The sequence below is a fragment of the Molothrus aeneus genome, chromosome 1, assembly GCF_037042795.1.
Source record: "Molothrus aeneus isolate 106 chromosome 1, BPBGC_Maene_1.0, whole genome shotgun sequence".
In the NCBI taxonomy this organism is placed as follows: Eukaryota; Metazoa; Chordata; class Aves; order Passeriformes; family Icteridae; genus Molothrus; species Molothrus aeneus.
This window is the reverse complement of record NC_089646.1, coordinates 73,539,521-73,611,609: the sequence shown is the minus strand read 5'-3', so window position 1 is coordinate 73,611,609 and position 72,089 is coordinate 73,539,521.

Genomic DNA, 72,089 nt, shown 5'->3' with positions numbered 1-72,089 from the left:
ATAACTTGGAAATTAAGCCAGGCTTCGTGTTCAATTGTTAGTGAACAGGTAAGTGTGTAAACACAACCTTTTACTCACCTTTCAATTTTGTAAATGGTGAACTAGTGCAGGACTGAACTCAAAATTACCAGTAGCATTGGCTCAAAATATTCAAGACCATAATGGCCATTCAGCTTTAGGTTTGGAGTTTACATTTCTCACTGATGAAGGTTGTTCATGGTACATGTATGCAAAAATCTTCCCTCCTTCTTACTGAATGTCTGTTGTCATCTAAAGTTTCTAAATCTATCTCTCAAATAATCAGGTGGAACCTTGTGACTTGCACTCTTTGACTGCACTATAAAAGCTACTGTGAGAAATCAGTCTCTCCAAAAATTTCTCTAATCATTGTTTGCTGACTCAAAAATCCTTGCTCATGGAAGTAAACCTATACTGTTCCTGTAGTTAAGAGTAAACTTGCCATTTTTTTGCCAAATAAAGTAGAACTGAATAGCACAAATTTCTACATTTCATCTTCTGTCCATGATGAAGAAGGTTTTTGATTTAATAACAGATTCTTCATGTGGTTGGTTACCTCCACAGAGAAATCACTATGTTTTGTGCTGAAATCTTTCCCTAGGGATTCAGTGCCTACAGTATTGATCTTACACTGCATTAGGTCATGTTATGACAAATAACAGGAGCTGATAATGTTTCATTGATCATAAGGCTCTGCAGCATTCCTAGCTTTGTTTCTAATAATAGCTATGGCTTTTGTTAGAACTGTCTGTTGAGATTTACACACACTACTCTTTTCATCATATTTCTGTTTCCAGGGGTGCTATACACTGACATACTGCAAAGCCAACTGGTATCTCCTGGAATATATGCAGTCAACTTGAGCACCAAATGTTTTCCTAAACAACTTATGTGTGAATCCATGTCAATACTTGTATTATAAGTACTGCTCAGGTGGTAAATCAGCAAATTAACTGATTTCTGGAAGGTACTTAAATGCTTACATAGCTTTAGGCCTAGTTATCTAGCCCAAAAGTCAAATGGAATGAAAGTATAATCATCCACATATTGCAGCTGAATTCACACTGACACAGTCCTATGGCATCCATCACTGCCTTGGGGAAAGGTAATATGGAAATGTGAGAGGACATTTTAAATTTCAAAATAACTTATGTTTGCTGAGTCTGTGATAGCAAAACATCGTGAGAAATAAATTTAAAAATGAAGACATTTCAGGGGGCTTTCATCCTATATATGGGATTATGGGATCGAGTTATAACTTCTCCTGGAATGTAAATATAGCTTCTCAGTTTTCTCTAATTTCAGCCCAAGGTGTCTTCCCACAATGAATTAGTCTATGATTCAAGTAGAAATGTTGATTTAGTCTTGTGTTCTAAGCTTTGAGAGATGATATTTGAGTGACTTCTCTCTTCTTTCTTAGATGCTATAACTGCTGGGTCATAACTGGAATTGCACTTTCTTATTTGTCCTCCTTCCTGCCAAAATCCACGGATGATGGTTGTATGTTCTTTGTTAGTCTTTAAATGTCTAATGTTCAAGGTTACATTCTTATAGGGACAAATAACACCTTTTCATGCCTTTGCTTATGATGGGAGGTGAAGAAAGGTTGGAGTGGAGAGAGGGTGCTTCTACAGCCATCCTGGTTTTCCTTTCTTTTGTATAAGATGCAGCATTATCACACATAAACATAGAAGTACAAAATTCACCTTCATGAAGCTTATTTGGTTGGCCACAGAGGTTAGAGGGTTGCTTCCTACTTTTGGAAATTTATAAGCCAGTCTAAAAGTGCTTGCTCCTTCACAAAACACATTGCTGGAGTATTGGAGTCACGTCAGTGTGTGCAAGTTGGGAAAACAGTAACTGAAGAGCCAGACCTCCCATATCTGACAGTTATAACCACAAAAATACTTTTCCAAAAAGGAGAACTAAAAAAAGCAATTCCTAGAAAATATTGCATAATATCCAATCTAGCAACAGACTGGCAACATGATAGTCCTTTTGCTGATCTTGCTCTTGGCACCTGTGCTTTTATTTCTTTTATTTAACTAAAGATGATACCGATAATCTTTGTGTCATCTATATTGTGTACATGCACAAAATGGGTAAATCTATCTGAGGCACCAAGATACTGTTGTGAGGCCTGTGTTGGAACTGGGTAAGAAATTTGAATTTTAACAGCAGTTGTGATGACTATCTACACTTTCATAGTACACTTAGGAGAAAATACAGGATCTGCTACCATTGTGTCTTTCAAAGACAATACAAGCATTTTCTATTAAAAATACATTCTTTAGCCTCCCTTATTCAAGGAGTCCACACCTCCCACACATCTGAGGCTAAAAACAAGGAAAATATAAGGGCTTTTGATAAAATGTTTAATATAAGTAGTTTTAATCAGACACATCCAAGTTGAGCTTTGTGTCAAAATTTTGGAAGATGCTATAAGGATTCTCAGTGCTGTGAGGATTCTCAGTTAGAGATTCTCAAACACTTCAGACAGTGTTTATATTATTTCAGTATAGTATATATATAGGTTATTGTGGATTTTCAAAGCTTTTGAAGAATCGAATGAAATCCTACAAAATATGCAGGACTCACACAGAGAATAAAGGAGCTTTTGTTAGCTAAATTCTGCAAGTTCACTGCAGATGGAGGGAGGCTGGGTTCACAAATTTCTAACAAGATTTTGGATGAAATTTATGCTAAGCTGATTGAAGTATTAATTTACATGTTTTTGACTAGTTTGACTTTCACACACCTTCAGCAACATGCCTTGTACTTGAATCAATCCTGTTGAGCTCAGATGCACATTTTACTATTATCAGCAAAACCATTACATTGCAAGCATTTTTAACAGCCTCTTCATGTACTTGTGAAGAGGTATGTCTTGCTGTGAAGCTTAGCTGAAATATTAATGGAAACATTTTCAATTAAGATACTTCTAGTTGTCTCTTTTTTTTATTATTACAGAAAACGTTGAATGACAAAAGAACTGGTTTTCACCCTAAAATATTAATTAAACTCCCCAACTTTTCCCTTCACTCACTCTTCTCTGAAGAATTGGTCTACTGAACACTGTCAAAACTCCCTAATGCAAGCATTATTATGACAAAGTACAAAAAAACAATTACAAACCCTGGAAAAATTCACTCCAACTTCCTACCTATCTAAGTTGGAGCTTAACCTTTTTCATCAACAGAATGTCCCTTAATATTCTTTGGCTGTTTTATACAAGCTGAAGTGTTATATACCATTAAATGGCAAAGACAAATAAAGACACCCAGCTATGTAGGACGGCTTGTTCTGTGCTGTATATTTGCCTGTAGATTCCTGAGCAGTGTCTGGGGTAGTTCAGATGCCATTGCAACTCGCTGCTCTTGAGCCAAGAGCAGAATAAAGGCTGCAAGGAGCTCAGGAGGAGAAGCAGTGCAAACACTAATGGTGAGCCTTTTTCATGCTTCACAGACATATGGGAAACCCAGAAAATGTGATGTCTGAAGACACTTTGCATACTACAGGATCTGCTTGATAAGATAGGCTTGAGAGGATGAGACTGCATGCAAACTTGAGGTTGCATTTGTGGAGGCAATTACAAATCAAGGCCTCTGCTTTCCTGTCAGCATTCTTTGCTTTATGTACCTTGTTACATTAGTTGTATGATGATATATTTGTAGAGAATAGATATTTGTGACTACTTTGCATATAAAGTTGTGATTGCACAATGTAAAGACAAAAAAAGCAAAAAACCCAGCAACAAACACTTGGTTTCTCAGAATCTCTGCCTGGTCAGAGTTACTCTGAGATACATACAAGTCTCTTTTTCCTAGCCTGGCAGTTGAAGAAGGAGTCAGAATTCTTCTGTTCTCATTCTCAAGGTTGTTCATTATTTCTTATCTATAGCATTCTTTTTTCGACCCACCTTAGGTCTGTCCAGCAGGTTGGGTTGAGGCACACTGACCGCCCTCAGGGTGGTGTTATCTTTTTTATACTAAAAACTATGTGTACATTATTTACAATAACTTCCCAATACAGTGAGTTAGACAGTGAGTTTCTACCTTAAACCAATCGAAAAGTGCTACCAATCCAGCAGAAGATGGAGGCTAGGAAGAAGACAGAAGGACTGGACACACCCAGATTCATTCATCTTGCCTCCTGAACTCCCATTCTAAAAACCCCCAAATTCTACATTTTTCACCCTGTGATAAATTCACTATCATTCTACTTAAACTTCCATGGCTTACAGATCCTCATATAAGGTTGGTAATTTTTTCCAAGGGCTAAATCAAAGTCACAGGTGTCCTGGGCTCTGTGCCAAGGTCTCTGAGCCCCCTGGAAGGGTCTCAAGTCCTCCAGGACAGCCAGAGGAATTTCCTGGGTTCCAACATAATTAATTTAAAAAAAAAGTCACAGCTAAACCAAGTGAAAAAATGTTGCAGACAGGTCAAGAAAAAGTAAAATGTAGCAATTGTGACAAAGCTCAGTTCTCAGGGCTTAAGAACACTCAGCCTCTGTCCACTTGATGACTGTGCTAATACTGGAATATAGGACTGCCCAAGTGCTAAATCTAACAGTTGAATGACCGGCTCATCCTTATTACCATCATCATGCTACGCAAACAACCAGTTGACAAGCTGGACTCTTCCAAGTGACAAAGAAATTATCCAAATGGTGAAGGCCCACTGGCACAGCTATTCAAGCTGCGGGCATGACCTCCTTGGTGTATCCTTGCACTGCTCAAAAGACAAGGTGCACACCAGAGCACCCAGGCACCTTAAACTTATTCCTGTATCTGGAGCTTTCCTGGCCAATAAGTTGGCAAAAGTTAACTTTAATTTTTCTGTTCTCAGCTAAAGTCTAAAATGTAGATAGCAGCCATGGTATGATGGAGGAGAACAGACTGATCAGACCTGTTTTTAGGAAATGTGGATATCAGATCTGGCTCTGACTTAACTTTCTCTAAATTCAACACTTTTATATTATCTTAGCTGAATGTTAAATACACATTTGCACCATTTTTGGCCCTGGTGATTTTCTCTATCTAAAAGAACTTTTATAGAGAAATTTGCTGTTATTTGGCTTGAATTTTATTGTCTTAAAACCAGGAAGTGAGCAGAAATCTACCAATCTATACAGTGAGATTTACAATAATGTACAAACTCCTCATCATCTTAAAAATTATTATTAGTTAACAGAAGGGAAAAAGACTCTGGTTCTTTCTAACAAGCAGAAATGTCACAGCCACAACTTCATGGCAGAATGACCTCTATAGCTGATAAATATCTATCACTCTTTATAATATTGAGATAGTTGGATAAACTGGGGCTACTGTTGGTTTTATGTCAAATTAGAAGAAAAACCAAAAAATTAAAAATTCCAAAACTGAACAAGATCACCTTGCTGCTAAAAAAAGTCTTCCAAGAGTGTATTGCCATAAACTTTTTATAAACTCATTTTTCTGTGAAATATATGATGATAAACAATTTTAGAACAATACACTCATTAGTTCAAAATTTATTAAGTTAGCGATTCTAATTGCAGTTACAGAGATTAGACTTCATGCATGTCTAAATCAAAATGTAAGGATTTAAAAATGCTAATTAGAGATTAATGAATACTCATGTAGTAATACTTAGCTAATCTAAGAAAACTTCAAATTAGATCAACATATGAGAAAAAAAGGAATAAACACAAAGAACAAAAAATCTTTGCTACAAAATCAGGCTCATTTCAGACCTAATTAGATAGCTATAATGTTATTAGAATAATCAAAGTTATATTTGTACTTTACAGGGCTTCTTAGTAGCCATATAAAACTTTTCTAAAGGTGTTTTTTATTTAGAAAAAATTATGTTATGCTTAAATATGTTTAAATTGTGCTAGAGTGTTAATAATCTCTCATTTCACTTGAACATCCTGCATATAAATAGACTTTGTATCAGTTTTTAGCTAAAAGACCTTATATGCACCTTTTATTTAAAGAAACAGCCTTTGCTGATGAAAATTATGCTTATGTAGGGATAGTTTCTTTGAGTTTAGATACCTGTAAGAAAATGGGTTAAGTATTTAGCACTTCTTCTTCAGAAAAATTTTTGAGAGAATGTCTGTAATTTTCTGTATTAATCATAAGCACCATAACTTGGTTTAAAACTTTTTAGGTGTTCATACATTTTTGGTTTTCCTTGTTTCTTTCTTCTTCACTGGGCATGTTGGAGGCAGATAGGGTTCACTTGTCTAAAAAGGGGTAAAGAACTCCAGTCCATGAATTGGCAGGCTGATTGAGAGGGCTGTAAATTAATTTTGAAGGGTATAAGAGCAGGCTCAATAGAGATGAGCCTGGGGACAACTTGCACTGGGGGCAAAATCAGCAGCCCAGCTGTACCACCTGTACCAATGCACCCAGCATGAGTAGCAAACAGGAGGAGCTGGAAGACATGGTGCAGCAGAAAAGCTACAATTTAGTTGCTGTACTGCTCCCAAGGGAGAAAAAAGAAATTATAATTCTCTCAGCATCCTCTGCTTCAGTCATATTCTGACCTTAGCTTTTTTTTCAGAATTGCAAATCCTTGGGCACAGGGAGTGTGGGTTGTATAATCCTACTCTGACAGCCAAGCAGTCACCAAACCAAAACCATGGGTTTTTTTCACTCCTCAAGTGTCACAACGAAGGATTAAAGTATTATATCTGCTTCTAGTCCAGCTGCGTATTGTCATTATCATTATCTGCACAGCTGTGTTAAAACAGAGTTTTCATACATAAGCACAGTATATGCTAAGTAAAGAACTATCAACCTTGTAAATAACCATAAAAGTATTATGAAAATACTTTTAAAATGCAAGTACAAGGTAGTTTAATTATACTTCAGATGTAGAAAACTTGTAATGTTTGAAACAGTTGATACTTGACTGATTAATTTTCTCAGTAGTTCTTTCTTAACAGGAAGGAGCCTAGGATTTGTGCTGTATAATACATATTGGGAATACCAATGTGTGATTTGCATAATCATTCACTGAGTCATAATTGCTCCATGCAGATTCAGTATAAAATGGTCCTTAATATCAGCTGATTGAATAAGAATACTTTGTTAAGAACATATGCAGGATAACAAAAAGTCAGGTTAAGTGTTTCTTCCTTCAACTGCTTCTAAATTTAAACATTGTCCTCGGGCTGTTCCTCCCTGAGTCCATGTTGAATTTCCATGTGTTCTACTGTGTGTAGCTCATGTGTATGAAGCATGGTAAAGTGAGCTGTTGTAATCCTAAATAGGATTCTCATTTACTAGTGGTTGGTTCTATGACCAATAAAAACACCTAACGGGTGAGCCTAATTGCATTATTCAAGGTAACACTTCTTTCCACACACACTAATCATGTTTCTAATGAAAGTTTTATGATACCAGGTCTCTACATTTTAAAATGGACTCACTTGGATAACTTGTTAACCAGCAAGTTTTTTCAGTCAGAGATCTCTAAGGCTAAACCAGTCTTAAAAGACTCCCAAATATAGGGTTGGGCTTGCTCAGAAGTTGACCCCCTTTTTAAATTTCCCTGTCATCTTGGGTGACACTTATTACACCTATATTGTAATAAAAGGATATGAATGCAAATGCTTTTGGTTTTTTTTTCTGTTTTGGAAGAAGAATAATAAAAAATTAAAACAGCTATCTGAAAGTCAGTATCATTTTTCTTATGCTTTAAAAGACTCTCTTCTTATTAAAAGTGGAGGTGGTTTTGAATTTAGGATCCCAGAAGCTGGGATTTTGAGACAGTTAAAAATGTAAAAATATGGACTGGATGTGGCCAGATTAAAATTGCAGTAGTCTACTGTTTTTATTTGTCCCTCAGATTTTATATATAAGCTGTGTATGCTTCTATCTGTACCCATACAACCTAATGATTTGTAACTCTGATGTCCTGACTTTCTGCGGCAAAGGTGTGGCATGGTTGTTCTTTTGTTCTTTTTTTTTTCTTTTTTTCTGCTCATTGTCGGCTTGAAAATGTGGTTCTTGGGTCCCTTGGTAGTGACTGACACTGTGAGGACTCTAGAATTTCTAACAGTTTTCAGTGTCTCTCTCCCCTTTGACTTCTTTACCAGTTCTGTCTGACCTTAAAAAATTCTTTATTCCAAGTTTGATGACATAACATAATTCAGGGAATGAAGTCCAAATTAGTTGTTGTCTGTCATGAAATGCTAACAAAATAGTGTGGACATAGCTTGGTCGGAGAGTTACAGCATACCTATATAGACTTATTTTTAATAAATTCCTCAAAGATGACAGAGTGTTTCTCAAGATTAATATAATTCAGTTTAAAATAATTATACTACTTTTAAAATGGAGGAATATCAGTGACTGGGTCAGAGAGAACAGAAATTTAGAAGGAAAATGATAATTTTTATGATTAGGCTTGATTTCAGATTGTGCCCTAACTTCTTGATCTGCAGTGAACTGAAAAATTTTCTTTTAGCCCCTAGAAAATAATCAATTTCCTCTAAGACATAGTTGTGTATTTCCTAAGTGTTTCTATCTCTTCAGCTGTTCTGGGTAACACATACTGCTATCTAAATATTCCTGTGTATACAGCTAAGTTCCCCAGAAATTGCGCTTTCTTCTTTCTAAGTGCTCCGTTGGAACTCATCTCCCTTCCTAAAGGAATGTAATACAAGTTGAATACCAAGAAAATCAACACAAATGTTACCAGTCAATAGATATGCTGTGTTACAGGCATCTATTTACAGTGTTGGATTAATATTCCAGATCCTGTTCTCAGTGTGCTAAAGGCAGCTACAGGTATTTGTTGAAAGTTTCACAAAGGGCTGTTCTTAATGTCAAATACTTGCCATTCAACTTAGCAACTGCACTAGCCTTTTACAGGATGAAAGGAAAGAAATGAGTCAGTATGGCAGCTTTACAAGCATTAAGATGTAAAATGCATTTCTTATTACACACCTGTTCAGTCATCTGGGTAAGTTATGCGAATGATTGTTAAAATCTGTGATTGTCAAGGATTAGTCTGGTTTATTCTTCTCCTTGCTTACAGAAAAATAAAGCTAAGTTTAAACTAAATTTTATTTTTTTTAGCAGACATCTTTTATCAATAATACTGCATGAATTATGAGAAAATGCTGTTCACAGTTGATTATTTTATAGACTTGAGAATTGGAAGATAAATGGCCAGTCTTTAAAGTGAAAAACACCCAGAACAAAATATAAATTATTGTAGAGAACATTTGATTAGATTGAGTTGTTGATGAGCTGTTATCAATTCATTTTAATTAGTTTTACCAGGCAGAAGCAGTATAAAATTAAAGTTAGTAGTTAATGCACATAACATTTTCCAGCACCACAGGAGCTTCAGATTTTGTTTTTCTTGGAGAATGGGTGTCCTCTGTTTCTCATTTTCTAAGTCTGTGTTTTTCAGTAAGAAATTTTCGGCAATTGCTCTTCTACTGAAAGAGTACATAAAAACAGAACTGCACTGTTCCTCAGAGTTAAATTTAAGCTTCCACAGTGAGTTTTAGTGCATTTACATGATGTCAATCATCATAGACCCTTATCTTGTGACAGACTGGTAAACTCAAGGTATGCATCTAAACTGAGACTTCTTGCAGAGATAAAGATTGGTTATCCAACACTGGGGTAAAATAGTCCTTGGAATTTTTTGTGTAAACATTTAAATAACAAGAAACATATTTTTGCTCTGTATGTCTCAACTTAGAGTTCTTGTTTTGCGGTAACTTTTACAGCCTTCATTGATGCTATCAATATTATAGTATGTTTATCAAGGTAATTATTTGTAAGAAAAGTGAGAAAAATGACATGGCTTGCTTGGACTGTATCGTGGAATGCTCTTCCATAAAGATGTTACTGACATGACAAAGACAGACTTGAGCTACAGGATGAGGAAAAGTTTATGAGGCACACGGTTGAACATAATACAGTCTGCTTTGTTCTGACACTAGACATTCTCAAGAACATAAGGATAAAGATTCTGCCAAAATATTTATCACCTTTGGTGTTTCTAAATAAGAATTTGATACTTGAAAATATGTTCTGAATTGCTGTTGTCATTTATTCCATCAGGCAGCTGAACACCACACAGCCATTTGCTTACACCCCTCAGTGGGATGGGGAAAGAATCTGAAAAAAAAGATTGAACTAATGGGTCGAGATGTAGTGTTTAACAGCACAGAAAAGGAAGGGAAAGTTATAAAAATGCTAAAAGAATATAAAAGCCAAGTGATGCACAACATAATTTCTTACCACCCAGTAACTCATGCCCAGCCAGTCCCTAAGTGTCAGGCTGTATTTCCCAGCCAGCTCCCCCAGGAGTTTTTGTTTTTTTGGGTTTTTTTTGATCATGACAATATATGGTCTAGACTATCCCTTTGGCCAGTTGGGTTCAGCTGTCCTGGCTATGTCTTGTCCTGGATTGCCAAGAGAATTGTATTCTATTTGCCATCTGTATGGCAGTTGTCTTCTATTAACTGGGCAATTTTCCTTCTACAACCTCTCCTCCCTCTGGGGAGACATCTACTGATAACAGGCTGTTGAATGTCACTGCATGACTGATAAGCACTATAGCATCCCATTATAGTGGGCTCCTCCCTCCTCCAGAGGGAGGAGCCAAGCATTCCTACCTGGATATAATCTTGAGGTTCTGGAACACCAGCACGGCTTCTTCCACTGGACATTCAAAAGAAGAATACACCCTTTTCTACAGGGTCCCTGCTCCAACAGAACCCCACCTGACACTCCAGGAGGACTGCAGCCACAATTCCAGTTGGACTGCCAACAACATCCTGACCAACAGGGTGTCAGGTTATGTTCTGACTCTGTCAGTGTTGTTTTCGTTTACTGCACTGTTTATTTTATATTTTTATTTTCTTCCCTAATAAAGAACTGTTATTGCTGCTCCCATATTTTTGCCTGAGATCCCTTTCATTTAAAATTTATAGCAATTTGGAGGGAGGGGGTTTACATTTTCCATTTCAGGAGAGGCTCCTGCCTTCCTTAGTAGACACCTGTCTTTCAAAACCAAGACATGTCTCCTCTCAGTTTTTTGTGCACCCCCAACTTACTTGCTGGCAATGCAGTATGAGAAACTGAGAAGCCCTTGGCTTTATATAACCACTGCTCAACAGCAGCTAAAACATCAGTTTGTTGTCAACGTTCTTTTCATCCTAAATCCAAAACACAGCACTACACCAGCTACTAGGAAAAAAATTTAGTCTATCCCAGTGAAAACCAAAACAAATTTTGTAACCTGCTGTCTAAATGTTTGGCTGGGCCCATGGTATCGATGAGAATACTTTTTTCAGTAAAAGAAACCAGAAGTAGGTTTCAGAGATAAAGTAGTTAATATACTGTTTTGGTGTGTGTAATGTCAGAATGAAGTAATGCACTACTAGAATGCTCAAAATATTTGCTTGGCCGCTTATAGTAATATCAACCCAAATTCTGAAAGAATTTGCTCCATCTTCAGAGTTCTTTATTTCTACTACTTATATCACTTTTAGAAGAGTGTTAAGCCAATTAACAGTAAATCTTCAAAGGTCTGTAATATATTCTGTTTAAATTTAGAAACTAACAGTAGTAAGAGCTGTGAAAATATAAGAAATACAAATGGCATTCCAGTGTTAAAGAAAATAAGTGGAGTGTTTGACTTAAGCTAACTTACATTAATAAGGGCTCAGGAAGCTCTGATATTAATACTCTGTTAATTTAATGTCAAAGCAGAAATGAGAATAATTAACTATTGTCCTTTTTGCCCTCTATCTGCTACTTTCGGAATCCTATTTTAGCTGGACTTTTGCGATGATTAAATTTTCCTGAAAGTAAAATACTGGACTGGTTCAGGATTCAAGTTGGTCTTCAATTCTTGTAGAAATTGATTTGTGTTGTCCATTATTATATGCTTAAATATGTATTACACTAAATGTAGGCTGGAGGAAGAGTTAGAAGAATCAAGAATGAAGCTGAACCTTAGAAGAAGGGAATATGATAAGGGAAGGTGTTTTAGATTTTGCTTTGTTTCTTAAATCAACCTTAATTTAACTGACAAGAACCCAAATTTTCCCCAGGTCACGTCTGTTTTGCCAGTGATAGTATTTGGTAAGGAGTCTCCTTGTCTTTATCTCAGTTCATGAGTCTTGTCTTGTTATTGTGTCCTCCTATCCTGTTGAGGAAGAGTAGTGACAGAGCAGCTGGGTAGTTGTCTGGCAGCTGCCCAAGATTAATGCCCCAGAGTACTCACTAGGGAAATGGTCTTCTGCTCTCTCAGACTCTTTATTATATATCCACTTCCACTGTAAAATGGATAAAGCTAATGTGGGGTTCTTGGCGTTTAATTTGTTGGCTTTTATCTTAAGGTAGAGCTTCTATTCAAATATATCTTAATTTTCCTTTCCATTCAGATTCAATGAAGTGAAAATGGACTGAAGGACTATAAGCAAAGGCTAATATAGTGATTAAAAATAATATCACATTATTCTGAAGGCCAGATTCTAAAACCAAAACACAGACAACTGTAAATTGAAATTTAGGAAAACTTCATTAGATTTTTCTTTCAAGAATTAAACCACCAGAAGCAAAATGTAGCTTTGTAATGACCTTTGAGACTAAATGACAACATAAATTATTCTACAGGGGATTGTGAACTGGAATATGTTATGAGGGGAAAAAATTGGTCGTGCCATCCATTATTTTGGTGCTTGTAAGCAATGAAATTTGCAGTAAGTGAAAGTGCATGGCTTTATAGATACGCAGTGTAGGATGTTCCCAAAACCATGGCATTTAAAAAGATGAGAACCATTGTGATCTGGCTTTCTTTTCTTCACTGAAATGCTATATAAGAATTTATAAAGTGCCTATTTTTCCTGCTCCTGAGGGAATAGACCATACAGGAAATATCCATGATGTTTCATGTTTATTGGAGTCTCCTGTCACAGAAGAAAGCTTTTTTCTTTGGGTTGAGTGATATCTTGGGACCTCAAATTGCATAAAATGCTATATAACTCAGCTGTAACTGAGACACAGCTTTCAGAGTTCTCTGAAATATGTTGAGAACACACAAAATCATTAGTGTCACAATATTTAGCTATTTGGCCATTTAGCTCTTTGTGCGCCTTTCTGTATCTGGACTATGAATTCTGGTTTTTAGGATGCAATATAAACTCTATATAGGGAATAAAACACTTTGAGTAGACATTCTAGCATCTTAGGTTGATACTGAATGTAATAATTACCGGTATAAAACTTAGTACTTCCTCTGGTACTAATGAGGATATTGAAGTGAGATGTAAAAGCAGATTGTGTTGAAGTTTAACTTAAAAAAAAATAAATAAAACAAACATGTACTACCGTAGTAGAATTGATGTTATTATGTGCAAGGAGATAAGTACTAGACAAAATTTTGGGTTTTGGTTGGTTTGGTATTCATTTAGCAGAAGTGCTACCAAATGTTTAAGATGGTAAGATGAAGAGTGGGACTCTTTCTGAGACAACATCACTGAATCCAGCTCTGACCTAAATCCCACCAAATCTGTAGTCAGCTGTACAATGATGGAACATCTGGGAAACACTGCTGTTGGGGTAGAGACAAAAAGAACTCCATGACTATTTTGCACGACTCAGGGCTGTAATAGCCAACAGTGACTACTCAAGATGAGGTTGAAAGACAGAGATCTGAGAACAGCTCCACACCTTTAGATTTCCAGGGAACTAGGGAGTGATGATGTTTTTCATCTCTCCGGAGATAAGACAGGAATGAGAATTGCCTGGACTGCTGACAGTAAATAGACTTCCTCCTTGGCTGGCCATTCTCCTTTAGTATAAGAAGTGCATACTGTATAAGCAACTTCTACTCACTGTGGGCTTTGAAAGGAGAACTCCAGATCTTTCCCTGTTATTCTCTAGTTACCAAGGGGAAGAAGCTGAATTCCTCATATCCACCTCTGCCAAAAGCAGTAGCATGAAAAAGTTGACAGAAGCAGAAAACAGTGGCAAACTTGACGAAGTGTTTGAGACAACATCAATTCCAATCTCAGCAGCTGTAATTATCCTCTCTGTCTGGGCTATGGAAGACAGGGAAAAACAATTTTCAGGTCAATCACCTGTAGGAAAGTTGTTTATTTTATGGAACTCTTTTTAACCAGAAGATGAATTCTTTTTCATGTAGGAATATATCTTCCAGTTCTTACAAAATGCTACAGTTTTGAGACTGGAAGTAGCTTCAAAGAATTTATTTAATGTATTTCTACATTATACAGCTTGAAAGCAAATCTAACAGCTCTAATTCATGCATTTTGCTTACTTACTAAGAGTCCTCAGACTCAGCATGCAATGGACCCCGCTGATCTGAAACACTGAAAAGGGAAATTATTCTTGGTGTTTGCAGTAACAGTTTAGACAAGGAATTTAATCACAAGGGACAATCTTTCTTTTTTCAGTTTCCTAATTAGTATCGCCTTGGCCTCTAAGAACTTTACAAATTAGACCTAAAAAATAGTTTTATCTATCTATCTATCTATCTATCTATCTATCTATCTATCTATCTATCTATCTACATATATGAGCATTTTCTACACAAAAAGGAGTAAAATGTACTTCTTGTACAAGCATGTATTTAATTTGAAGGGGTTTTATCTGTAAATAGCATTTCCTCTGGCATTCCTGTCTGTCATGGGGTCATTACAGAAAAGGAGAAGAAGAAGATTTCTTCAAAATGCATCAGATACACTACAAAATCTATTTTTGGTTTAACTCTCTATAAGAACAACTCTAGAACAGCAACTTCTTCTGCATATTAAATTTTTAATGGTAGTCTGTTAGGTAGTCTGTTACCATCCTTCTATGAGAATTAGCTATGGATTAGGAGTATTTTGATGAAATAACCTTTATTTTATAAAGTTTACTCTGAAAATAGTAATCCATTAAATATATTCCTAGAAAGTAATTTTTAAACCCCAAATCATCAAACTTGCAAAATTTATTTAGCTAAAGATATGAGAATTTTATCAAACTGAATATTTTTCTTCAATCATATAGCAGCCATGGATGAGGTAGTTTTGGACAGTGTAAGTTGAGACAATTTTACTGACTGTATGGAGTACACCAAAAAACCCATGTCTAAAAATTGGTGTTGTGTTACTGTAAAACTGTGGAACTGATCAGCCTGTTAAATTAATTTATTTGAGCAGCTTAGTGTGGATGACAAGGTGATCAGCAATTGGAACAGGCTGTACAGGGAAGTGACAGAATCACCATCCCTGAAAGGGTTCAGAAATCTTGTAGATGTGGTGCTTTGGTAAATAATTTAGTGGTGGACCTGAAAGTGTAAGGTTGAGGGTTGTGCTCAATCTTAGAGGTCTTTCCCATGCATGATGATTCTATGATGGCAAAGCTGTGGCAACCTGGACACCACTGTCCATTCCATTTTCCTGGAGAAGATGGCTGCTCATGGCTTGGACAGGTGTACTTTCCACTCAATAAAAAATTGGATGGCTGAGCCCTGGAAGTGGTGGTGAAAGGAGTGAAATCCAGTGGACAGCCAAATACAAGTGGGGCTCCCTAGGGCTCACTATTGGGGTACAGTTCTGTTTGAGATCTTTATCAAGTATCTGAATGAGGGCATAGAGACAACATCAAATTGGACAGGAATGTTGATCTGATGGAGGATAGAAAGGCTCTGCAGATGTTTCTGGATAGGCTGGATTGATGGGCTGAGACCAATTGCATGTGGCTGAACAAGGCCAACTTTATTGGGATGACAACAACTCCAGGCAGTGATACAGGCCAGGGGAAGAATGGTTGAAAAGTTGCTTGGTGGAAAAGGACTTGGGGCTTCAAGAGCTGAACATGAGCCAGCTGTGCTCCCAGTTAGCAAAGAAGGCCAATAGCATCATGGCCTGTATCAGCAATAGTGTGGCCAGGACCAGGGCGGTGATTGTTTCCCTGTACTCAGCACAGGCAAGGCCAGAACTTGATTCCTGTGTCTAGTTCTGGACCTCTCACAATAAGAAAGACATTGAGGTGCTTGAGCAGTGGAGCTGGTGAAGGGTCTGGAGCACAGGTCTGATGAAAAACAGTTGAGAAAATGAGGGGCATTTAGCCTGAGGCAAAGGAATGCCAGGGGAGACCTTATTGCTCTTCACAGCTACCTGAAAGGAGATTGTAGTGAGGTGGAGATTGGCCTCTTGTCTCTGATAACAAGTGATGGACAAAAAGAAATATCTTCAAGTTGCACAAGGGAGTGTTCAGATAAGATATAAGGAATATTTCCTTATGGAAAGGGTTATTAAGCACTATGAACAGGCTGCCCGGGAAACGGATTGTGTCACCATCCCTCAAGGTATTTAAAAGATGTGTAGATTGACACTTGGGGATTTGTTTTAGTAGTGGCAGCACTAACTTTATGGTTGAATTCCATTTCAAGGATCTTTTCTGACCTAAATTAATATATTCAAATTTTTATATTATTCTCACCCACTCAGAATTCAACATAAACCTGAAATGCCAGCAAAAGGCAGTCTCACTGGTAGACTCTGATACTGTTCATACATTTATGATTTCTACTAGTGAAACGACACATATACATCTTATGGAGCTTACAGTATGGAAATACAGGATGATGTGATACTAGGATAAAACTTACTTAAAACTAGGTATGCATTTTAGGGGAAAGAAGTCCTCTTCTAAAAATAATGATTTTTTTTTTACTGGTATTGACCTTTTATCTCTTTGACTATGGTAGTAAGAGAAAACATCTTGCATTTTATGATAGTACATTGGGATACACTACCATAGATATAGATACATCATCTGCTCTGTGACTTAGGAGCCCTGGTTTACTAAATAACATGTTTGATGATGGAATGTGTCTCAGGCATGCTTGGCCCCAAGATAGTTTGAATCATAAAATCTGAGTCTGAAGACCTGATGATACAGAAGAGCAAATACAGCACTGTGTTTACTTGCCTACTCAATGTTCTTCAACAACAAAATATCAGCTCTATGTAAACATGAATCAGAAGGTAAAAATTGCAATTGTCTAGTGTTGAAATGTAGATGACTTTATCTTTTTTGGGGTTTGATTTTTTCTAACATTTCTGTGAGTGTTTCATATGGAGAATTGTTCCAGATGAAACCAATAATATGATCTCTGACTTATGAGTAAATATTTTGGGTAAAAGTATTTTCTATTTACTGCTGTCATCCTAAACTTAATCTAGAATACTCAGATCAAGAACAGAACATTATATTGCTTTTTCTGTTTGATTTAATTTGCTTATGTCTTGGAGGAGCATCATTTAAGGTGGGAAAATAATAGACTAACAAGGATAAAAAGAATACGTCTTGCTGAAGTCCCTTAAGTATACCTCTCTTCCTGCATAAGGTGCACAAAACTTCTTGTAAGCAGTTGTTTTCATGGTTCTCCAAGTTATTTCTTCTGTATGAAGTTCATTATCAGTTCCTTAGAATAAAAGGAATTGAAAACCAATAAATCTGAGATTTCCAAACTGGAATCCTTGAGAGCTATCAGGGGTCTTTTGATCTTTTCTTTTGATCTACCTATTCCAAAATAGTACAGTATACTCTTTGTAGGGTCTCACTGCCTTCTCACTGATATGAAGCAGCAGAAAAAGCAAATCAGTCTGAAAATTTTTCAGAGGCCACAGGAAGATCATTTGCAGAAATGTTTCTTTTACATTTCAAATATCTCTTTCCTTTTTCTCCTCTCTCTAGTTTTTCTCTCATAACATGATAATTTGTTATATGCATCTGGTACCTTTTTCTTTCCTTGAAAGTTATTGTATTTCTTCTATTTCTAACCTTCAATTTTTGTTCTATTGTGTCCAACTGAAATTATTTCGTATTGCACACATTTCCCAGTTCAGTTAGTTTTATTATTGTGCCCTTTCCAATTCACTGAGGATACCTTTACATCCTGATGGAAGTTCTTCAAAACATAGCTGACCTAAATTTTAACGGGATATGTAGTATCATTTCCCAGGAAGATTTCTGTTTCATTGTGCGATCCTGGAAGATCATTCTTAAGTATCACAGATATGAAATTGTTATGAAATGAATTTCCCATGAAAGTAACCTCTCACCCAGGAGAGATTAAACATTTACTTTGTATGTACCATCTCTTCTGAGTGAGAATAATAGCACAGTGACTGTGAAAATATATTGGGATATATTATTTTATGTTATACCAGGTTAGAAAAAGAACACTAAAACATTCTTTAAAAATAGATGAAGTAATTTCTACTTGTGTTAGTATTTATAAAATGACACATTGTCTAAAAATAATAAAGGAAAACTTGGAAATTATTTCACTTACAAAAATTCAAGATTCACAAGACTTTGCAATACCAGTGCAGACAACAAAATTAACTTGCTTCTTTGTCTGTTCATTATAATAGAATTTAGTGCAGAGATCATGGGATGTTATTTTTGCTGTGCCTCTACGGTTTTTGTTCACTGAACAGAGTCCTCTCTCAAACTGGTCTGTATTCAAGTATGACCCTAAACTGCTTTCTGAACACCACTTGTACCCTGTTTGAAAATTGAGTTGAATTTTCTTGTTAGAGTTTCCTGTGATTACAATGACTCGTTTCAAACTAACTTCTTTGCAGTACCATTCCAAAGAGAAAGTCTTCCTATCCCTGTGGCATAGGTTAGGATACAAGAGGAAATTTAGGTTACAAATACTCCATAATTGTAGGCAACTTGATTCATGCTGCTTTGCATTGTGGTGATTACACAGATTCAGGACACTGATTCCTATTGAACTCGGCTGAAACAGTGATTGCTTGAAGTCTGAAGCATAAAAGCTCTGAAGGTCTCATACCAAGAAGAGGAAGGAACACACAAAACAGACTACTCTTGCTGCCCTTTGAACTGTGTCACTGAGACGGGTTTCAGAGCAAGGTAGCCTTAGTCACCTGCTTTTTGTCTGTGGGAACAGAGATTGATTATGACTTGATTAAGATACCTGACCTATCTTGCAGGGAATCAGACTGATCTATTGGAATATTTCTTTCAAGAATGAGATGTTTCTTGTGCACTAAAATGAAAGTTCTATTCTGGAATCTCCTTCCTTGCTCCCTATCTAAACTTCTATTTCAGACCTCATTCCAAAGTTTTCTCTTCTTGCTTTATTGCCTCCTCTTGTTCTAGCCTTACTCAGGAATGAGACAAGATAACTGATATTGAAAATAATTTATATTCCCAAAGATCATGAGAGTTCTGGCATGTCTTTTCACTTCTGCTAGAAGACTTTAAGCCAAAATAAAGTTGATTGAATTGGCCCATATCTTCTGGCAGATTGTGCAAGTTTCTCATACACCTTTGTTTCTTCCTACTTCTTCCATCCCATAACAGTTATGCTGTGATCCTGATATGATTAAAGTTGAAACACTTTATCAGTGTTGCAATAGGGTACTTGTGTATGTAAAAGAGCACAAAATTAAGGTAATCTTATAACCATCACTCACCAAAGTGAACAGTTCTGGTGCAAACACATTCCACAGAGCAAGATGAATTTCTAGAACCAGAGGAACCCCAGGGGAACACCAAGATGCTCTGTTGACAGGAGGAAAAAAGCCAACAAAATTTCAACCCTGAACATGAGAAGAACAGACTTCAGATTGCTCAGGGAGCTAGTTAGTAAGGACCCCATGAAAAATGCTTTTGAAGGTACTGGGGTCCATCAGTGCTGGTCATTTTTCAAGCACCACCTCCTAAAGGCACAGCAGCAGGGAATTCCAAAATGTTGGAAATCAAGCAGCTAAAACAGAAGGCCAGCTTGGCTAACCAGGGAACTTTGTTTGGAGCTAAGCCAGAAAAAGAAGTTTTATGCCCAGAGGAAACAAGATTGGGCGACATGGGAGGAATACAGTGATGATGCTCATCTCTCTAGGCAGAAAATTAATGTGGCCAAAGATCAAATGGTATTATTGAAAAATACCTGAAGGACAAAGTAGTGATCAGTCACAGCCACCACAGCTTCATGAGGGGAAGGTCTTATTTGTCAAACTTAATTTCCTTTTAGTATAAGTAGCCCACCTAGCTGACCAAGGGAAGCAAAGTTATGTGATCTTTTTGGATTTCAGCAAAGCTTTCGATAATGTTTCTCACAGTATCCATCTGGACAAAATGTCCAGCACACAGGTGGATAAACACATCATGAGATGTGTGAACAACTGGCTCACAGGCTGAGCACAAAGGGAATGAGGTGACATTAATGAATGAAATTCATTGTAATAAATGAGGTGACATCAGACTGAAAACCTGCCACTAGTGGGATTCCACAGGGCCCCATCCTCAGCCCTGTGCTCTTCAACATCTTCATAAATGACTCGGACTTAAGACTTGAAGGAATACTAAGTAGGTTTGCCAATGACATTAAATTGGAAGGAGCTGTTGACTCCCTCAAAGGCAGGAAGGGTTTGCAAAGAGACCTCAGCAAATGAGAGGGCTGGAAAATCACAAGCCATATGAAGTTTAACAAAACAAATACCAGATTCTGCACCTGGGACGAGTCATCCCTTAATGTCCACACAGACTGGAGAATGAGAGGCTGGGGAGCAGAATTGCAGAAAGACGACTGGGGGTCTGGGTTAATGGCAAGTTGAACTTGAGCCTGCAGTGCCCTGGCAGCCAAGAGGGCCAACCCTGTCCTGGGGGGCATCACCATCAAGGCAAGGGAGAGGATTATCCCTCTCTGCTCTGCATTGGGGCAGACTCACCTTGAGTGCTGCATAAGGGATATAAAACTATAGGAAAGCATCCAGAGGAGAGCTAAAATGATGGTGAAGGGCCTTGAGGGGAAGTTGTATGAGGGCACTGAGGGCACTTGGTCTGTTTATCCTGGAGAAGAGGACACTGAGGGGAGACTTCATTGCAGTCCACAACTTCCTTGTGAGGAGGAGAGGCAGACATGGATCTCTTCTCTGTGATGACCAGTGATACAACCCAAGGAATGGCATGAAGCTGTTTAAGGAGTGATTTACATTGGATGTTAGGAATAGGTTCTTCACCCAGAGGGTGTTTGGGCACTGGAACAGACTTCCAGGGAAGGAGTCACAGCACTGGCAGAATTCAAGAAGTATTTAGACAATGACCTCAGATGCAAAATGTGAGGGGCTTTCTTGTGCAGAATCAAGAGTTGGACTTGATGATACTTGTGGGTTCCTTCCTACTCAGGAAATTATATGATTCTACAAAATAAAACAAAACAAAACAAAACAAAAAACCCTGAAGATATCTTAATTGACCAGAGATTTTGACAATTTTTTATCAGATGTTCATTTAAGTGATATATATAAGAAGACAACACACTTAAATTGCTGCAGTGAAAAGTTTTTATAAAGAGGGCTAAGTAACTGTCACAGTGTATTGATCAATACTATTCAATTAGAGAAATAAAATGAAAACCTCTCTGTACTCAAATTCAAATCAAAAAAATGGAAGAAGGGAACTTAAAGGAAGGACTTAGTCATAAATGAAAAATATTAAATCAAACCACAGAGGTGGTCCATGCATATTTTTCTTTAAGGGAAAAAATCAGTTACTGTGATACCTCTAAAAACCTCTGCTTTCTCAGAAACTGGATATCACTTTTGATCAACGGTGGAGGTCTGAAAAGTCTTTTTATATGAATGACAGTGTGGAAATCCTACACACATGGAATATTTACTCCAGTAGATGTTTTTTGCTACAACTCTAATTTTTTTTTACTATATTTTGCATAACCATTGTAATTGCATCACAGCTGTGTGTATAAATAAGAATTTCAAGCAGTTTTAATGTTTTTCAGATGAACTTCAGAGAGCTATTTGCATCTCTGGCAATACCTCTTTCAGGCATAAACACTACTTTCTGAGCTAGAAAATAATACAATCATATTCTGCTGTTGCATTGAAAGCTATTAACAAAGCTGATTCTCTTACTGGTCAGAGTGCTTTCCTTCTAGTCATTCCATTGCCTGGGAAAGCACTCAAAATGTATGGATTGCCTTTAGACCATTTTACACCTGAGCCACGACTGTCTGGGTTGATTCCCAGGTCATTCCTCTCTGTTTCCATTTTGTCATTGATGTAATAGAAGAAAATTAAAGTAATTATAATTAGACTGACAGTAAAACTGAAAACTATGCTCTGGAGTATCTGGTCCTGTGCCCAACCTCTGGCCAAGGGCTCGTGTGAGTTGCTAGTAACAACATTCAAAAGCATCCTTCCTGCCACACCTGCCTATAACTGTGTCCTGTTATGGAGAAATGAAGGACCACTAGTAGAAAAATTCATGCTGTGGAAATTTTTGGGAAATCCACAGCAGAATCTTCTGGATCCTCTTTGCCTTTTCACACTGTGTGAATTTTAGGGTATGAAAACCTGTGTTATAAGTGTTCAAAAATAAAATTATGAAAGATAGTAGTTAAACCTCCTTTGCAAGGTCAAGTGTCCCTAGCCCTACAGTCAAAGCAAAGTGAGGAGAAAAGTTTGTCTAGAATGAAGTTAATTGTTTTGAGTTGAGAAAAACTTGTTTGGGTTTAAGTCTGGTGATAAAAATCAAGCTTAAAGCAAGGAGACTGGATAATGGGAGTGAAAGTGACAGCAGTTGAAGCAGGAGGAAAAGCCTGAAAATTTAAAGTGCTGAAAATCGTATGGGTGAGAAGACTGGGTTACTTTTCCTCTAGAATGTTATGCAAACTGACACACACTCAGCCTGATTGTAGAGACTTAGTAATACCTGTAATTCAATACTTACACTATGGGTAAAATTCAGCCAGGTTTGAAAAAGTGTTTACAAATTGACTAGTCCTTGAAAGTAAGCAAAGCTGTGGATCATATGTCTGAAAGTACTGTGCAAATAGAAATTACATCCTAATGCTAAGTAGGTTTTCTAGCCCTAGCTAATGTTAACCTAGTTATTTTTTGAGGGAGAAAAGTTGTTTGAGACAAGCTCCAGTGAACGAATGTCTTGTTTGTAAACACTAGTATTTTGGTTATTGTGAGACATCTGTCCTGACTCTGCTGATAAAACTGATATGGATTATGGCAAATTAAAACAATACTGGGGGATTTAAGCAAGAAGATGGTATCTGAGTCTAAAATAAGAAAATCGAGGAATTTTTTGTCAAGGATAATTTGGAAATTAGCACAATTATCTAAGTGTTTATTTTGATTCTACTTTGAGATATTAATTATCTGTTTTTAATTACTTTGTGGGTGTATTGCTGAATTCAGTTTGTGTCACAAAGTGATAAACATAGTCAGGTACAGGCTTTGTGCTTGGTAAATCTGTTCAGGCTGATTCTGTGCCTTACACATGATGAAAAAATGTTTTGAGGGCACCTGTGATCTTGGGAATGGAGGAGTGGCTGACTTCAGTTTCCCACATCCTTCTCTATACTCTCTTTGGGACATAAAATTGATATTTTTCTAGTTGATTTTTCTAATTCTGAGAACTTCTTCTGTTCACTGCTGTCTTTCCAAGTTGGTGAAACATCTTTGTGATGACTTTAACCAGGTTACTCTGTAATGCTGAATATTTGGTTTAAAACTCTGGACCTGTACATATTCATCTTATTCAAGCAGTTCCTGACTAAATTTTTTCTAATCACACTCTCCCTCTCCAAGCTCTGCTGCCAAGCTTATGGACTTAGGACACCAACTTGCCACTGAAAACCTTCAGGAAGAAGAGAGGACAAATACAGCGGTCTTTGTTTCATTACTAGAATACCCATCACACTGACCACTCAGCCAAAGGTTTTCTTGGCTTTCTTTTTACTTCAGTGTACACCAGTACTTTCCCATTGGCCCTCACTTATCCCTCCAATTTTCACTCCAGTAAAGCATTGGCTTTTCAAATGCTCTTTGAGTTCTTCTTTGTAATAAGTACATGGCTACCTGCACTTCTTTGAGCCTCCCTCCTTGCATTTGAGCTTAGTTGGGGTTCTTTAACCTGTCTGAAGACTTTCTGGTATGACTACTCATTTTCTTGTAAATCATTTGATTCAAAACTTGACTCACTTTTTGATAATCTTTATTCTTTAAGGAAGCTACCCCTGAAGATCAATCAGACTTGGTGAGCTCCTCTATCTTCTGTGCAGCTTATGAAATCCTGCCAGCAGTTCACTGAATAGACTGAAAACAGTTCTGAAGTCTGAATATTCTCCTGCTGCTTGCTTCCCTGTCTGTTCTCCTGCTGCTTGCTTCCCTGTCTTACCTCAAGATCTTTAATTCTTCAATCTACAGGTCACAGCAGCATAGATTTTCAGTGACTCTCATATCCCTAACCAGTTCTTGTTATGTAGTAGAGCACCTTTCTGGCTGGTCTATCCCCTAAGTTTTGGGGAAAAAATAACTCAACACACTTTTAAAACTTTCTGGATTAGGTGTGTTTCAGAGTGTTGGTTTTTCAGTAGATATCTAAGTGGTAAAGTTCCTCTATGGGAATGAATATTTGTGACTGGAGCTTCTTCCAGCTGTCTGGATGATGCTTTGTATATAGTGAATAATGCTTAGTCTATTTTTTCTACGTTTTGGTAGCTGCCACAGTCATTCCCTAACAGATCACTTTGACCTTTTACAGATCCTGTTTCAGATTATCATTCTGTAGGAGAGCTCCATGTATTCTTTTTTCTTTTTTCCTTTATGTAGAATGAAATAATTTTTCTTCCCTTTTTCCTGAAAGTCATGTATCCATCTGTCTCACATCTCCATTCATAAAAACTATCCCATCTTGCTTTTCTGATTTGTTGCCCCATTTTTCTCAAGTATCACAGGTTCCTTGACAGCATTCTGCTCTTTGAAGATCATTATGGCTTTGTAGGAGCCAAAGTGCTTTGGCAGCTTGAGAGCAATGGATTCACTGACAGGATATATCTGTTCCTCCTGTAGTCTTTCTCCTTGATTTGATTGGGAATCTCCCACCCACTCCTGTCCTCTTCACCTGAGTGAAGACATATCGTCAACCTTGATCTCATTGTCCTTGAGCAGTGTTCTGCAGTGTTTTTCATTGTTATGTGGTTGTAACCATAGGCAACAAGGAGCAGTAACTCAAGAGCTAGATGAGTTCTAGCAATCTCAGCAAGATTGAGGATCCACTTTCTGGGCAAGTGTTAAGCTTCCTTTGGAAGGCAGGTCTGAGCGCAAGGTTGCACTTTTTTCTGTATTCTGACTTACAGCCATTTTTTTTTTAATATGTACACATTCCAATAAAGAGAAACCACTTACTTCACTCATTTTATTGAAAATAAACCGATTAAAAAATCTAATTTCTTCTTGTAACTCTGCCTCAAATAGAGATTTTATTCTTTCCCACTGTTCCCCTTGAGGAACCGAATGGTCTCTTTCACAGGATTGGAGTATTCTCTGAGAACTACTATATGAAAATACCTTTTAAGGAGAGTTGAATTACTACTTCAGGTACACTGTTTATATGCTAGCAGTGCAGTCAAGATGATATCTTTGATATTTCAGAGATTGGTGCTTCAGTTCAAGACTCATAAAATGTAATGGCTATTCTTTTTTGGAACCTTTCACTTTATTGCAGCTTGTATAACAGTATGAAATGTGTAGCTTATTTTCTGACACTTCAATAAATGTGCAGCTTGCCCTAGAAGTTTGGATTAAAAGGTGATTTCAGGCCTAATGAATAAGAAGGGCCAGTTTTTGTGATTCATATCGTCCCAGATTTCTTGATGTTGGTGGATGCTTAGAGAGATAAAAGAACTGGGATTTTAGATCTGATGCTGCTTAGCCATCTGTATTTGAATATTTCCCTTTAAATAAGAGGGCCTTCAATCTATTTAGATTAGGTAGCAGAATAACTGGACTGAACTTTTCTGCCTATGGAGCTTTGGATTCTCTGCATTAGGAAAATGTCTGGTTCTTTAGCAGCTGAAGACTTGGTTTCCTATATTTAGGAATCAGGTTCAGGAATTTTAGCTCTGATCCTAAGAGGATAGCTTAAGAGGTGATAAAATGAAAGCAAGTAGAAAGTTTTTAAAATGAAACTTTTAATGGAAGGACTGGAATATTCAAACGCTGCATCCAGTAAAAAATGATGTCCCTGGAGGTCATTAGCGATACTGTTTATCTTTTTGTCAGTGACACAGATAGTGGGACCAAGGGCACCCTCAGCAAGTTCACTGACAACACCAAATTCCGTCAGGCAGTCAACATGCTGAAGGGAAGGAACACCATCCAGAGGGACCTGGACAGGTTCATGAAATCTTGTGAAGTTCAGCAAAATGAAACTCAAGGTCCTACACCTGGGACTTTCCCAGGCACATCCACATTCTGGGCAGAGAAATGAGAGCCACCCTGCAGAGAAAGAGTTGGGGGTGCTGCTTGATCATGAACCAGCAGTGTGCACTCATTGACCAGACAGAGAGGGCAGGGACTAGATGACCTTTAAGGTCCATGCCAGCCCCTTAACATTCTGTGACTATAAGATGCTCTTTTTGCAGTAATTGAATCTTGCTCAGGCTTTTCTGAACTGACTTAGAAGCAGACTGCTTCTGTAAAGTGATTAAAAATCAGAAAATAAGATCTCAAAGCAAGTATTTCAAAAACTGCATTTATTATTCACTCTTTTTTTTTTCCTGTAAGAGGAAATGAAGAACAGCTACACTATGTTCTGAAATTTTACTCCAGTGTTTGGAACTGGAATTTGTCTCAATACCTTTAATAAAAAAAGTCCATCTATCCAGCTATACAGAACTATTCTGATCATCTCCACACATTGATTTATATTCCAGTTGCACAGCTTTCCTCCTACCAAATTTATATGAATGTAAGAATTCTGTTGTAGAAACACTTTTTCTTGTTCTTATGCTAAGCTATGTCTGTGAGCTGAACCAGATCCCCTCTAGATGAACAAGATCATTTCTGCAATCATGCTGCAGGAACCAGCCAGGCTTCTCCATTGTTCACTTAAAAATACTGTAAGGAAGGATTATCAATAGACAGGCACTTGAAATCCACAGACTTACAAATGGAAAGTGAATGCCAGGACTGACTTATGTGAGAAAGAAACCATCATTATGAGTCCTGGGAGCTGGAGGAGATGAAGGATGTGTGTTCAGAATATTGATTCTTTATGTAGACAGAACAAAATTCCTGGGATTCTTCAGCATTTTCTTATAGAATTGTGCAGGTTTTAACAGGGATTATTTTCTTTGTAGTAGCTGGTATGGAGCCATGTTTTGGATTTGTGCTGAACACCGTTGATAGCACAAGGATGTTTTTGCTACTGTTGGGCAGTGCTCACACAGAGTTAAGGCCTTTTCTGCTCCTCACACTGCCCCACCAGTGAGGAAGCTGGGAGTACATGGCAATTCAGGATGGAAGACAGGACAGCTAACCCTGGCTAACCAAAAGGATATTCCATTCCATATGGCACTGTGTTCAGCATATATAGCTGGAGGAAGAGGAAAGTAAGGGGGGACAGATGCAGAGTTTGTGATGTTTGTCTTCCCAAGTTACTGTGATGTGTGATGCAGCATACCCTGCTTTCCTGGGTATGGCTGAACACCTCCCTGCCCTTGGGAAGTGGGAAATGAATTCATTGTTTGGGTTTGTTTGGGCTTGCAGATTTGGGTTTTTCTATTTAACTTTTGTCTCAACCTGCAAATCTCACTTTTTCTCTTTCTATGCTCTCCCCATCCCACTGTGGAGTAGTGAGTGAGAGGCTCAGTGGGTCTTAGTTGACAGCTAGGGTTAAACCATGACAATCATATAATGTTTATGCTTTCTTTTAAATTCAAGATGATTAAGGACTTCAGGCTAGCAAGTTGCTTATTATGTCTGTAATTTTTCCTTCTAGTTGGCTTAACTTTTCCTGGAAATATGATAAGGCTCATTCTCAGTTTTGAAACACACTTATAGGCTACAAACTCTGCCTTAGAAGCTGCAGATCATCTTGCAGTCAGTCACAAAAGTGATACCCATAAGTGTGCAGATAATACCTGGTCTTTGGGGAATCGGTATCAAACTAACAAATAATTAAGAACTGCATTCTTTTTTTATGGGCTAGGTAGGGTGTAGACCTCACTTTCAAGAAGTCCATTATACAGCATAGCTATGGGACTTTATATTCCACAAAATAGTTTTAAGATGCTGTATGTTGTTTCTATAACTGTATTTTCAAATTTTTTTTAAAGAAATTATTTTAGTGAAAGTTAGAAGAAAGTGGGCTTCTGTGTTATGTACATAGCTGGAAGTAATTTTTAGGTATTCAGGAAGTAGGAAAAATGTGCTTTTAGTAAAAAAAAATGCTTTAATATCTTATTTTATTTCATTGGAATGTTCACAGAAGTCATAATGATATCTTGGTTATCTTTAATGAGGAAATTTTGATACATCATTTAAGAGGTTTGATTATTTTTATTTGAAGTCATTTACAGTCTCTGAAATTCTAATAAAATACATCTAAGATCATGTGATCACTAATTTTACAAATAAAAATTATTTGGATATGAGTGGATTTATTCTTCAAGTGTGAAACGCACTTAATCTGTTGTAAAGACTAGGAATAGGAATAGGAATAGGAATAGGAGTATGTTAGAGAGTATAGCTTATATGAGGCAGATTTAACAAATAGTTTTCTGTCTTTTCTTCCCCAAAATGATGCTCTTCCATCTTTTTCTGTTATTCCAAGGAGTTTCTTTCAAGCTTTCTTATGGAAAATACTGTCTTGATTTAGAACACTTTTGTTATGGTATCTATTAGCCCGTGGCTTGTCATTCATGGTTAGCAATTTGACCAGTTATTGTGACACTTATTGAAAGTAACAGGAATTAAGTACTTAAGCCTTATCTTATAAAGCTTCCCCATTGTAGGGGAAGAGAAGTCAAGCCATAGGAATTCTGTTTGCTTATCTAATAAACTGCCTATTGAGTGCTAAGATTTTATCACTGGGTTAAATATACTAACAGATTTGACAATTCATTCCTTCCTACAAGATCTGCACTTTGGTCTTAAGCTTTTTAGTGGTGAGTTGAAAATGGCTTGAGATCCAACCATGATTTTGAGTTACAAACTTTGTGGAAATCAGATATTAAAATGGACAGGATAGCTATGTAATTTTTGAATAATATGCTTCAGTTTCTGAAATAGAGGCTTCTCTTGATAGAGAGTTGGGATCCAGGAACCATGAATGACAGCAAGAGGGTGAAAAAAAGGGGACAGAATGGTCCTATTTTCTAGGAAATGTAACTAGGTTGCACATTTTCTGGAAAAGATGAAGCATTGCAGTCATGATATTAAAAACTTGTATTGAAACTTGGATTTTTCTCTCGAAAACAATGATTATTCCAGCGAGGTGATGTGGCTTAATGAAGGGCTATATTGTCTAGACATGCTATAACTGGTGACATGATGGCTAATTGGAACGACCCACTGGGAAACAAAGAGGATTAGATCCCACATTAGATTTAACTATGCCAGTCACAACTTACAAAAGAAAAGGTTCAGTTAGGTCTACTGGAAAGTCTTTGCATTTCCTAGGAATGAAAGCAAAACTTTTTGGCTTGAATGCTAAAAAATACCTGTTTCTTCATATATTACATTTGTAATTTCAGAAAAATTATCTAATGCAAACATATGATTTCCTTTAATGCTCTAAACAGACAAAAGACACCCTAGGAATTTTCAATTTCTACTTCATGCAAACCTATCTTGGGTTAATCATGCTTATGGCTGAATGAGGAATTATCCTGGAACATATATAAATACCAATATGAAAATATACTATCAAATAAGGTAAAAATATGTCTATAATGGGCAGCTAGTCTTCCTCTATATTAAAGTAAAAAAGATATATATTGTTTCCTGCTTCTGAAGGAGAAAGAGAAGCTAAGAATGGTCCCAAAACTGCATTGAATGTTTCATATTCCTGATCTGCCCCTCCTTTTTCTTTAGGCAGAGGAGGAAGAGGGAATGAATTCTCATGTTACAGCATTTGGGTGTCAGTATATGTTTTGGATTTTGTCTGTTTTTAAATAGCCTAAGGTTTGAAGAATCACTGAGGAAATGAGTTAGAAATGAAAATTGCTAATGAGAAGCGATCATCTTCGGAACATGAGCAGGTGCAGCTGCAGGACTACACGAGTATGAAAGCCTGGATGCAGAAAGAATAAAAGAGTTTCCTCATTCTCACAATATAAAGGAGTAAAATATACTTTGTCAAAATGAAGCCTAGTTGTATTATAACTTCAGTTTCATGTATAGATAGTAAAAGGACAGCGCGTAGTTTAATTTGCAAGCTCATCAAGACCAGAGAAGTAATTGAAGTGTGTGCATTAAAATAGAGAGCTGGGCAATGAAAACAGACATACTGCTGCAGGATATGAAATCTCCTATGAAAAGGATTATGTATTTCTAAGGCAATAGATAGACAAAAACTGATAGTATTTATGGGACAGGATCCCTGTAGGGATAAAATACTATTGTTAATGGAAAATACCTCTTGAAGAAATGCTGACTTTTTGAAGGGGGGAGGAAGTTAGATGCCCCAAAACAATTTTAGTTACAGACATCTTTGCATCATGAAACAGCCTCTTGTGATTGTAATTTCTGTTTTTTAAATCTTCATAAAACTTTCTATTATATCTGAAAGAATCTGTTGCCAGCCTATAGCATTCAAATGCTTTTCAAGTTGCAGGACACACAAACATGCAAAAGGAATCTGTAGATTGCTTTTTATGGAAAAAGCAGTGTATTTAATTCAATTCTTAAGCCAGCATTCATATACCTTTATTAGAAAAGTACCACAGCATTTGTTATTAGTATTTGCATTTCTTTCAAAGAGCAAACTTGGGGTTTTTTTAAATATAAATTGAAATGTCTACTTCTGTTCAACATACTCCTGTTGAAAGGTTTCTGAATTGTTATGGGATTAGTTTCATTTTAGGGCTTCTAAAGAACTCAAAAATCAAGTTAGGCTTGTTTGGGGGAGGTCTTGCTAACTTTCTCATTACTTTTTCTCAAGGTCTAGGGATCAATCCAGCTGGCATTAGACCTTCAAAGTCTCACTTAGGAGGATCAGGAGGTATAAAAACAACCTATAGACTTTGATTGGCAGATTAAAAATCACTTAGATTGAAAAGAGATTTAATATTGACTATTTTCCAATTATAACTCAAATGGGACAGCATTTGAGTTGGCATTAAGAATCAATGGGATATAAAAGTGAAGAAGGAAAGAGAAGAAAATCTAAACCAACTATGCTGCTGTCAGTCTTAGGAAAAAGAGCACAGTTTAATCAACTTGATTTCTAGGAGGATAAAAGCTAATAATTAATAGGTAATATAATTATAGGCTAATCACCAAAAATGCAAATAAACAATAAGTGGAGGGATGGTGTATCTTAATGAGTGCAAGTGCCTCGAAGATTGAAGGGTATTTAATCGCTTAAAGGAATATGGGACTTATGATGGAATGCAGAAGGAGGGCTATTTTGGGCTTGTATAATAAATTTTGTAGAACATTTTAAGGGAGTAGTGGCACTGACAAAGATATAATGAGATATTTAGAGAAGGACCAAAAGTGGAGAAAGGGAAGAATAGGGGTGAACTGAGGGAACAAGCACATACAAATGGGGAGACAAGGAGGCATGGTGAAGCAGGGAGGGAGAAAGGACTTCAGTGTAAACAGATTTCTGGTCAATAGGCTTGGCTAAGGTCTAGATCTGATCACCAGAATCTTTTATTTCTGCATGTTAAATGCTATTTCTGTTTTCCTCAGTAGAGTGCTCTGTGGTGTCTGTGTGTTGAGGTCTAAATGCCTGTAACTGGAAAGAGTGTGAATGTTTCCCTACGGAATTTCAGTGTTGCAGTGTGCACTTCACCAGATAATTTCAAGCCAAATTAGCTGTGCATGGGATAAGAGGTGTGACAGGACGTTATAGGAGAGAGTAGGTTTGGGCACCAGACAGTGGACATACCAGCAGTCTGACAGTCAGATATTTGATGGTTCTTTCACCTTCTGGGGCAGACAGCCTGGCAGTCATCTTCTGAGAAAGCCATGGGTCTGGGACATCTATTGTCGAGTGAGAAAGGTGTGTACAGAACAAGAGGTGGTCTGAGTACCAACAAGAAGAGTGTGTCTGTAAAACCCAAGGACTTCTACAGCCAGATATTAATAAGGAGGGAGACCAAAGGGTCTGGGGCTAACTACTGGATAAATTTGGTTTCTAAGAACAGGTACATATATAACTACATAGAGAATAGCATACACTGATTGATAGACGAAAAACATAGGTTAAAAATGTTCACAAAAAATAAAAGAAGCCTGCATTAATCCTCTTTTGTCCTACTAATCCATTCTTGTTTCCCAAATTCCAAGAAATTTTCAGTGACTTCAGTTAATTTAGAAAAGGTAATTTATCAATGTGAAACTTTATTTACCAAATGAATTTGGTCAAATGGATCCTATGTGAGGTCAGTGTTTTTGAAACTTTTTATTTCCCTCCTAGTTACAGTTTTTGCTCCAGGAAATGTTATGATCTCATCCTGACTTGTGCAAGAACAACATGAGTCTTATGTTTTAGCTCCTCCCCACCTTGCTCACAGCACCCAGTCTGTCAGAGCTCAAATGTTTGAACAGTGCTCTTAGGCACTGAGAGTGCAAAAATTGTGCTCACAGGCATGGTGTGAGTCTTGGGGTTGTGCTATGCAGGGCCAGGAGACAGGTTTGATAATCACTGTGGGTCCCTTCCATCTCAGTATATTCTGTGATTCTATGACAACTTTCAAATGTTAAAGCACTTCTGGATGTGTAGTTGTTTTGTGCCATGGCAAAGATGGAAGTAGAATAGTAAGCCTGTTTCAGAATCATCTCTACACCTAAAACTTGTGTTTGCAATTTTGTGTTATTGAAAGAAACATATTGAATTTTCTGAAGCATGATACTGAGAAAATAGACACATCTCTAAAATCTAAAAAAAAAAAAAAAAATGTTTTAGACTTCTTGGTTTTAGATTTTGTTTTGTTTGGTTTTGCTTTGGTTTAGTTTGGTTTGGGGATTTTTTTGTGGTTTTTGTTTTTTTTTGTTTTTTTGGTTTTTTTTGTTTTTTGGTTTTGGTTTTTTTTTTTTTGTTTAGTCTGGTTTTGCTTTTGTGTTTTGCTTTTTAGGATTTGTGTGTGTTTGTGTGTGTGACAGTCCTTTTTTCCAAATTTTTCTGTTTTATAGTTTTATTCATAAACTTATATTCGTTCAATAATAAGCTCCAGTCTAGGAAAGGATCACACTGTGAAATAAAGTTACATTTTGGTATCAGTGAATGTTCATGCTTACAAAGTCAACAGCTGAAGAAATTGTTCAATGTGGGCAACTGGAGTTAATGCAATGGCTCACTAGAGCCTAATTTACTTTCTCTGTGAATGAAGATCATATGAAAGATAATTGAGTTAGGGAGTACATTAGAAAGAAAAAAACAAGGTTTTGTTTTTCCCTATTCTGTAGCCTTAAAAATTTCTAACTCATTGTCAACTAGCCTACTGTTGAGCAGGATCCCCTAAGAACAAAGCATTTAAGCCCTGGAACTGAATGGCCACTGCCAGTATTTCTCCTCTAAAAAATAGCAAATTTTTTTTTAAGTGTTCTGAACTGCACTGAGAGTTCTTCACAAAAAATAATGAAGAAATGCTTTCTGATTTGCTACAGATAACAGATGGTGTGAAAGAAGTCTGTCATACATAATGTTCAGATGCCAAATCTCTTCTTATAAAAGGATTGAATAAATATCCCATCCAGATGATATTTTATGAAACAGATTATTCTCCCCAAAATAGCATTTTTTTTTAGAGCTTTCCAGTTCCTGCAACTATACAAGTGTAAATAAAGTAGGAAAAAGATTTGTACTCTTTTTTATGGAGAGTCACAAGAGTGGCTATTTTTTAAAGCATCTTATATTTTTTTCTGTACATGAAAGGGAAAATATGATTCAGTGTAAGATGCAACATTGGAAATTTTGAATTAATTTTTTTTTCATTACTCACCACTTAATTTTTATTATATCTCACAAAAATTTGTCTGGATTCTTTTCCCCCTTACTATATTCTAGTTACCTTAAATGCTTTTTAGTAGGAATTAAGAAGCTCATCAGGACAACCAGACTTCCCCAAATGACGTTCCCACAGTTCATGACATATAGGGTTTGTTCAGGAATAAGTTGGTTTTGGTTTTTCTTTTTCTTTTTTTTTTTATTATTTTTGGGGAGGGAGGGTAGTTTTTGTAGGGATTTTTGTTTGTTTGGTTTTTTGCTTGGTTTTTTAATATAAAGAGAATAATTTTGCCTCAGATTGTTGATGGAAATTAGTCACCTAATTCTTGTTTGGTTTTATGATTCAGAATTTTCATTGTGATTGCTGAGATCAAGGCTTATACTGTGGTGAGAGTTATAGATATATATAGTCCCAGCAAAACTCTTTAATCAGAAGACAGCCTGAACTCTCAGTAGTTATCAGTGTATCAACCTCCATTGCTCTCCCAATATCTGCCTCTTGAGTTATATATAAAAGGTTTCCTCAGATAGCACAATCAACATTTTCAGGATGTGTTTTTGATGTCTTTTATATTTTCATTATTATTTAATACTAAAACACATAGACAAAGTGTTTCCCAACCTCTGTACTGCTTGTCTCAGGAAGAAAAACTCAGGTCTGGAGATATTTTCTAACTTGTGTCTGTGGCCAGAAAGTGTTGGATGAAGTCATAACATGCATGATAAACACTTGGTGTTTGATGATTAAAATGCCCTTTGCCAACTGTGCTTAGCACAGTGAGCATCCTGTCCTGTTGAACAAGTTGTGGGCTTGTGGTGGAAGGTTTCAGTACTATTTAAGATCTTAATCAGTTTAAAATCAGCCAGTCTTATTTTCTCATTTTTTTCCCCCACGTTTCCTGGCATGGAATTATCTGAAGCCAAAGTATAGCTCTATGTTAGTACTTCTACTGTTCCCTGAAGTGAAGACTTTGAATTTTTGAGATGGAATTTAGTACTTGATGCTTTCAGCAGTTTACAGTGATTTGTCTGGATTGTCTGTTCTTATTCCTATCCAGATCTCAAGGTTTATTCCAGGATAATATAAAACAGGGGATTTTTGTACTTGATTTTGTTGGCTAACTTCAACTTTAGGTCCAGATGTCTGTTTAGTTGAGCTTTGTGAAGCCAAAACTCCTAATGTTTCAGATAGCTCTGTATTCTTGTTAGATACACAAAGAAGTATTTTTATGTCAGATTCCAAGTCAGTAAGCTGAAAGGCTTAGTCATGGTAGACAAGAAGCAGGAAGGCTTCTTTATCTTGAAATGAGGAATTGTTTGGTGAAATGTGCAGATTGCTTTTTAATAACTTTCCACATTCACAACTAATCTGAAAGTAGGTTGGAGACTCAAACATCTAAAAAGTCAGATTTTTCTTGTTCAGAAGTTGACTGTAACATTTTGAAAAGTAAGAAAATGTAAAATACAGTGCTTTCTCACATCTTGATGGAATATTTTCCACTGATATAAGCTTATTTATTAAATCTACCTCGTGGATCACTATGTGACTTTGGCAGTCCCTACTGGGCATAATTGCCACTAATGAAACAAACAAATGCTTACAGCTAACAATAGCAGTGCCAAAATCTGATCCTGCTTAACTGAGAATATCCAATGTGAGCACAGCTGGTTGCCGTAGATAGTACAGCATACATTCCAGAAAGGTACTGAAGCAAAAGGTGTGAAAACCTTTTTTAGCAGTTCTGGCTTGCATATTGTACAGAGAATAACTGCAGGATGTGATTACTGAAAAGGAACTACCTATTCTTAAAAGACCAATCATTTTCCCACAAGAGCCAGAAAACTGTATCACAGCGTGTGATGCATTATCAGTTTTTCAAAACTCTTATAGTGAAATTATCTTAATGTTCTTATTCAGTGTATTTTTGATACTTCCTGATATGGTGTGTGCATTCAAATATGGTCTGTTAGGTGGTGAATGATGAAACACATCTTTTTAGTTCTGGACTAAATTATAATGCACTTGAAGATTGAAGACACATCTTTGTTCTTAGAGAAGCAATGTCTTGGGCTGTCCCTTTACCTGAAACCTCCTATAATTTCATACTTCAGGTTTCTGCTTTAGTTAGATGCAGGTTATTGATAAGTGGGCTGCATTCCTCCATATTTGCCCTTTGAGTGTCCTTCCTCACAGAATTCTGTGCAGTTTATTTTCCCTTTCCATATTTAAGAATCAGGTTTTGATATTTTGAGTAAGCTTCATTGGCAACTCCTGTGGCACCAGTAGAACTTCTCATTAAGTAAAATAGCTCTATTCTAATGAAGGAGATTAGAATTTCTCTGTGTGGGAGCAAAATCCAGCAACAATATCCTCAAATGTGTTAGGGTTGGTTGATTTGTGTTTTTGTGGGGGTTTTGAGTGTGTGTGGGGAGGGGTAGAAAACGACAATGAAGCTTGTGTTTATGTAAAAGGGAATACAGACTATAGACTATCAAACCCACTGATTTTAAACTTTTTTTTTTAATAGCCTGAGTCACTTTTTTATATTTTGTTGACTAATCCTACTTTGAGTGAGGGAGGACTGAGAAGTAGATATTGGCTCACTTCTTTAGAAGAATGGAGTAGGAAGGATGTACAGAGCTATTTAAATTACTCAAGCTTCTAAACAAAAAGCCAGTAATAATTCAGTCATAACTTCCTGATCAATAAGTGGAAAGGAGAACGAAAGTCTCTGCCTTTCATTTAATATTTTACATTTGATCTGCAGAGATATTGGTAAAATAAATTAGAAATAAAAAAGGCATAGCAACCTTCATCTAATCAAAGTATGTTGCTGTCATATTTTATTAAAATCACAGCTTCCAAAGCATTAGAGAAATTTGTTAAACCAGCACTAGAACTCCTAAGCCTTAGACTTTTAGTGGTTTGAATATTTTTAGCATTAAGAAAACAATATTTATAGATGGATTGAAGGGAAATATGAATTTAAAAAAGCATTGGTTTCATTGATACATCTGAGAGAGCAAGGAAATATGCAGTATCCTATTACTTAATAGATCTCGTATGTGCCTCAGACTACATAAAGAGTAACACTTACATTACATCTAACATTAACATTTTATAGCTCTTATTCACAATTGTGATATAGCCATGTCTTTTGAAAGGCTTTGGCATGAGCAGTTTGAACTATGAGAAAACCTGTGAGAGATTGACTATTGCAGATCTCACTAATATTTCTCAAGGTCTTACTTGGAGTTTTCTTTATAACTTGCCATCACTTCCACTATTTGTTTACTCTTAAGGTTTTTTAGAGAAATTAAAACCTTCCTGTGTTATACCTCTAAAGAAATACAATGTTGTGGGTTTTATTTTAAGCTCAACAAGATTTCTGGGTGTTTTCATGACCAGAAAATATATCACTGTAGTTTTAAGTTTTAGGACTTGCCACTACTTCCCTCCCTGTCAGTGGAATGAAGGTGAAAGAATCGGAAGGGCAAAAATAAGAAAATTAAGGGATTAAAATAACAACAGTTAAATATGTTAAATAAAGCTGTGCATACAAGCAAAGACAAATATTCAGTGCTTTGTGTTGGCAGGCAGACACAGACCCGGTGTTGGCAGGGCCTCAGCATATGTGACAGTTACTGGGGAAGTCAAATGTGGCAACCATATACATTCTCCCATCTTCCTTTCTTTGAGTTCTGCTGCTGAGCATGATGCCATGAGGTATGGAAGTCACATGGTATTGATCAGTTTGGGTCAGTTGTCCTGGCTGTGTTCCCTGGCAATTTCAGCACTTCCAGCCTACCTGCTGAGGAGGCATAGTGTGTAGGATGGCAGGTAGGGATTAGTCCTTAACATGTGAACACATTGCTCAGCAGAAGTAAAAACACTGGGGTTTTATCAATACTGATTTTGTCAAAAAATCCCTGCAGAACAGTACTGTGAAGGCTATGTATTGGCTACTATGAGGAAAACTAAATTATAATGCAATCAGAATCTATCCAATCAGAATCTGGTATGTAGTTCTGAGATCAAAATGCTCTCCCACTGCCAATTCACTCTTATCAGCTAGTGTGGAGGGAAAGTGAGATACTTCTCAACAGTGACTAGAGAAATCTGAATTGCTCTCTGAATTTAATAATGAATTAATAATGTCAGACTCCTGACATTAAAATCTGAGACCCTGGGATTCCTAAGTTCAGCATGTTGTGCCATGGACTTGGCTAGATAGAATCATAGAATTACTTTTGTTGGAAGGGACCTTTGAAGATCATCTAGCCCAATTACTCAGCAATAAGTCCAGTCTGACTTTAAGTGTGTCTGGGAATGGTGAATCTTCACATCCCTGGGCAACCTGTTCCAGTGTTTCACCACATTTATTGTACAAAATTTCTTCCTTTAATCTAGTCTAAACCATTACCTTTTGTCCTACTGAAAAACACCATGAAAATGTTTGTCTCCATTTTTTCTTACAAGCCCCCTTTAAGTACTGAAAAACCTTTACAAGACCTCCTGAGAGCCTTCTGTTCTCCAGGCTGAACAACCTCTTTCAGACTGTCTTTATAGGAAAGTTCCTGCACTCCTCTAATCATTTTTACAGCTCTCCTTTGGACTTATTTTAAAGGTAATTTTTTTTTCTATGCTGAAGACTCCAGAGAGGGACATAATACTCTAGGTGGGGTCTCATTGAACTGGAGTAGAAGTGCAGAATCACATCTCTCAACCTGCTGGCTTTTGATTCAGACCAGGATGCAGATGGCTTCCTGAGCGGCAAGTGCACATTGCCAGCTCACATCCAGCTTTTCATCCCCCTCTACCTCCAAGTCCTTCTCAGCAGAGCTGCTCTCAATCTCTTCATTCCCCCAGCCAGCTGGGAGTTGCCCTGATCCAGGTGCAGCAGCTTCCATTTGTACTTGTTAAACTGTATGAGATTTCCATGGGCCCACTTCTCAAGCTTGTCCGTCCCTCTGGATGACATCCCATCCCGCAGGCATGTCAGTCACACCACTCAGCTTGGTGTTATCTACGTGGTGCCATCATTGGGCTATTGACTACTACTGCTACTACTACCATCCAGCCAATTCTGCATCCACTGAACAGTCCATTAATCAAATCCATATATTTTAAATTTATAAAGAAGTAGTTTCTGGGGGACAAACACCCACAACAAAGGCCGTACAGAGGTCCAGATTCCAGATAGATGACATTTGTAGCTCTTCCCTTGTTCACTCTTTCAGACATTCTTTCATAGGAGGCCACTAGTTTCATCAGACAGATTTTGTCCTTGGTGAAACTCTGCTGACAGTTTCAAACCACCTCCTTATCCTCTATATGCCTCAGCATAGCTCCTAGGAGAATTTGTTCCATGATCTTCCCAGACACAGAGGTGAGGCTGACACATTCTCAGGTTCCCGCTTCCTAACCTTTTTAAAAATGAGTGAAATGTTTCCACTCAAGAGGTGTGGGAAGTGAGGTTTCCGGTAAAGACTGAGATGAAAAAGTTGTTGATACCTTAGCCTTCTCTTCATGTACTGTTACCAATTTTCCAGTTGTGTTCATCAAAGAATGCTTTCTTTGACCATACTTTTCTGACTGACATACCTAAAGAAGTCCCTCTTATTCTTTGCATCCCTTGCCAAGTTCAGCTTCATCCACACTTTGAAAACTGTGCCAGTGCATGACCACTGCATCCCAGGCTGCCTCCAGTCTTGATGTCACTGATTAGCTCACTTGTGCTGGTGACTATCATGTCCAGCATCACATCCCCTCTGGTAGGGTTGTCTATCACTCCTTCAGTACTGCAGGAGTTACCTGGAAGGCCTACAGTTTACCATGCTGCTCTGTCATAAAGCACTGTTTGAAACACCATCAGTATTATAAAGTTTAACATTTTTGGACTAAGTTACTGAGGCTGTCATGTTGAATTGACTTTTGGCTTAAATAGGCAAACAGAAAAAATTAAAAAAGCCTCAAAACATTACTCTTTTTTCTCCTAATTCCAGACGGATATTGTAAAGTAAAGTTGTTTTTTTTATTTTTTTAGATATGGGAAGATGAGCTTCAAAATATGTGTCTAACCAGTCAACTACCATCTTGTAACAGTGATATTGCTGATAGTACAATGTCAAAGTGAAACACCAGAGAGTCTCCTGGGACTGTAATTGAAAGTGATATATTTCCTTTAGCTCACTTTCCCCTTTTTTGTTTCCTTACTTTTATTAGGTTATTAACTACTTGTTATAAATAGGATCTTTTTACCACATTTATATAGAAATTTATATAACAGCATATTTTTAAGTGCTGCTAATGGATTTGAGTCTGCCTTCTGAATAATTTGATCTCTTAAAGCTGAAAAAAGAAAAATTGATGAATACACATGACTTAACAATTTAAAATTCATTCTGTTCTTTTTTATCATCTAATTTTCATCTTAGCTGACTCAGTGAGTCAGATCTGCAAAGGACAGAATTCATCCGAATTTGAAAGGAATTAGTTATACTGTTCTATTCTTTGTTTTTTGTTTTGAGGATGGGCCATAACGGCTTGGGAAAAAAAAAAAAAAAACTAAAACCCCACAACCACAAGTTTCTACATGAATTTTCAGTACTGGATGTAAAAACACATTCTTTGCTTGTTTGCTTCCATTGTTGACTTTGCATCACTGCTGCGTTTATGTACGATGATTGATTTGAATCAGTGTTTTTACATTTGATAAACAGGAAACATGTTCTCACTCAGTGGACTCACTAATAAATATACTCTTCTTTTAGGTTCATACTCCTACTGAACAAATAGCAGCCCTGAAGCTTGAACACTGTTGCTTATCCCTGTGTAACCTGTGAATTCACTCTTTGGTTTCCTGTTTTCTTGCATGCTGGGGTAGGCTAACTGGTGTGCTTTGAAGAGGTTGTTCTTGAAGATTGACCAGATCCTCCAGTGCCTGTTTGCCCTTTGGAACAGCACTACACAGTATCCATTCCTTCAGTCCCTGAGCATGCTGAAAAATGCCCTTACTGAAGCCCAGAGTGTTTTCTGCTGCTGTTCTCCCTTGCTGTCCCCTGAGTTTTAATCTGTACCAACAACTGGTCCCAGCAGCCAGGTTGGTGGTGACTGTGGGATGCTTCCTACCTGCCAAGGGGGTGCAGAACAGGGTACCTGGATACCACAGTGGGTAGCAGTGTTCAACTGAAACCAAGTTCTTGTTGACTCCAGTCAACAAGTTAATTCACTGCACGCATCAGTTATTCAGTGGTTTTGACTTATTGGACTATATGAATCTTTATAAATGACCCAATATGTTATTGTAGAAGCATACAACAGAAACAGTGTGTGTATGTAGATGTTGTAAGTCTGAAATAAACATGAATTATTTTTGTTTGTTTGACTGATATATATCAGACCAATTAAAAGATCTTTTTTTCTTCTTCACTGATGGATGCTATCATTCTCAGCATCTTCTGGGCAATGTGACTGTGACACTGTAGTTAAAATAAACACAGGTTGTGAAGAGAAATCTTGTTGATTTCATATCTTTTGACAATTTCATCCACTTTCATGCAGAAAATTTAAATTCTACATCTCTGGACTCTATTTTTCTGGGTTTATCTTTGATACTTTCACATAATTGTATAAAATCAGCTTTTCTTTTCTTTTTATTTTTTAAGTAAGAACTAGAGTAGGTTTGGGGTGTTTAGCTACTTCTCTTTTTAAACTTATGTGTAAGAGGATGTCTTTGTCTTGAAGGAAAATAAAAATTGTGAAACTAGGCATGGTTAGAATATTTAATTATCTAGGTAAAGGAAGAAGAGACTTAACTAATATTGGGTAAGTGTAACCGGAGTAGTTTATGCAGAGGGATTATATGTGCCATTGCTCCAGGTGTGTCCCTAATATTTGATAGTGTACTCAGATGAAAATTGCTAGTGCTCTTATAAAGAGAGAAAACAGGAGGCAGAGAAAGCTAAAGTTAAAAATTTAAATAGCTGTGCTGTTCATTATAAGACACATCCTGGAGAAAAAAATAAATAAAAACAACAAAGAAACAAAAAAAGATGAACCACTGAACATATTTAGCAAAATAAGAAGTGACCTGAAGCTGGCTTATACTATGTCCTAGTGATACCATTGAGACATATTTTTGATAGTACAACTTTTAATTTAACCCAAGTTATTCAAATCTTTTAGCACTTTCTACTATAATTCTGTCAGCTGAGACTTAAACTCCTTCCCGCTTCTCCCTGTATAAGTTCCTATGCATATAGTAGAACATTGAAACATGTGAAGAGCAGCATTACTTTTCTGATATCAAGCTTTTCTCCTCTCCTTCAAGCCTCCAGGAAATCTTGGCATTCCTGATTATTTATTTATAAAGCAATATTTGGACTACAAGAGATTGACAGGGTCTTCGCATTTTCTGAAAAACTAGTATAGAATGTGAAGCTACTCTGCAAGGAGGTAACTTTGTGGCATATGAAAAAGATCAGATGGGGGATAAAAAACACTGTCTGATGGCAGTGTTGTAGTGCGCTCACCCTTGACTGGACAAAGACCTCATTTTTAATTAGTAGTTCTTTTTCCTATATTGCCAGCTAGGGGTTGTCAGGTGTAAATGAGAAGAGTTTGCCTGGATAATGGGCAACTAAGTGTTAAGGGGTTTGTACAGTATCACCCTCACAATTGTTGCTGTGATGAGTTGTCTGTGATAGCTTGTAGCTGGGGAAGATGAAGATGCTGTCCTCTTCCTGCAGCTGAGGACTTGATGCTTGACTGAGAGTGACCTTAAGACCAGGCAGAGTGTCAGGAACTTAGTTCTACTTAGAATCCAAGTCCATCATTTTTAACTTGCTAAATTTTCATAGACTAGAAATTCTGATTAAAATTCAAGAATGTTTAGGCTTATAAGAGCAGTAATTCAATTAAAATGTAGAGCAGGTTCCACTTTCTATTTGGACAAAAATGTCAGGTTTGAAACTCTGTGTAGTTTAGGTTGCTTACAGGAAAGATTTATGTTATAGTATTTATCTCTTTGGCATTCTGTGTGTACCTGCCCTTTGGGAGATGAAGATAGTACAACACTATGTAGGTTTAATCTGCTTCTCCTTACAAAAGCATGATATTTTTAAAGGGACATTAACTAAAACCCTGCTCAGACAAGGAACATGTTGTCCCCCTTTTGCTAGTGGTACCACCAAACCTGGAGGAATTAAGATTAGTTGCAAAACAATTCAGGCAGGTTAAATAAAAGCATGAATGTGTTCTTTAAATCTCTTTCTATGTCACTAATTTAAAATCCTGACAAATCTTATGTTTTTAGTGTGGGGCATGATCTACAGGGGAAAAACAACCAAACAAATAATAAAAAAAAGAAGAAAAACAGACCTGAAAAAGTAAAGCAAACAAGCAAACAAACAAAAAAAATGCCGCACTGAGCTGTAGGAAAAAAAGTTTTTAATTTCTCAAATAGTAGGGAACAAAATGTTGAATGTTGCACATTAGTGTAGGAATTCTCAGGAAGAAAAACTGGCCTGTGTAGATTGACATTTGCTCTAATGTCAAAATAAGCTGTTTAATAAATGGGCAGATATGATGAGCACCATTGCCAAAACATTCTCCATGTGCGAAAAGTCAGGAGGGATGATCCAAAATTCATTCACATCTTTCAATAATAACAGGACAGTTGCAGAGGGATGGTTTTAAAAAATATTTGATTTATAGTAAAAACAAAATAAAAATTATTTCTTATTGTGATATGAAAACCTGTACGTAGGTGCAAAGAAGGAGAACAAACATTGCCAGAAAGGTGATCTCTTGTATGGATGAAGAAATATTTTGTAAAACACTGCATCAGCACTAAATCATCCAGGAAGATGTGGAATTCTGAAAAATATGAAGGAGGATTCCAAAGGAAAGGAATGGACTTATACAACCTGAATCATTCTGGTGAAAAGCAAGGAAGAATTTGGCAGGACACCATTCTGCAGGAATTTACAGTCTCACTTGAATTTGCCTTGGTATTTTTTGTTACAGTGCTAGTAAGATAAACTGCAAGGATATGTTTTCAAAACAGAACTGCTTTTTAAATCATGTCTACCACTGTGACTTCATTACTAATTCTAATAATGGCTAACCCTCACTGGTGTGTTACCTGTTTTAAATCCGGAATAAACTAGCGAGTCAAACTCACTTCTCCAACCAATTTTTATTCTCAGTATTTGAAAGTGTGGTCATCCTCCCTTTCCTGACCTCAAGAAGTCTGACTGGCTTTAAGAAGATCCAACACATGCTTAAGAAAATACAAAAATCTTCACTGGGAATGTGAAAGCTCAGTTCACAAAAAGACATTTAGAGTGAAAAATTGTTTAATTGATTTTATTTAATTGATTTATTTTTTAATGTATGTGGCTGAATTAAATCTAATAAGCTGTAAGTGTAGAATGCTGAATTTAAGAGTACATGCCACTAAGAAAAAGAAATTAGAATTATTTCTTAATCACTGGCAAAACTGATTTATAGCAGAGTCTGCTGCTGCTCTAGTAGAGGTGGCATTGGAATTTTCATTATAACTCTTTGGTTCTGGCTTTTATAAATTCAGTTATATTAAAACTCTTTCAGATAATCTTTGCTAAACAAGTTCAGATTGAAACACCCAAGAGAATTTGGTGAGGAACTATTTTCTTTACTCATTCATGTTTCAAATATGTATCTCAGTATCATGTATATCCATATTTCATCCCTATTTCACACTTAATGGCTTTTAGAACAGCTTTTACAAGAGAGGCTCTGTAAAAACATCTAGCTAGAGACTTCTGTGTGTACTTTTTTTTCTTTCCTTGCAGAAGATATTCATATCTAAAAAATCATAACTGCTCCATGCGAAACTATTTCTCCTGATGAGGCTCTCCACAACATTTTGGATATTCTGAAACTTTTCCAGGCTGCTAGTAACTTGGTTTTACTAAAACCTTCAAAAACATCCATTGGTCCTGTAAATCCTTCAACTCTAGAGATCATTCATAAATCATTCATTCTGACTTGTAGATCTCTATCCATCTGGGAATGGGTTAGCAATTGCAAACATTCTCAGCAGATATTAGGATAATGGCCCTATTTGTAATTAGGCATTATCTGCTTCAATTTTTTGTTGCTTTGTGGCGGATTAGTTCCTCCAGAGTTCCTGCAGTTTAAGCAGGTAAGTTATGATTTCATTTGGATGGACTGAAATTGAGTTCCCCTTGTGGGTTTCAGTTTTATGTTAAGATTCCAGGGGCATAGTCAATAGATATTCTGACATTTGGCCATCCTGCACTTGATATAGCTGAACTCTAGCCCAGACTAATAAATTCAATATACTGCATAGGGTGACCTCACAGAGCTTTAATGGAGACAAAAGTTATTAATCTATTAACAGATACTTACTCTTGGAGAAGACAACAGATATCATATTTTATAGATCCTAATATAGGCCACATTCAGAAACAGTAGCTTTTTTCCAAATCCTTGTAATTAGACACTGCGGCCTTTTTGGATCTTGAGTTTCATCCTGCTTTTCCTATTAAGTCACATTTAGTTTTCTTTTTCCTGTCTAATAAACTTAATTTAATTTCAGGAAACAAATGCACTGATGCTTTCTTTCTGTGCCAAAACAGAGTCTTGTGCTTTTGGCAGCAATATTAATCAAAAAGTAATGCAACTTTTACTTTCATTAAGGTCTCCATATGCTGTTTTAGCACTACAAAAGGATATTTGTATGTATTAATTGTCTCAAGGTTTCAGACTGTTGTTAGCAGACTGGAGCATGACCTAACCAAAAGGATGAAGCTTTTCCTCTGTGACTTGATGCTGGGATCAGAATGCTAATTCTGTAACAGAGCAGCAACTTGTAGGAGAGCTCCCCAGACCAGAAGAGTAGTACCCTACTTAGCAACTGTTCCTCTGCAGGAAACATGGTGTTTCATTTTTAATCTTCCCAGGGCTCAACTAGCAAAGATTTTCCAACCTCTCAGCAGTCACTGCAGCAATCTGCTGTAATTTACATCCATCAAGAGTAGGAGCAGCTGTTTCTAGGAGAGTCCTAGGTCCTCAGTAGTGGTGAAGGATCTTAGAGGAATGAAGGAAAGCTTGCTAACTTGTAGGGTAGCTGTGTTCAAAGCTCTTCCCTCAGAGGCTGATTGGGAGCAGCTCAGAGAGTTGAAGGTACATGCTTGTGTGTGTATACGTGTGTGGTGTGTGTGTGTGTGTTTGTGTGTGTGTGTGTAGGTACTGCTGGGACAGGCAGGGAACAGACTAGGCCCTGGCCATGAGAGTTAGGTGAATGAATGGAGAACAGAGAATGCAAAAATATGGGATGTAACACAGTGTTCTGTAACACAGTGTGAGGATGGCAGAGGTACTACTAGGGCAAATCAGTCGTGTAGGGAATGTCTAACCTTTTTAAGGAGATGGAGAAGAGTATTATGGGACCTTGTAGGAGTGCTATCTTGCAAGAAAAGTAGTAGGTAACTTAAGCAGTATTGTCATGAAAGACAAGGTGACCTAGGTAAGAGAGTCAGAAATACAGGATGTGAATATGAGTGAAGCCAAACTGAGACTGAAAGGGAGTAAAGCAGATGGGGGCAAGTTGGTTGTTTAGGAGGAGACCAGGGTGGAGAAATGGAAGGCTAAGGGCATAGTGTGGGGTGGTGATGATTGCACAAACATGAGAAAAAGGAGAGAAGCTTGATAAAAGGGGCCAGTTGCAAATAAACAGCTAAGCTGCTGGACAGTACTCTTTCGCTGACAAAGCACCCAGTACGTGTCCACTTCAGTGTCCTATCTTCTTAATAATCCTGGCCTTAACTCTTTTTCATGTAAGGTATTCTGTGCATGTGCTCAAAGATCTAAATGCCAGCAGCTGGAGGGGATGAATGGTTGAAAGGTCTTTCACTGGAGAAATGTCTGTGGGTGGTGGGGCCTGAGGTCTACTGACAGCAGCTGGTTTATGTTTCTCTAGGGCTTTGCAATTCTCTGTGTGAGTACATATAATGTGCTAGCAGATGTCAAATTGAGCTCACTGGCAAGTAGAAGGAGACCTGCATATGGGAAGACTAAAGGTCTGAAGCAGTGGCTGCATAAGGCATCCAGAATCTCTTAACTGTGTTTTAGGGGGTTATGGAGCTTGTGCTGATATTTGTGACTGTTTTGATTTAACCTTGGTAAGCAGCTAAGCCCCACACAGCTGCTTGCCCACACCACTGCAGAGGGACAGAGAAGAGAATTGCAAGTGTAAAATTGAGAAAACTCATGGCCTGAAACAGAGATAGTGAATGAACTCCTTATTTTGTTTTCATTATAAAACTACTTCTCATTGGTAGGCAGATACTCAACTATCTCCAGAGAAGCAGGGCTTCATCAAAATGAACTTATAGGAAAACAAATGCCATAACTCTGAATGTTGTCTCCACTCCTACTTCCCTGCAGTTTTTATTGCTGACCATGATGCCATAAGGTATGGAATGGCCATTTGGTCAGTCAGGGTCAGCTGTCCCAGATGTGCCCCTTCCCAATATCTTGGGCACCCCATTGCTGGTGGATGTGAAGAACAGAAAAGGCCTTTGCACTGATAAGCCCTGTTCAGCAATAACTAAAACTTCCCTACATTGTCAACAATGGTTTAATAGTAAAAAAAAACCTATAGCAATATACAAGATATAATGAAAAAAAATTAACTCTATCCTGGCCAAAACCAGTACAGAGATATTATGAATTAAGATACGTTTGTGAAACCACAGAGTGAGAGCATGTATTTTTTTGTAAATGGACTTCAACTCAAATCAGTCAAAGAGGAAAAAAAGCTTGGTGGAGTTTTTGTTGTGGGGTCAGTAAAGACACTGTCGCTGTAGCTGTCTGTGTCAGTATTTTGACTGTGTTTAACCACGTCATTTTGGAATGGGTGTACAATCCTGCTGCTGGTTGGAAAGAGGACAAGAGCAGCCACACCCATGGGACAGGACCAGGAGAGGCTTCCTGGCCTGAGATTGTGTCCCACTGAAGGGCAGCCACTGGGGTGGAAGAATCACAGACTTGCAGAATATTCTGGGTTGAGAGATCCACAAAGGTCATCAAGTTAAACTCTTAAGTATATGGCCCACACAGGGATTGGTTAACACAATTTAGGTGTTATCACCACCATGCTTTAACAAGCTCCTGGCACCCACTCAATTCTGTGATTTTTTTTTAAACACACATAAAAAGTATCTCATTACAATTACTTTTTTTTTTTCTTTTCAATACATATAACACTCCAGTCTTCCTAAATATCTACCCTCTTTCAGAGAAACTTTCTGTCTCTTTGACACCAGTTATTGAAAAAAATAGAAGTTTTATTAAATTTTATAAAAGAAAATCATGGCTTGCCTTATCAGATTTAGTAATTGTGTCTGAAACTTTTCCAAACAAAACTTGCTTTACAGAACCAGCAACAGTAAAAGTTAAATTTGAGACCTGTTGAATTCAGAACAGTGGAAAGTGGTTTTGAAGCTGTTCCAGGAACTTTGAATAAGGTGCTTTTATCCATCCAGTTAACCACTCCAGATTGTATTGCTGGGTGGCTCTCACTTCTGGGAAAGGCCATTCAGCGAGAGCAAAATCCTTTTCACAAGTTTTTTTCTTTTCTAAACATGTGAAGAAGCCTCCCTTTTTGTTGCAGCTACAACAAGGCAAATGGTTCTTGAATTGCACCTTTGTATTTAGTTTAGTAGTACCTATACAGACTGCAGTACTGATAATGCAACAATTTAAATAATATAGCCATTCCTATCTTAGAGTTGTTCTTCAAAATAGCACCTTAGCAAAGATGACTTTTTAAATCTGAATTACATAAGTAGAAAACAAAACTTCTCTGTGGGTAAAATGTGTATGATTATTGTTATGAGAGTGTCTACTAGAGGGAAGACAGAAGTCTCCTAAGGAAATAGCTGTTCCAAACACCTGCGGGGCTTTGGCTTTGCCTCAGTTATTCTTTACAGTTTCTCTGATTTCAAGACATGCTTGTAGGCACCTTTACAAACTGGGCTCTTGAGGTTTCTTTCCTTTCTTATGTTCATGTGCCTTGAGGGTAGTGTTTCATAATACAAGATGGAATATGCTTTCAGAAGTGAGTTAATTCTAGTTAGCAAACAGTGTTTGGCTCAGATTTTGAGAATCTATCTTTCTCTTGCAACTTTCTGCCCTTTCTGCCCAAGTGAGATTTTTCTGTTTTCATGTGATGAAATTATGTAATTTTGCTCCTGTGGGTTCTGAACAAGCTGATGCTATTTTCTGGTCTTTGTTGAACACATCTGCACTATGTTGAAGTAGTGTTGCCTCTGAAAATTAAGATAGGACATTTTATGAGGTGGATAAAGCAGATATATTTTAAATTAATGAGAACTAGCATTTTAACAATGTCATCCAAAAGATCTAGGTGTGCAAAATGGACTTCAGATTTTAAAGAAAAAAAATTTGTTTCTATATTTGAGACAGACTTGAAAAAGTTATTACTACTTAAAATATCATCTTACTAGCTGGAGATGATAATAACTGTAATCATGGGTTTTGTTGTCCTGAACTTCTTCAGAAAAATCTATATAAACATCAATTTGATAAGGAATTTGTGCATCAAATTTTTTTTCTTTTTCCACTCCAATGTTTATATCTAGACTTAATCCCATTAAGTTATATAGTCCTGTTTTAATGATTAGTTTTTAGGCAACTAGAAATTATACCCTTTGGGCATCATCTATTTAGTAACTTATTTGTAATTTAATGAAATCCAAACTTCATTTATTTGCTGCTCCTGTGGTGGAAACTTTTTTTGGTGGAGGCTGTTTCATGTTAGATGGTAGGTTCTTTAATATGTACTAAAGATGTATGTAACATTCATAAAAGCAGTATTTGAAATACTGTGAACATCCAAAATCATTACTTATACTGTAATCTTGTAGCAGCAACAACAGGAGCTACCCAAAACAACCTTTTTCTATCTATATAAAATCACTGTTTCAGTTCATGGCTGAATGATGTATAATAATGGTTTCTTCACAGTTGACACTTACTGATTATGTTTAAAAACACACCCCAGTAATATTCTGATGTAGCACTGGAATTTATTTGTCCTTAGAATTATTTTTATAGTATAATCTCAAAAGTCTAACTCCAAAATTTGTTTTATTTAAATTTTGAAAGAGCTGGAGTTAAATAGGAGGTCCTGAAGTAAAAGGAACTGAGGCTTTACCAAAAACAATGCAACAGAATGTGTTCACAGATCACCGGTGGAAAACATTCCAGCCTTTGGCCATGTTCCTCTAGTTTAAATTAATGGATTTGAATCTTAGACATCAAAGCTCTCAGAGAAATGACTTTTCATTTTAATTAGAAGAGTGTGAAGGCCTTGTTACCTTTTGTCCTACATCTGTTTATAATAGCCTTTAGATATCTGTCCTGTATCTGTGTGGTTACAATAAAAAAGTTTGTTATCACTGAGTTGATTAACATAAGAAAGGCTTCATGGAGAAGAGTTGTAGAGCAGATGGAACACAAGAAATTAGAAAGTAAAGAAGGACAGAGTGAAATTAAAAACTGCTTGAAAAAAAAATAAGCAGAGAAAGAAACAGAGGGAAAGAAAGAAGAAATAATAGAGGATTGTCTTCATGAAAACAGTTCTGTTAAAAAAAAAAGCTTTTAGTGGTTGATGTTTGTTGATGTAAAATATCATTTTGCTTGCTCCACCACAGTTTTGGGAAGTTTTCTAGGTTAGGGAAATTTCTGGAGTTCTTTTTTCTGTCTTAATTAGTGCTGCTTTTTTTACCAAAAGCCTCCCTGCTTTGATTTGTCTAGCTACAAATGTTAATATGTCTCTATTGAGCTTTCAGGTTGAATTAATTTAAGCTAAGATTTCTGTCTAATGTACTTTTTCAGTAAGGTTTTGACTCAAGGTTATAGCTAAATTAACTTTCACTGAAGGACTTTGTTAACTTAACTTTCTGCTTCTAAGCATTATTGGCAAAATAGTACCCCAAATGCTTCTCTAGGGCTCTGTCAGAGTGGATTCCCTGTTAGGAACTGGACCATAAGCACTTCTGCATAACTGCACAGAAGGCTGAGAGACGCTTAATGGCAAAACCAGTTATCTATTTTAATGGTCATATAAAGAGAACCTAACTACTATAGGCCTTCAGGGAGCTCATCTTATGATTAGAGAGAGATATGAATATTGATGCAGGCTGAGTGGACACTGGAGGGGCAGTTGTGGGAGGGGTGTATATCTGAATAACAAAATTATAAAAAACAGATTGCTTTAAAAAAAATCATTGAAACAGCTTTTCGTCAGAAAAGGCCATGTTTCTAAAAGTAACATATTTTAATGGAGTTTTGTGAATATACATAGAGATTTGTTTATGCATATGTGTATATATATATCTGCACATATATTATGTGTGCATAGAAGCATCCAGAGAAATATATTTACTGATATATCTTTTCTAATTTTGTAAAGGCAATGTTAATATTTAATCTGTGTGGTCTGCACAATGATAACTATTAAATATATTAATTATTTTAATACAATTAAACATTAAATGTGTGTAGTCACAATGGCACTACTTTGAAGCTATCATAATATGGCAGAAGAATATAGTAATTTTGAGATTTTGCAGAAGAACTTTTTGTAGAATCATGTGGAGAAAATAATGCAATTGATTTTTTCCTTTTTGTTTGATTTTGAACGGACAAATTTTCAAATGGCTAAGGTTTTCTGCAAAATAATGTTGTCCTTTCCAAGCACGAGTTGTCTTTTCCAACTAAGTGAGTTTTGAGTAGCTCACTTTTATTGTCTGTGTTTGGTTTGATGAGTTATACCCAGATGATTTAGAGGAGAACAAGTGCTAAGATTGTGTCCTGTCCTGAAAGATATCTGAAAATATTTCCAAAATAAGTGACTTACAATTGAACCATCGGAGGGAGTAAACCCCTGCAAGCCCTGATATAATGGATGCAGGAGACTTTGAACTGCAGAGCATGTAGTATCACCCTAATCTTCACTCTTCCAGGATGGCTAAGCAGTGGGTGGGTGTAGGAAGGCATGGTCTGAGGATTCCTGGCTGCTCTGGGTATTGCAGCATCACCAAGTGAGGCTGTGACAGCAAGACCATGGTTGCCCATTCCAGCAAGTCTCTCTCAGGCACACCTGATTGCCAGTTTGTGTGTTAGCATCCTTGATGATGACATTCTGCTGCATTCTACTGAGCTTTCCCTGGGATCCTGCTTCAAACCCAGCTCTGTGTGTGTGTCTGAATGTGGATCACCTCTGGCCAGCATAGCGACACATTTGCCATACATTTGCATTGTTTTCCTGATGATTAGGGAAATACAGGATGTAACATAGAGATTACATATCTCTAAATACACTCTGACCTTTCCTCCTCTCTCCCAAATTGCATTGACATTTACACACTGAGTCCTCCCCCACCATTCAGCTCTAAGGGCTCCCTAGTCCAGAGTTTCCTGTGCTGAAACCTGACACTGGGCAAGCCATGTAAGCTGAAGCCCTTGGTTTGTTTTAGTTGATGGAACATCTTTTCTTTAGTTTTCCTTCCATTAAATCTCCTGATAAGACTCTGAAGTACCATGTGGCCAGGGTACAGCAGAGAGGATTACTGGTAGGACTTAGGGAGGGTGATTAGCAACTCAACATGCACTTCTGGCTCCTGAGAGCCTTCAGGAAGCCGTGTATGGCACTGCTGAAATCTATCTATCTATCTATCTATCTATCTATCTATCTATCTATCTATCTATCTATCTATCTATGTCTGGGAGCACGAGAGATCAGGATGGCAGCAGTGTCTCAGCACATGGGAATGGGAACAATATTCAGTGAGTATTTGTTTCTGATGGCGAGTCATCTCCAGCTCTAGGAATTTTATTACATTACAACTGTTGTGCTTGAAATATTTTTGTGGAGGATAAGGACCAAGGGTGGAGAAGTCTCTGGAGAAGGGAAGATGTTGGCTGCAATGAGACCATAGCTGCTTGTACCTGTGTTGGAACTCCCACAGGTGGGGGAGCCCTGTTTCATCTCTCAGCAGCACTTTGTCTTCAGACTGGGCTCTCTCTAGCATCACTGTAGCACTCAGTGGTTAACAGTGAATTTTCCAGCTCTGTTAGGAAGAACAGAACAGCCCAGCTCTCTATTGAAGAGTTTTATCCTGTCATGCAGCAAGAGCCAGGACACCAGCCTGACCCACCATGGCTCAGCCTGGCTCAGCTGGACAAGACACAACTTGGCTTGGCTCCATGCTCCAAAAGAATGACATTTTGCCATTAGTAATAGCTTGCTTCTTTACACACTGTTAGTTAACCTTTATTTCTTCTGTTTGTTGTAAATCATGAAAAGTGTAATTTCTTTGTTTTTAAAAAAACATTTGACTGGCAGATTAGGTCTTAAAAGGCAGAGCATGTGGGCCAATACTAACAAGACAGGTGCTTTAGGATGTTAATTATAGACTAAATTGCTTTCTGTGGGTTAAAAATGTGCTACAAAGGGGATGGAAACTTTGAGGAGGCATGCTTTTTCTCCCATGATCATTGTGGTATTAGGAATTTGGGTTAATGTTATTTGAAAGTTAACTGGAGCAGCAGCCTAGGGCCCCCTGAGGACCTGGCACACCTCGTCAGCCAGTCGGGCAAAGGAGTATATATATGCTCAGGAGCAACTGAGGGAGATTTAAATGGCTCCAGGGAGTGCAAGTGGTGGTCCATTTGCACAGGCAGGGTGAAGTACTGCAGCAAAAGCGGCCAGCTGGATTGCTGGTCCTTATGTTCCCCAAGAGAGCTCAAATATGATATCCACTCAGGTCTTGTCTATGGTTGTCAAAAAGGATGCAGCAACCCAGACAGAGCAGAGCAACCCAGACAAAAAACCATGAAAAACATGCACAACTCTATGTAGCCATTTGGGCTTCAGGCTACAGGAAATGCCCATGCCTCTCAGTGGATTGTAGCAGTGCTGGAAGTTGGATCAGATGTGACCAGGTGGACAAGCTGCTCAGTCTAGTGGAGATATGAAATGAAGTAGAAAGGCTGAGAAGCATCAGAGAACCAGAGAGGGAGATAGACTGGTGGGACCATGCTTGTGCCTCCCTAAAGAGGGAGCAGCTACCAGAAACAATTCAAGACCAAGGAGATCCTTTATTCATCCCCCAGCAAGGAGGGGGATACCAGTTGTGGAGCAAGAAGTTGGGCTAAATGGGCCCAATCAGTAGGAAGATCTGCTGCCTCCATGGGTTAAGGATGTCACAAGGAAACTTCCAAACCTGGTGCAGCCCACAGGCTACTATCCATTACTGATCTTCCATACAGAGGGTGAGGAAATAGCAACATGGGGTCTGAGGGCTTTCAAAAGAGGTTGCAGGGCTTTGTGACCTTTGATAAGGGAATCTTATTCCAGAAATTTATCAGGATTTAGCAGATATAGGAAAACCCTTTCTAAGGAAGTTTTTGTAATAATGCAAGATGTAGCAACTTCAAATCTTCCTACCACAAAACTAGTTATCTATTTATTACTGAAGTCCACCTGCCAAAATGCTATGTTAACAGAACAGCTATTCTGTCATTATACCCAAACTAGTGTAGGTTTTGGACTCAAATTAGTTCCTTTGTTTCTTATTTTGTTTTGTAATGGTGTTTTGTTGGGTTTTTTGTCAGTTCTTACTCTGTTCCCAGTGGTAGACATGCCCCGAATCTATAAGGCAAGCAAACCCTTTTAACTCCTTTTGCCTCTTGAATGTAGCTCTCTCAGTGCTCAGAAGCCGTATAAGTGTTTTTCTTTTTTATCAAAAAAAGTAGTATCTCTCATCAATGGTTGTTGTCACCAGCTGTTGAAAGCCACCAGCTGGTCCTTTTCTATCACCAGCTGTTGCCTACAGGCATGTGAATCTTCAGAAATGTTCTTTTAATAAACTCTGAAATTACATGTCTCATAATAATGCAACTTAATTTTTTGCTTATATGATTGTTTAAAATATACTGTTAGTAAAGAGGCATAAAATGAGAATAGAGGCACAAGAAGCTGTCTCTGTATCTGCAAAATACATGTATAACTGTAACTCACCATTATGCTAGATTGTCCAAAAAGTGGGCAGAGATGGCTCTTTCAATATAAATTATCTGTGTATAACAAGGCATGTAAATGTGTGTGTATATATATTTAGACCAACCCTTCCTCCCCTCATTGAAAATAGTGTTCCTCTGCATAGCAAAGCTATTAGGGAAGGAAGAAAATTGAACTATAAGACTGAAAGTCAGTAGTACACTGCTTAAAATACCCAAGTAAAAACTTTCAGATTTGCCATTATGTGAATATTTTTTAATGTCCTTTTCTCTGCTAATGGATACTAAAAGCAGAAAGGTGCTTAATGGAGATTTTTGTTCAAGAAAAAGTTATTTTACTGGAGGTAAACTTCCTTGAGAAAGATGTTGTATATGTTGGAGTTTTTATTTTATTTTAACAGATACTTATAGAGCAATTTGAATCATGTCTGAAATGTACTTGAAAGTTGCTGCTGGTGTTCTGCAATTTTGCACACTGCTTTCTGGAATTACACTGATGATATTCTCTAGAATGAAGCAACACAGAACTTTTGGAGAGCATGGAAACTTTAAAACACTTTCCCATACCTAAATTGTTGCATTTCTACACTGAAGTACTGAGGAATTTTGTTGAACTTTAGCATCAGCCAAGAAGAACAACAGCAGTAGAAGCACTAGCCAAGGCTGAGTCCATCAGAGACAGTAGTAGGAAAAAACCCAATCCACTGTTGTAAAAGTAACAGCACAGAAGAATGAGAATATACGACAGAAAAAGCTCTGCAGACACCAAGATTAGTGAAGAAGAATGGGGAGGAAGTGCTTCAGGACTGAAGCTGTGGTGAAGACCAAGACTGTTCCCCTGCAGCCATGGAGGTTTCATGGTGTAGCATAGATCCACCTGAAGCCCACGGAGGACCCCAAAAGAGAGCGACTGGATGCCTAAATGAGGTTGTGATCCTGTGGGAAGGCCATGCTGAAGCAGGTTTTCTGTTAAGACTTGTAACCCTGAAGGTGACCCACTGTGGAGCAGCCTGCTCTCCAAAAGTTCCTGAAGGACTGCACCCCAATGGAAGGGACCCATTCTGCAGCCCATGGGAAGGACTCACATTTAACCTGTTCATAGAGGACTCACCCCATGGGTGAGGATCTACACAATGGAGCAGGGCAGGAGTGTGAGGAGTCCTTCCCTCGAGGATGAAGGAGTAGTAGAGAGAGCATATGCTAAACTGACCACAGCTCAAACTCCCTGTGCCACTGGGGGAAAATAAGGTAGGAAAATCAGCAATGAAGTTAAGCCTGGGAAGAAGGAGGAATGGGAGGAATGGGGGGGGTTATTGGTGTTTTTTTTGCTTTGTGGTTTTTGTTGTTGTTGTTGTTTTGTGGGGGGGGGTTGTTGTTGTTGTTTGTTTTATTTCTTATTATCCTGTTCTAATTTGATTGGTGAGAAACTAAACTGATTTCCCCAAGCTGAGTATGTTCTGCCCATCACTGTAACTGATGAGTGATCCCTTCCGGTCTTTATCTTGATCTGCAAGCTTTTCATTATATTTTCTCTTTCCTGTCTAGCTGAGGAAGGAAGAAAGTTACATCAAGATAAGCATCTTCCCACTCTAATTCATCTGTTAACCAGGAAAATATCAACTGTATAACTTTAAGAAGAGCCTTCAGAATAAAAATCCCTTTGTAAGGGTGAAAGACTGGAACACATGGTGCCACTTTCACGTGAATATGTGGAAAAATTTTGTAAACAAGACACTATGTCAATAGTAAATGAACTTAGCTATCACTGTTTTATCAAGAATCCTTTTTTTTTTCCTCAGTGGCTGGTTATAACACTATTTTTCTCTGAAAGTTAAACAATAACAGAAGTAAAGTCCAAATGCAGAATTTTTTTAAATTAGCAAAGCAAACCTGTGTAATAACATGTCCATTATAATTTGTTTATATAAGCAGAAATACTTAGCATAGAATGAGATTTTTTTATTACGATGATTTTTATTGAATTTTTTAAATGCTGATGTCTAATCTTCCATCTGTTCAAACCATCTTTTCAAGTGCAAAAAACTTGCAGAAACCCCAAACAAACTACAATAAACTCCACCCCCATAACTGGCTTGCATATTCAGGAATGATCAGATGAACATCTGGTTTTCTTTTGGGACGTACTTGGAGTCCATATTGCATTGTAACCAATCATTTTTCAGTGAGAATGGCCTCTGGTCTCCCAGCTGACACTTCTTCCTGATCCCGTCTCTTTGTCAACATTTGATCTAAGATGTCCAAAAGATCATGCCAACTGAATAGTAGAGCGGTCTGGAGAGAAAAGAAACTGTTGAACTACAGTTTGCCTAAACAAGTAAGGCATCTCAGTTTAGTTTCTTGCTCTGCTGAAGATTTTGTTTGTGAAGTTGGGAATAGGTGTTCTGTTTGTCTTCCTTTTCATTAAAAAAAAATAAATTCTATTCCTCTTGGGTATTCTGTAAATTAATATTTATGAAGAGCCTAAAGGGCTATGCTGAGAAAGGGATGTATGTGAAGCAGTTCTAACAAATGTCTGCACCAAGTGCATATAGGATTATTGCGCTGGGTTTTATTTCTCTTGGAAGGGAACTCAGTGTTTAAACCCAAAAGGATACTCTGGAGAGTGTGTGAGTTATTAAAAAGCTTCAAAGGTTCCTGTATAGCAGTTATATAGCAGTTCTGACTCCAAACTGAAGTGCTTGTAAATGCTCTTATTTCAGAAAAGTTGAATAATTAAACCAGGCAGATTTGTCTTCAGAAATTTGGTACTTCTCTGTTTGTCTTTCCTGGGGGGCTTTAGCTGATGCTTTCCACATATTCTTGCTGGGTAAGGGACACTGCAAAAGCCAGGGACTGTCTCTTAAAACTTAATGGATAGGCAAGGTACAATACTTTAAATCTCTTTGCACAAGCTGAAAATGTTGAAGATTCGGCATATATTTCAAAAGCTTCACTTTATTTTATACAATGCCTGTTTTTTCACATGAATGGCATGCAAAATATATCAGATGCCAGGTTCTTTGCAGGCATGCAAACAGCACTTTGCAGGCTCTTTTTGCATGGCAGGAAAAAACTATAATGGACACATGTTGATACAAGAGATTTTGATTGTCTGTAAAGACATTTTCACCCTAAGTACAGTCAAAGAGTGGGAGAGACTGTTCAGCCTCCATTTTTTCAAGCCCAGACAGGATCAAAGCCTAAGCAATCAGTCTGACCTCAGAGATTGCCTTGCTATCTCTGGGCAGTTGGACTAGGGAACTCTTGAGTTCCTCCAGCCTGAATTTGGGATCCATGAAATTATATAAGATTAAATTCTTTGTTGTTTAGTCTTTTTTTTTTCCTTTTAGTTTGTAATAGGTGAAATGTGGATAATTTTAGGGGGAAGGATAATATGTTTTATTTTGGTTTTCTTAAATTTTTACCTTGCCAGAAAGAAGATGATATTTCAGTGGGACAATTAGGGTTACACCAGCCTCTTTGGCCTATATCCTCTGATGTTTCTAAAGAAAATATCACAGCACTCTTTAGGCTTTTGTACTCCTTTATGATTAGATTCTAATTAGCACAGTTCCTTATTATGAAAATCTGTAGTGCTACTCCTGACTATTTCTTCATCAGAGGAATTTAGGTGTAGTGAAGGTAGTAGGTGTCACATGGGAGGCCAGAAATTTTCGTAGGGACACTACTAAATCCCGAGAGAATGAACAGGAGAAAAAAAATTTTAAGAAGCATGTGCATGGAATAATTTGTATTTCTACATATGTCCACTGTCCCCTTCTTCTGGTTATCTTTCCCAATGCAGAGAGAGCTTAGAGCTCACAAAGGACTTAATAGCAGCTGGTAGTGCTGGCTTGATTTAGCTGACCTATTCTGCATCCTGGGACTGGAAATAAAGCAGTACAGTGAGATTTAGACTATCTCCCCATTTTTAGCAGGCCTAATGCCCCTGTCTGGCAGACTGCAACTCATATCACACTGCAAAACATAGCATCAAGATGGTCTGGAAACAGCCTCAGTGAATTGTCCTACATTTGTTGAGTGACATTAAAATAAGCATCATGTGATGGAATATGTGGTCAGGGATGGATGTCAGTCATGCACATTGCAGTGGGTAAGCACTTGTTCTCGTGTGAAAAGATAGCATAGACCCAACTATTCTTTGCAGTGCCTGAACACTTGCATTAAGCATTTATAGCTAAGGATATAGTTGACCTTTGAGTGACTGTGAAGTTAATTAAAAATAGAAGACTGTTCTATAAGAACAGAGCTCACATCCAAATCATGATGTGGTTGCAGCTACATTATTTTTCTTCTCCTTTCCAATAGTTAATAGTTTGTATAGTTGTTGTAAAAATAGTGTGTACAAATAGTTGTGGGTTTTTTTCAAAATTGTTAAACCAAGATAAAACTTAGGATCCTCTGAAGACTTTTTCCTTGTCTGGTGAGTAGCAAGGAAGTTGGACTTTGCTTCTTGGCCGAAGTAATGTACTGTGGTGGTACATTCCCCCCTTTCCTTGAGCTGCACTATTATCTCAGAAATGCTCATTAGGCCTCAGTCTTGACCACCAGCACCTGGCCAAAGCTTCTCTTGAGCTCAGCAGAAGCACTGTCTGCTGCCAGGAACTTCTGGTGTCTAATGAGATCCTGCTCTTTAACGAACAGCCTTGGAAACCTATTTTTCTTGCCTGAATAAAAACCCAAGTGGAACAACATTTTTGTTATTGAACTTTCAAAGAAAGTTACTTACCTGGATTGAGGCCAGGATGGAAAATTACTCTGCCTAAATATATTAAATATTAAGCCCCGAATGTTTCGGGGTGTGTCCTGCCTGGCTTCGTCTGGCCTCGCTGCTGGACCAAAGGCGGCAGCTGTGGCATTTTTCACCCCAGAGATACCTTTGGCTGGCTAGGTGCTGCAGCTGGGCGCTCAGAACAGGTCCAGGCAGAATAGGAACTCAGTTTACCTTTGGTGGAAAAGGTTCAGACGGTGAAGAGAAAAGGAGTGGGTTCTGCCGTGTAGCTTAGATCCAGAGTTTATTGTAGCATGGTAGACCTCTGAATGTGGTATCAGCTCCAGCCAGACAGGCAGAGACCGGACCACGGCAGAGACCACGGCAGAGACCCCGACCGCATGGTCTCGTGTCCTTTTTAAGCCCCGGGGACAGGGGGAGGGGAGGGACAGGTGAGGGCCAAGCAGGTGTGAGCAGGGGAAGGGTCAGGGGATGTGGACGCTAGGACAAACCAATGAGCCCAGGCCTGGGGGGCATCTGCCAATCACTCGACGCCTTGCTGGAAGGTGCCAGGCAGGAGGGCAAAAGGGGGAGGGGGAAAGGTTGGCATCCTTGAGGGGGATGAGATAGGTGAGACAGGAAATGGCGACACACTGCAACACCTAAAGCCAACTCTCTTGTGGCCCTGTCAACAGTGGTCCTAAATGGGACCTTTTGAGCTCTGCTGGACTGCAACAGGCTGTGACCAGAAAATTCCCTGAGTGGGATGTCTCTCAGAGATAGGGAGCTCCCAAGTTTGCTATACTTGGAGTTGCTGTACTTGCTACACTGTTGTATGCTGACTATGGAGCCTTGTACATACTCCTTTATTCTCTATGTGTGTGAATGTGAATGTGACATAGCAAATGGGCTATGAATGTTACTGTTATATTCTTAAATATAAGAGATTTGTAAGCAAGTTAGGCCTGTAAATGAGGTATTGTAGTGCTATAGTCAATTTTACAGAATATTTGGTTAAATTGTGTCAATTCAGCTATCGCTTTACTGCTGTTAAGTACAGGAGCTGCTTAAACCTTTTTGTCTAAATTGTTGGTCAAGTTCAGGGCAAAGTTTGGAAAAATGTTCCACCCTGAACCTTGTGACTCAATGGGTAGGTCTCCCTTACTCTTTTTTATCTTTAATCCTTTCCATCCCAGCCTCTATGCAGATCATTTAGTTTTAGATTTATTGATTTCAGATTTTAGTCTGATTTTTTCCTGTGTGATTTAATCTTCTAGTTAGTAATAGCATGAACCTTGCCAACAAACTTTTTCACGCTTTCACTTTTATAGTAAACCCACATTTGCCAATATCTTTGCTGTCAGTTCTTTGAGAAGCCCAAAACACTCATTCATGGCAGGTACAAATACAGCTGTGACAGTTCCTAACAGTGTTGCTTGTTTCCAAATTACAGATAATTCTGAATCTAGGAATGAACCAGGATTCAATTCAAGCTGCTGCTTGCCTATATGTTTTTTAAAGCTTGTATAAATAAATTTTTTCTCCCTAAGCACTGCAGCTGTGACTACAGAGAGGGTCTCACACTGATCTGACTATTATTTTAGTTCACAGAACTCACAAAATAACTAGGTTGGAAGAGACCTTAAACATCATCGAGTTCAACCCATGCCCTAACACTTCAACTAAACCATGGCATAGTTGTATGTGACTTTGGCCCTACTGACAGTGTTTTTGTAGATTTTAGAGTAATTTAGAAAACTCTTCTTATACCTTCATGTTTTTGCTGTACTTGCTTCTGTTTAAGTATCTTACAGGATGTTCAGGCAAACAAACCTTCCTTCATTATTCCTTAAGCAAGGATTTACACTCTAGTATGCAAGGAGAGGAGAAATGAATTTAACTGTAAGGTTCTTAGCTACTTCCCTTTCCAGAAGGATATTTTTTATGTGCAATTACTATTATCTTCTTAAGTAACAGTGTTGTGCTTTCTACAGAATATTGTGACGACTGAGGATTGAAATGTGCAAATAGCTCTTGTTCTACGAGTTTCAACCATCTGGTTGCTTTAAAGGAAACAGGAAAGGGAAGTGCCTTAGGGAGTGAAAACTTATAATTAAAATATTTTAGAAATAAAATATTAACACTTCAAAATTCAACTTTTATCTTTTCATCACAGCTAAGACATCTGGACTTGGAAGGCCTTTATTTTCTGCCTGCATCTGAGCTAAACATCCTCTGTTTTTGCAGTGTGCAGTAAATAACCTAGTACAGCACAGCTGAAAATTCACAGCAATGATTTTATCCTCTGTGCAGTCGGCAGGTTTTATTAATTTTCTATGTCTTCCACAACTTGCTGCAGTGATTATGCAAAATCATTACATTCATAGTACAAAACAAAGAAACACATCTTTTTTTAATCTCTATACATTGGGTACTGACTTCATCTTACTGCAACATTAAAACATATAGCAACAACAAAGGAATTCATGCTTGGTTGAACAAAATACTGAGAGAAAGTACATTAGTGTTTGATGTCTACATCACACTCTGTTTTCTGTAGTTTTTACCATGAAGTTATATCTCTGAAAGCATTTTTTGCCCCACAGCAAAAGAAGCCAAATAATGAATAATTTGATTGGCTCTTGAGATTTGGGATAAAATGATATATGTGCAGGAGGAATATTTCTTAGTGTAGGCCCACATTTGCTAAAATTAATGTGGAAAACCTTTGGTCTAAAGCACCTAGTGAACAAAAAACCAGCCAGTATCCTAAGGTTTTGTAAATCACGACCTAGATGGATTTGCAGCATCTGAGGACCATGTATAGCTTTCACATGTAGAAAATTAATTTCTATCTATATGGTCGTATTGGCCATGGCTGGATTCCAAGAGCCCACCAAAGTCATTCTAACATTCCCCTTCTCAACTGGACAGGGAAGAGAAAATGTAATGAAAGGCTTGCAGACCAAAATAAGGGCAGGGAGAGATTACTCACTTATTACCATCACAGGCAAAACAGACTCTGCTTGGAATTAAATTGCTGCATTTATTACCATTCAAATCAGAGAAGGATACAGAGAAATAAACCCAAATCTTAATACACCTTTCTCCCACCCTTGTTTTCTTCCTGGGCCCAGCTGTATTCCTGATTCTCAACATCTTCCACTTCAGTGGCTCAGGGGACAGGGATTGGGGGTTCTGTTCAGCTCATGACATGTTGTTGCTTCCTCTCCTTCCTTCTCATGAGGAGCACTCCTCACACTCTTCCCATGCTCCAGCATGGGGCTCTCCAGAAGCTGCAGGTGGATATCAGTATCTCCCCCATGGACCTCGATAGTCTACAGGGGCACAGCCTGCCTCACCATGGTCTTCACCATGGACTGCAGCAGAATGTGTGCTCCACGACTTGGAGCACCTCCTTCCCTCCTTCTGCACTTACCTTGGTGTCTGCAGAGTTGTTCCTCTGACATACTCTCAGTCCTCTCTTCTCTGGCTGCAATTGCTCCTGAGCAATATCTTCTTTCCCCTTCTATAAAGCTGTTATTCCAGAGGCACTGCCTCAGTCTCTGCTGGGCTCAACTTTGGCCAGTCTTGGAGCCAGCTTGCGTTGGCTCTATCAGACTTGGGGGAAGATACCAGCAGCTTCTCACAGAAACTGCCCCTGTGGCCCCTCCACTGCCAAAACCTTCTCTTACAAACCCAACACTCTTTGTCCACTCGGAGAAAACTAAAACTAAAATATCCTCCTGTTGTGTATTAATGAACTAATTTGCAACATCTTTATTTCCTATCAATCAATTAGCACATTTCATATTGGTATAACTTTGTGTATCAGGTTTCAGTTAAATATGTTGTTTGACAGCACCATTTTCAACAGATGTATCTTGTATTTAAGCATGTACTGAAGAAGTTTCCTGACATATCCTTTATAGTTAATAATTAAAGTAATTTCTGTATAGTTCTGCACATCCAAAATAATCCAAATATAGGAAATGATCAACGTTAAACAGAAGCTATATTCAAAGACTGTTGGTTTAATTTATAAGGACCCCTACATGATTTTATGATTAAATAATACATGTAATATTTGATCATGTGCAGACATAAGCTGAATCAGAAAGCATATAGGATTTTTTTTCAGATACCTAAAGTTTTTTTCAATTTTTTTACTACTACTTTCCTCCTTTGTACACTGAAGGAAAAAAACATGCAAAAAATGACAAGGACATAAAGAATATTACTTCATTTCAAGGTGTTATACAGAGTGAATAAGTTTTCTTCAGTGGTGATAAGTATGTGTCTGAAAGTAAGCTAGAATTGCAGATAAAGAAACAGTTATTCCCTGGGTATACATATTTCTTCCATCTGGTGCATTATTCTATGAACTCACTTCATTTGGCTTTGAAATGCTAGTTAACAGCTGGTCTAAAGGTTTTCATATTTGTTTTGTACATGTTCATAATTCATGCAATTTTTAATATTCTCTGTAACATTTAACTGGTTATTTTATTTCAGTTTCATCATTCTGATTTTCCAAAACAAATATAGTTTAGTTTCTAAATAATTTATTTCTTTTTAAGACAAATGTGTGATGGAAGAAAACTTATGTCAGGAACTATCAAAAAAAAGTCCCCTTGATCTATACAGACTGAAGTTGGAACAAAAGTCGAACTAACAGATAAGTCATTTAGTCCAACCCCTTGCACTGAGTAGGGACATCTTCAATTATATCAGGTTGCTCAGAACCCAAGCAACCTGAATTTGAATGTTTTCAGGGACCTGGCATCTGCCACCTTCCTGGGAAATCTGTTCCAAGTCTCACCCCTCTCACAGAAGGGAAGTCCTTCCTAACATCTATTCTAAATCTCTTCTCTTTAACACCATTCTCCTTTGTCCTCTTGCTGTCTCTTGTGTAAAAAGTCACTCTCCCCCTTTTTATAAACCCCCTTGAAGTACTGGCAGGCTGCAATAAGGTCTCCCCTGAGTCTTCTCTTTTCCAGGCTGAACAGCCCGATTTCTTTCATCTCTTTGGCAAGATCACTGGTGGAGGAATTATAGAGTATTGAGTCAGAGGCTACCCATCCAACAAGCCTTTCTTATGCTGTGGAGTCCATCCATCCAGGCTGTATTTCCAGAACATGGCTGTGAGATTGCTGTGGAGCACTGCCTTGAAAGCCTTACTGAAATTTAGGTAAGAAACAATCACTCTTTTTTCTTTTTCTGTTCTTATGAATTATCTAATTATTAAATTTAGAACTTTATTCAAATTGCTCACACATACACTTAAGCTAAAGTTATATCTGATTCCTAGTTAATAAAGTGGAATTGTCAAAAGTATAAAGTTGTCAACTGATGTAAGTTGGTAAAGACCAGAAAATTATTGGATAAAAAAGGTGAAAGGATCTCTATACATAAAATATACACAACTTTTTGTCATAATACATAAATGAAACTCCCGAAGTTGTCTAAACTGAATGAAAAGGAATCAAGATCCAAAACATGGCTCTGCCAATTAATACATGGCTAAGTCTCATGCATTCTATCAGAAATATTTGAGTCTACAGCCTGGCAGCATATGAAAATTTACTTTCTTTTTTCTTTTATGTTTGTTCTCAAGCATATAAGACAGGATTCTCTCAAATTCAGGAAATAAGGCTTTATATGAAGTATGTCTCAGTGCCAAACACTGAGGACCCTTGAAATACCTTTAGAGCAATGCAAGATTTTTCACTTTGTGTATTAGTTCTTAAAAGTAGTTGTTTTTCTTTAACCCAACTACTTTATATAGCATTTGCCATTTATCAGTTGGCAAGTAATTTACACAGACAAATCAAAGATCTATCAACTTTTTATTAATATTTCAGATTTTGTAGAAATAGCTAGCCAATATATAACAATTACTCTTTATGTAGGGTGATAAGGCAGCATTCAAGAATCTGAACTATATAACTGTCTATTGCATACCACATAATATGATATTCAACACTGTAGTGACATGCATAATATATGGATGGGTATCAAGTTCACTTTTTCTCTAAAGAGGTTTTCTCTTCTTCCTTGTGTCTTCATTAAAACAGTAGGTCTGCTCTCCTAGTATATTATTTCAAAGACCTTTCTGTTTATTTATAATTTAACAGTTTTGATACTTTCATTTTTGGCATTTTATTCTTCTGCTCACCATCCTTTCTCACTTAAGAGTGCTGCAGCCCCTGCCCCACCCCATTGATTAGGTACTCTGAAGTACCTAAACTGTGCACCACAGTTTCATTACTAACAAAAGCTTAGAATTAAGTAAATTATGTACATTACAATCTTCACCTAGAAAGAAGTAAATTAATTCAATTTCAATAGCAAGTCAGTTCTGTAGACAATCCAATTTTTGTCAAAACTTCAGACATGGGATCTTACCTAAGAGAGAGGAGGAATGTTGAACACATGCATGATTGGGAATCCGTGTATTTTCTCATCCCCTAAAAATTTCAAAATTTCTGGAAATTTCCCATTTAGGCTTAAAGGAATAGCTATTATTGTTTCCCAGTGGGATTTATTCCACTTTTTAGGAAAGGTTCAGTTTTCTGTTAACGTCGTGTACTCACCTATCTTGGTCTTTTGTTACACAGGTTTCTGTGCTGCTGAAATCTTAATGCTCTGGCAGCAAAAAGTGTTGATGAAACATTTTGTTTGGGCTGTTTTACAGAGCAAAGGCTACCCCTTGTTGCTGATGAGCACTGATTTCTGCTGTGCTTTTTTGTTGTACCATGGCAATGTTTTCTGGCAATTATGCAGACTAGTGGTACTGAGCTACCAGTAGACAGCAGAATAGACATCTGAGAGATATATTTTGTGTGTATCTGGCCCCAAACACAAAATCTTTGGACTTGGGTTTTACTCTTAGTACTCATTCATTTCCCTTCCCTCTCTGAAAACAAACTACATTTGTAGTGACAACAGTAGTATTGCTAGAAAGGTACAATCCCTCTGAGATAAAGCAGTCTCAAAGCAATGTTGTTTGGCAATGTCCTTGAGTCCCATGCAGTCCTATGGAGCTGGTATTTCCAGTCTGATCAATTTATGGTCCTCCTCTCTACTGTGATTTACTCTTTTGGGTAATCTTCACTCCCTCAGACCCTGAGGCTATCATTAAGTACAGTAAGGTGTACTGAGGGTAGACCTCACCTGTAAAGGCAGAAGAGGAAAATGACCACTAATATGTTTATGTGTTCTTCCTTCATCACCGGATCCCCTACCTTTATTAGTGGCAAATGTGAGTTTTCCTTAGTCCTGTTTTGTTGCCAGTGTTCTCATAGGAGCCTTTTGTTTCCCATCATGTTCCACACTTATTTTGCTTCCAGTGATCTTTATCTTGATCTTGATTAGGTTTGTATGGTATTACCATGTAATCAGAGAGTGTTTACACAGTGCAGGATTTTCTTTCTCTACCTGGGAAGAGGACATTGTATTATATCTTGCAACTGCTTGCAGCCAGAGGTGGTTAGATTCTCTTCTGTTTGCACTGTAGTTTTATTTCATAAAAGTATTTCCATGTTGAACTCTGCTCTCCTTATAGTGTTGAAGAAAAAAGGATGTGGTAAGAATCAGAGCAAGCAGAAAAATGTACCAATGTGTTTCAGAAATAGAGACCAAGACTGAAGACAGGAAAATCTCTCTCACACTGAATAATTGTTGTATTGCTGAGTGGCAAAATCTACTTAAGACCTCTCTCAGTATGTTGCAGCCTGTAGCTCCCAGGCCTGTTGATTCCTTCACTGACAGAAATCCAGCATGTAAGCTACCTCTGTATGGGAAATTCAATAGCTTTTTTTTCTTTCCTTAGGAATGTGCGATAGTGCAGTTTATACAGAAATTCATGCGACCTCACAGTGTACTTGAGGATCTAAATAAACAGTTCAGAATCTCAGAATCTCAAAACAGTTTTAAACACTTTATTGACAGGTACTGTGAAAAGCTAAAACTGTAGGGAACTGCAAGTTTCAAGCAGAAAAATGGACATAATGAACTCTCGCTGGATGTAAGATCCTAAAATTTGAATCTCAGCTCTGCTCCTTCTTGTGCAATTATTTTTGACTAGTAGAAGAATTTCACTCCAATTGCTTCCTAAAATGAGAGGATCTGACAAGCTACTTTTTCAAAATATCCCTTTGGTTGCTGTATATCCTTGTCATTACAGAGAACTGATGTCAGATGGATTTGTTTTGGTTTTATTTTAAGTATCTTAACTTTAGAAATCACTGACAATTCTTGCTGGCTTTTTTATAATTTTAAAAATATATTGAAAGCATGATAATTTCATAGAACTCAAACTGCAATATTTCTGCTTTTGCCTTTTTTATAGTTTTATCTCCCATATCATAATTCTTCTACTCTCTGCTTTCTTCTTTCTGCTGTATTTTTTTACCTTTACTAATACAGCTTGAAATACATCAGCATATTTAATAATATTGTACTTCTTTAACTGTATTTCTTTAACTGCACCTGACACACTAAACTCAAAAGCAAGCAATGAAATATGGGTAGATTACATAGGCCCAAACATTATTTTGGGTAGATAAGAGGTACCAATGCATAAGAGGTACTATTTTGTTCTTTAAGTAAAATTCAGAAAGATTGTCACTGCAAGGTGTGATGTAACTGATGTGTCCCAGTGAAGATAATGCCAGATATACATTATTGCCCTTCCTATGTCTGTTATTGAATTAACAGAATGCTGTGAATGTTATTAAAGTAAGACTGAATAAGGTAGAAACTTAGTTATATCAACAGCAAGGTTTAATTTGACAAAGTTAATAGGATTTCTTTCTGCAGATTTTACAGAACACATCATCCTAGGTTCTTTCTGCATGGTGGTTTGGGAAAAAGCATCACAGCAAAATACAAGGTAGTTTCATTAGTGTTTCTAGAAAAACTGCCTCCCCCCAACAATATTTAGAGAATCAAAATAGACTTGCTTTAAACTGTGATTATATAAAAGAATGTTTGTGATGCTCTACAAAGAATATTCTTGTTCTCTTATGGAGGAAATTATGTCTCTACTCTGCAGCAAATTTGAATTTCATGTTTTTTCAGTGAAGAGCTGTTCAAGGTGATTAAGGATGTATAATCTTTCTCAGTATGATGTATAAACTCATTCTGCTTTCACTTCATGCCTTGCCTTTATGCTTACACGCAGTAGTGGAACATTAACCTCCATTTTAATTCTACAATGTTAACATGTAGCTCTTTGTAGTGAAGATGGTAAAGAAAATCAAATCATATGCCTCAGAGACTCAGATACTGGTCTGCATAAGGGTCAGAAGATTCCCCAAATGCAAACAAGGACATATGCTGGATGAATCTTGAAGGTGTGTCATGTCTTTATCTGAAGCACCAGTAGCTGCTGTACCTTGAAATAGGATACCAGATTAACTGGCAGCAATCAGACACATTCAAAAGGTTTCAAACTAAAATTTAATCACTGCCTGTTCACATCAAAGAAAAACAATTGTCGTCTTCCCCTCTCTTTCCCCTGCAATGAGAGGTTGATTTGCTAATCTTCCAATCAAATACAGGATGTGGTGTTTGAAATGTTAATAAGAGGCTTGTGCTTCTGAAGATATCGTGAGATTTAAGAATTTAGTGAGGGACATTTTGAAACTAACTTTCACATTAAGTAAAAAATGGGTAAATTTTGGGTCTCTCTGAATGAGATTTCTGAGACCTTTTACAATGCAGAATATAAAATTAAATAAATGGAGGAAGGAGGAGTGGAAAATTCCATGGGTAGGAATGGAGATGCAGTTTAAGACCTAAATTTATGTACAGGAATTAAACCCATGGCTGTGTGGATCAACTGCATGTCCATAGGAAATAGTCAAGATGACAGTGGAAAGTGAATCTAGAATCAGAAATTTTATGGTAAACCTGATTTTTAAATATTTTTAATTTATCTTTAAATGCTTTCTCTCTTCTACTTCATGGGTTTTGTTTCTTTGGTTTTTTCCCTTCAAATATTTATATTTTCCTACTAGTTTAACTCCCTCGAAGGTGTTTTGAATTTATTTGGCAGTCAGTCTGAATTAAGGAATCACTCTGTTCAGGACTCCACACACTGTCCCAATATATCCACACAGTGTTCTGAATGTGTCTGAACATCAGCATGTTTTTTGCACTTTAGCCTTGCAGATTGATTTGGAAATTCAATCATGTTAAAAGATTTGTAACAAAAAAATTTCTCAGTGACATCTCTGATATTTGGTATAAAGCAGGATGCTGTGTTTTGGAAAATACCTAATGAAATTTTTTTTGGTAAACTATTGCAGGTTTATATACATTTCAAAGGGATGCACACAAATATTTAATAACTGTAACTTCTATAACCTTCTAACTTCTATAACCTTCTATAACTGCATATGTATATATACATATACACAGATATATGTATACGTACACTATCTAAAACTGACAATATACTAGTTTTGAAATAGAGTTTCTTCTTTGCTTATCAATCATGCTGGGCAGTCTTAAATTAGTGAACATGAATGTTCTTATTGCAGAAGCAATGGCCAGAGATGATCTTCATAAAACTTATTTATCTTATAAAACCAGTTATGAATTCCCTTTCATGCGTAGATTCAGCCTCCATGTTTAGCTTGCAAATCTGATACTGAAGATTTCTTTAGGTTTCATAACACTCTTATGAAATGAAGTGGCTCTTCTTCTGTTCATCCTTTTAAAAAAAGTATAGCAATTATCCTTTAAATTTAGGCATCAGGTTTAACACAAAATATTATTTTTTTCTCTTTGAGTTCTTGAAGTGTTGCATACAACTTTTTTTGAAGTCCAACTCCAATTAAATTTTTCAATTCTGAACTTTGAAAACTTTGGACATTGAACTTCTTAAGGGACACAGTTGAAATGTTAGGGATGTCTAGACAGTAATGATTTTAAGAGTTTGAATGCAAGCGCATTTAGCTATAAAGTAAATTAATGTCTACTGTTATAGGAAACTAGGCTACCTCAAAGGCATTATTTTCCTTAAATAAATATTAGTCTTGCTTTGAAAAGACAGGTGTCTGCTAAGGAAGGCAGGAGCCTCTCTTGAAATGGAAAATGTAAACCCCCTCCCTCTGAATTATTATAATTTTGAAATTAAGGGGCTCTCAGGCAAAGAAACGGGAATAGGAATAACAGCTCTTTACCAGGAAAAATAAAAAACAAAAAAAAAAAAATCAATGATACAAAACAAGACTGACAGAGTCAGAATATGACCTGACATCCTGTTGGTCAGGGCGTTGGTAGCAGTCGCATTAAATGGTGGCTGCAGTCCTCCTGGAGTGGCAGATGTGGTTCTGTTGCAGCAATGATCCTGTAGAAGGGTGTAGTTTTCCTCTGAAGGTCCAGGGCTGGTGTAGATGAGCCTGGTCTTCCTCTAGGAATCCAGTGGGAACAAAAGCTGCTTCTCTGGGAATCCAGTGGGAAAAGGCAGCTTGTGCTGTTCAAATCTCAGATTATATCCAGGTAGAAATGCTTGGCTCCTCCCCTTGGGCGGAGCATCTCACACTGGGTTGATGTAATTTTATCAGTCATGCCGTGACACTCAATGGCCCATTAACAGTGGCCCCATTAATCCTCCCTGGAGGGAGGATTGGTTGTGGAAGAGATAAAGGAAAACTGCCCAAATAACAGGAGTTAACTGTCCCACCTCTAACAGATGGCAATAGAATACACACCCCCAGTCACATCTTGCATTTGCAACCTAAGACATTGTTATATGTAATGAAATTTCATTAATTCTCTTGCAAAATAGTGATAGCTCTGACATGATTATGCTATTCTCAGTAATGAACAGCTGTTTCAGTCTCATTTATATAATCAGAACATAAAAGAATATTTAATATAAATTAGCATACCTGTTAATTTTTTTTGTCTATCACTTCAGTTCTGTTTAAAATAGTGATAATTTAAATGTAAAAACTTCCTTTATTTGAGACACATATCTTTGCAAACTTATGCCATATTATTTTGGAGTGCTTGGTTTTTTTCCTGGATGAAAACATTACTATGAATGAGAGAAAATGGACTCTCCAAAGCTCTGGATCATATTTGTCTTGAGATATTCTTTGCAGATATCAATATTTCTAACTTCTACTTGAAATCATGGGTACCTTGTCCGTTATCAGGTTTTTTGCTTTTTTTTTCCC